The sequence below is a fragment of the Coffea eugenioides genome, chromosome 10, assembly GCF_003713205.1.
Source record: "Coffea eugenioides isolate CCC68of chromosome 10, Ceug_1.0, whole genome shotgun sequence".
Taxonomy (NCBI): domain Eukaryota; kingdom Viridiplantae; phylum Streptophyta; class Magnoliopsida; order Gentianales; family Rubiaceae; genus Coffea; species Coffea eugenioides.
Window position 1 is genome coordinate 9,073,224 of NC_040044.1, and position 72,089 is coordinate 9,145,312.

General features: G+C 33.6%; 3 protein-coding genes across 3 annotated transcripts; 2 read left to right on the forward strand and 1 right to left on the reverse strand.

Moving 5' to 3' along the window:
* Positions 1 to 26,594: 26,594 nt before the first annotated feature.
* Positions 26,595 to 28,298, reverse strand: LOC113750361 (ankyrin repeat-containing protein NPR4-like). The gene is made up of 2 exons (XM_027294349.1): positions 27,693 to 28,298; positions 26,595 to 27,256 (listed from the first exon to the last, which is right to left on the reverse strand). Exons 1-2 carry the CDS (start codon positions 28,296 to 28,298, stop codon positions 26,654 to 26,656), a joined length of 1,209 nt encoding a protein of 402 aa, XP_027150150.1. The 3' UTR covers positions 26,595 to 26,653.
* An 11,912-nt stretch (positions 28,299 to 40,210) lies between these two features.
* Positions 40,211 to 43,924, forward strand: LOC113749458 (signal recognition particle 14 kDa protein). The gene is made up of 5 exons (XM_027293208.1): positions 40,211 to 40,358; positions 41,275 to 41,314; positions 41,796 to 41,889; positions 42,051 to 42,160; positions 43,484 to 43,924. The coding sequence occupies exons 2-5, from the start codon at positions 41,276 to 41,278 to the stop codon at positions 43,625 to 43,627; spliced, it is 387 nt and encodes a 128-aa protein (XP_027149009.1). The 5' UTR covers positions 40,211 to 40,358; position 41,275; the 3' UTR covers positions 43,628 to 43,924.
* Positions 43,925 to 46,044: 2,120 nt separating this feature from the next.
* On the forward strand, positions 46,045 to 47,200 carry LOC113750362. The gene is made up of 2 exons (XM_027294350.1): positions 46,045 to 46,760; positions 46,933 to 47,200. Exons 1-2 carry the CDS (start codon positions 46,045 to 46,047, stop codon positions 47,198 to 47,200), a joined length of 984 nt encoding a protein of 327 aa, XP_027150151.1.
* The last annotated feature ends 24,889 nt before the right edge of the window (positions 47,201 to 72,089 follow it).

Here is a 72,089-nt window from a genome sequence, read left to right on the forward strand (position 1 = left end):
CTTTGGTGCATCAAAAGGGTGTGGAATACTGATGAAATGAGCATATTTGGTGAATCCGTCCACAATTACCATTATGGTATCCTTCCCTTCTGATTTTGGTAATCCTTCAATGAAGTCCATGGTTACATGGCTCCAGGAATGCTGAGGGATAGGAAGGGGCTGTAGCAGCCTTGGGTAAGCTACATGCTCATCTTTGCACTTCCTACAGGTGTCACATTCCAGAACAAATTGCTTGATCTCCTTTTACATCCCTGGCCAGTAAAACAGCTACTTGGCTCTCATGTAGTTGGCCTGAATACCTGAATGTCCTCCCATTTGGGAGTCATGTAGAGCAGTGATAAGTTTCCTCCTTATGTTACCCTGTCCTCCCACCACCAGCCTCTTCTTGTATCTGAGCACACCATCCTGATATGAGTAATCTGGTACTTGAGTTGGGGCCAGTAGTACTTGGGAGATGGTCTCTTGAGCCCACACATCCTCCTTATAGCTCTCCACCACTTCTTTGATCCATGTGGGTAGTGCACAAGAGATAGCTGTGCATTCTCCTGACTCTTCCCTGCCCTGCTTAGATAGAGCATCAGCAGCAATGTTGTCTTTCCCTTTCTTGTAATGGATTTCGTAGCTCAGTCCCAAGAGCTTGGTGAGCCATTTCTGTTAGAGGGAGGTGGTGATCCTTTGCTCCAATAGGTATTTTAAGCTCTGATGATCAGTATGTATGATGAAATGATGTCCTTCCAGGTAGTGTCTCCACTTGGTTACAGCAGTCACTAATGCCAGGAGCTCCTTCTCATATATAGATAGCCCCATGTTCTTCTGTCCCAAGACCTAACTGAGATAGGAAATAGGCCTCTTGTTTTGCATTAGTACAGCTCACATGCCATCATAGCAAGCATCTGTCTCAATGATGAATGGCTGGGTGAAGTCAGGCACTGCTAATACAGAAGTGCTGATCATGGCCTTCTTCAACTCCTGGAAAGCTGTTTCTGAGTCCTCTCCCCAGTGGAAACTGTCCTTCTTCAGCAGGTTGGTTAGAGGTTTAGCTATGGCCTCATACCTTTTGACAAACCTTCTGTAATAGCCTATCAATCCCAAGAACCCCCTTAGCTGTTTGACATTCTTGGGTTTCGGCCACCTCTCCATGCACTCTACCTTCTTAGGGTCAGCTTGCACTCCTTCTGCTGATATGACATGTCCAAAATACTCCACTTGCAGCTGAGCAAATGAACACTTGCTCATCTTAGCATATAGCTAGTGCTGCCTTAGGATATTCAGTACTTCAGTTACATGCTTGATATGCAATTCCAAGGTTGGGTTGTAAACCAGGATGTCATCAAAGAATACCAGGACATGCTTCCCCATCTGCTCCTGAAAGACCTGGTTCATCAGGCTTTGGAAGGTGGTAGGGGCATTGGTCAAACCAAAAGGCATGACCTTGAACTCATAGAGTTCTTGGTGAGTCTGAAAGCTATTTTTGGGATGTCTTCCACCTTGACTCTGATTTGGAAGTATCCTGCTCTCAGGTCAATTTTGGTGTAGTACTTGGCTCCATGTAGTTCATCTATCAGTTCTTCAATCAGGGGCATAAGGAATTTGTTCTTTACTGTCAACTCATTTAGCTGTCTGTAATCCACACAGAATCTCCATGTCCCATCCTTCTTCTTGACTAGCAGTACTGGGGAGGCAAATGGACTGCTACTGGGTTGTATGATTCCTATTTCCAGCATTTTTTTTCCTAATCTCTCAATCTCTGTCTTCTGTACGTATGGACATCTGTATGGCCTTACCTGGAAAGGCTTGGCTCCTTTTTCTAACACAATTTGGTGATCATGGCTCCTGGTTGGGGGCATCCCCTTAGGCTCTTCGAAAACATCTCTGTACTGCTCCACCACCTAACTGATCTCAGCAGACATCAGTTCTGAACCTTCCTCTTCTTCTACTACCACCAATTGAGCTATCACTCCATATGCCTGTTTCTTCAACCACTTCTCCATCCTACTCCCTTTAAGTATCCAGTGCTGTTATCTTTCCCAAACAACACCACTTCCTGCTTCCCCTTACAGATTTTCATGTTGTGTTTCTGGAAATTGAATTCTATAGGGCTATGTTTGGCTAGCCAGTCCATCCCCAGGATCATGTCACAGCCTCCCAATCTTAAGGTATTGAAGGAATGCTGGAATTTATGGCCCTGCATATCCCATTGCAGGGGTTTATCTAGTCCCCTTGACTCTACTTTCTCCCCATTAGCTACATTGACTACCAATGTGGGACCCTGTGTACCAAGCTTCAGTTCCTTTGCTAGTTGTTTATCTAGGAAATAGTGTGTACTGCCATTGTCTATCAAAGCAGTAATCTACCTACCCCTCACCAATCCCTCTAGTTTAATGGTTTTGTGCCCTTTTCCCCCAGCCAAGGCATGGACAGACACCTCTATATGTTCATCAGTCAGTTCCCTATTAATACAGTCACAGTAAACCTCATCTTCCTGTTCCTTGTTCCTCCCTGAGGACTCAGTTTCCTCAGCCAATAGGTAATGCACGTGAGACTGTTTGCAGACATGTCCCAGGGTGTAAGGTTCAACACATTTATAGCATAGCCCCTTTTCTCTCCTCAGGTTGAATTCTGTGGGGGTGATTTTCTTAAATTGGTTCTGGTTGGTTGTATTCTAGACAGGGAATCTGTTAGTGTGTTTGAAGGTGTCTTGGTTCCATTTGTGGTGGGGTGGAGTTTTAAGGTAGTTCTTCTAGTTACTAAAATTAGTAGGGGCAGACTTTTGCATCTTCTGGATAGTTTTGAGGTTCTTTTCTTGGAGTTTGGCTATCTCTATGGCATCAGCCAACTTTTCAGGTTTAGACATTTTCACCATATTCACTATCTCTTCTTTCAATCCACTCATAAAACATGCCTTGTAATAAGAATCAGATAAGTGAGGCAAGGATGGCATTACCAGAGCTTTGAGCATCTCAAATCTTTCCAGGTAGTCAAACACTAATCCAGATTGCACCAACTTGTTGAATTCTTCAATAGCTTCCTCAGGATTCCCCTCACCAAATCTGGTACACAGAGCAGTGGATAGTTCTGACCATGGAATTGCCTCTCTTCCATGAAAAACTCCATGGAACCAGATGTCTGCTCTGTCTCTGAAATAAAGTTCAGCAACCTCAGCCTTCAGATCATCCTCTATTCCGTGGATTTTAAAGTATTTGTTAGCCTTCCTAATCCACTCCCTTGGATTATCACCATCAAAGATTGGCAGATCCATTTTAGGTAGCTTATTAGTGAATCTGGTCTCTCTTCTACCAACTGTCTCCTTTTGAGTCTCCAGCCTAGATCTATCAGGTCGAGCTCCCTCTCTTGAGCTGCTGCTTCCTTCCATCTCCTTCCCGCGGTCACTGACTTTAGCCATTAAATGCGCCATCATGTTCATCATTCCCTCATACTTCTGATCCAGTCCTTTCAGCAGCTTTTCAGTAGCATCCTATCTAAACTTCATTGTCCTAATAGCCTGTTCCATTCCCTCATTCTTGTTGGTAAAGGTCCTGACCACACTCCCTAATTCTACCACATCTCTTCTCAGTGTTTCATCCTGATTCTTCGTCATCCCTATGGCTCGTATCTGAGCTCTGATACCACTGTTGTGGTACAGAAATGGAATTATTACAGGAAATGGAATAATTGAGCTTTGGGAATGAATTCAGTAAAATTTGCAGAATCAAGGAATTGCAAGCAAACACCTTCTTTGCATTAATCAACTTCTTAATTCAAAAACATAGAAATAGAATTGGCGGGAAAGATACAGATAGGGGAGACAGAATGCAGGAAACTTGAAAGGGAAGAAAAAATACAAAGAGGATATTCTCTTTGATTACAGCAGCAAGATTTCAGCTAAAAAGTTGAATGAATATTACATGATCTAATTCTTTTATAGAGCTAACAATCTAACTAACTAATTCAATAGCTAATGGGTGAGTGACATATGTCCGAGAGAATCTTTTCAATTGGCCTGGTTCGCAGCTTCAGTAGAAACGCATGAACCCAGAAAAGGCGTGGTTTCATGACCGCGCCTTCCTCTGCCAATGCTGCCCTTATCACATTTTCTTCACACATTCTTCGCGCCTTCACCCTCCTTGTGCTTTTTCCAATTGACTTCCTTCCAGACTCACGCCTTCTCTTCTCTGCCTTCTACGCCTCCTTCCTTCTTACTTCTGACTTCATGACAGAAAGAAAAGAGAAACTGTGTAACTTGATCTTTCTTCTATTCGCGTCATACTGCCCCTAGTGTATTTTTTTTTCAGATGCTTCAAATTCATCCAGTGACCCCCTTCCTCCCTTGCTGGTTGGAGTCCTTCCAATTTGGCGGCTGGCAAATTCACATATTATAATTGAGGAGGGCTCCTAATACTAATGACCAAAACAATGATGGTAATAATCATTTATAATGGTGACTAGGGAGTATTCGTTAATATATTTAAATTACACATAACTTGCCATGTAAATGTACACACTTATATTCATTGCGTCTGTACATTAGATTTTTTTTCGTTAATTAATTATTGGTAAAAAAAAAAACTCTTGACGAGTGCTTACGCACTGTTTGCCAAACTCTTGTTATTAATTTCGCTGTTGTATTATTATTTTCTTCTAGAAAAACCGAACATAACTTTCTAAGATTTTATATTCATTTTAAAGTTTTTTTTTATTTCAAAACTTATATCTCAATAACTCAAACAAAAGAGAATGGAATGGGTCCAACAACAATGTTTTGTCCATATCACCAACTAGGGTTAAATTATTTTGACGTCGATGATTGCACCTGGAGTTGGTTAATGAGACGATCTAATATATGAACTTTATTTCGTGCCAATTTAGTTCAATTAACAGAAAACTGAAATGGCAGGAGAAAAAGTTTAGCCTAGCTATTGAAGTGACAAAAGGAAAAGGAAAAGTAAAAAGTGAGAGAAATAGAGAACAAAACTTTGGCTTCTCACTTCTAGTGTGACATCCGTAAAGTTTAAGGTGTCGTCTTCTTCGTGGGTCATTTATTGCATGCGGGAAAGGCTCGTACTGCTGTAATAGGATTTGAAAAGAGAATTAATCATGATTTTGAACATGTCCTTCCAATTACCTCCCTTAATTGAGATAATAGAGGAGATCTAATGCTTTAAATAGAATCCTTTTTGTTCTCTTATCCATCTTGGGATCTATCCATCTTGGGATCAGGTCATACTTAAAATTAAAAAAAAAAGTATTTTTTTCAACTCATTTACATAATCTATTTTTGGCTCGGTTTGATAGTCGAGCCACTCCCCCTTCTTTTTGATTTATGATACCAGTCCGAGAAAACCAATAAAGAAACATTGTGAAAACTAGGAGGGTGCTACAAGAATTAGTTCTTACAAGGGAAGTATATTAAAGCACAAGCTCAAATCACATTAATATTACGACATTGCTCGAGTTTGGTCCACCCCATTTTAAAAAGAAAATAAATTAAATCCCAACACATTTGATGTTTCCAAAATGGTATTTTATAATTATGTAACCAGAGTAGAACTCAATATAAATTATCATGACCGCGAGAAACCCCAAATTTATGCATTGACATGAAGCTCTTAGATAAATACACAAAAATTTTGCGCATTATGTCATTACTTTTATAGACTCAGACAATATTAATTCATGAATACTTCTGTGCAAAAAAAAACGGGTTTAAGTAGAGTTGGGTATCTTTCTCCAAACTCGATACATAATTTTGTGGAGCTTGAACTCAACTGAAGCTTGCCCTTTTCTTAATTAATTGGACGGGTTGAACTCGGATTAACTAAAGCTTTGCAATAACCTAATTAACAAATTAATTCATTTACAAGTAATCTGAATGAATAAATTTAATAAGCTTTGATTTTAATATATTCCAAAAAGAGCACAAAACACTACTAATTCTTACTACCTTTGATCTTCATAAGCATCTCTGGGTTGCGGAACATCCAAATGTCATACTCCATCTCGATAAATTATGGTTTTATTTTTTCTTTGATCGCCCTTTCTTCTTTACATTCATGATAATCGAGTTCATGTCTAGACAAACTTATGCTCAAAAATAAAAGTGATTATTATTTGTGTTACATGCTAGAAAGTACTACTTCCATCACAACGTGATCAAGAATGATCTCTTGAGTGTTGTAGGGTTAAGTTTTAATGCATCAATACTTTTAAATGATCTCTTGAGTGTTGAATCATAGTAGTTTTAATTTTTTCCAGTCACTCCATGATCATGGCAGGGCATCTTTTCTTCTTTCTTGAATTTGGATGATAATGGATGCAAAAGATTGATGAACATCTCCACTTCTCAGTCAGCTTTATTGTGGCAATTGGTACGAAAGAGAGAATCACATGGGACTTAATATTAGATAATGGATTAGTTTCTTATATTCTAGGAACTTAAAAATGGTGGAATAATATATTAAGATATCAAGAATTATTATTTCATGTTTTATTTGAAAATTATGCATCATAAGTCAAAAAGTTCTTGAGTAAAAGAATTTGTTTTGGTGCACAACCCGTTGAATTTGTAGTAAATGTAAGTGATGATTGTCTATAATTTAGTTGAGATTGTCTACAATATTGATCTTATTTGACAAGCGTGGAATAAATTTAGAGACTTTGAACAAAAGTAAATTCGCTCTTTTTTTGTAGTATGACTGGTTTCAGCAGTGCAGCTTCCTTTCCTGGTGCTCTCCCTTTCTTTTGTCTGGGCACCTGGGAATTGGAATTGGTGGATTGTGAAGCAAGACAAGGGAGTTGCATTTATAAGATAACTAGTTTTTGGCTGCCACGCATTAGCGCGGCAGTGCCCAGTTTTAAGTTTAACATACATAATTTTAGGTTTCTATATGTAATGCAATATACATAATTTTCTAATATGGAAATTCATGTACAAATGGTGCAAATATTCATCTACAATGGTGATACATTTGTCATTGAATCCAGAATGTCTAAATTCCATTATATGTTTAGCTAAGACTTAACACAATTTACTTGAATAAATATAATTACACAAGAGCATAATTAATTGAATTAGGTCTCTTATATCTTAACATAAAGAAACAAAAATTGTCAAGTTTAAATATGCCATGCTTTGCATTCCTAAGTTATTAATAGGTCAACATGTAGGGTGATCGAAGACGGGACTAATAGAAACAACTGAAAAGCTACCATGATGATAGGCAGGAATTGTAGAGGTTGATTTTCATTCACAAAACGAACATCGTTTAGGACACCATGCCAGTCTATGGGGGAATAACATTGGTTGATTCCACTTTGCTCATTGGCTGGGAGAAATTTCTAACATTATGATGAATTTTAAAAAAATTCTACAAAGGGGGCATTTTGAATGCTAGATTCCGTCCAAGGGGTCTTCGCATTCAGCAAATGTGAGCTTACAAAGCTCGCATTTGCTGTATGTGAAGTCCATTGAATTTTGCGACCAACAAAACCCAAAAAAAAAAAGAAAAAGAAATATAGACCTCGCAAGAAGAAAAAAGAAAAAGAAGTCCGTTGAAATGCGAGGTCTATATTTCTGACCCTTAAATGATTTTTGCGGGTGCAGGTTGTAATACGCGACCACACAATACGTGAACTCATGGTCGCATATTGTGGTCGCGTTTTCTTCTTGGTGGACCGATTTTTCCATGAATCTAGATTTTGCCATGATTTTTCTTTTTGCTTCAGTTGTAATGTCATTTTCCCTTGCTTTATGATTTCACTGCAAATTATAAAATGATTTACAATTTGCAATGAAAATTTCTACAAATTTTACTACTGAAGGCTCTAAATTCATCACAACTGGAAAAAAAAAAAAAAGATCCCATAATATTGCCATCAATACTTGATAATAATTTGTGGCAATAAATCTTAACCGAACTAGTAGGCTTTCGGCTTTACTGTATCTCGCATCCGATAAATGCGAATTCCAAGAAAATTATATTCAAAATTTGTTTTTTTTATTAGGAGCACACAATCATTTTTGTTTTTGCATTGACATTTATCATAGAGGAATAAATCCTTTTTATTTTAAAACTCACACGAGTTAGAAGTTAGCAAATTTGAGCTCTCAGTACAAAATTTTATCTACTAGTAATTCTTTGTATATAAATAACAAAAAGTTATATTTCTTATAGATTAAAAGATTTGATAATTTCTTGGTTAGAAAGGCTATATGATGCTCAAAAGCTGTTGGGTTGATGATTTTTAGTAAGATTATGAAGCAAAAATGAAGATTTGTGAATTGGATGAGTTTGGAAGAGAGAAAACGCAAGGAAGAAGAAGAAGAAGAATGAAGAAACTGACAGCGTATTCGTTTTTTATGGCCGAGGGATCAATACGCCACCCTATGGTCGTGCTTTAGCTTTGCGGCTGCGGGTTGTAATACGTGACCACTGAATACGCGACCTCATGATCGCGTATTGTGGTCGACCTCAAGGGCATTGTGTTCAGATTACGTACATTTGACAAATGCGAGGTAATACAGCTCGTATTTCGACAAATGCGAGCTATTTTTCCTTTTTTTCCTGAGAGACTGACCTCGCATTTGTGAAATGCGAAGTATCTGAACTCGCATTTCACAAATGCGAAGATCATAATCCTGGAACTAACTTCAAAAATTACCCCTCTTGTAGAAATTTTTTTTTTTTTCATTACAATTTAAGAATTTACTCCATTGGCTGGCGTACGTTAAACTTGGAATTGTTCCGGTATCGTGATTTGCATTTGAAGCAGCTTGCTGCTCGCACCCTTTTCAGCTTTTCTATTCTGCTCCGCAAAGTCCTCTTCTAGGCTTGCATATTTTCACTACTATATAAATCAGATTTGAATAGAATGTCCATCATACATCTATATATTAACAAACAATCAATTACCCAACGTAAAGATTAGCCAAAACACTTGGAGATTTGGATATGCAAAGTAAAGAAATAGAAAATGTTAGGGTGGTTATCTGAATCTAACCACTGGTGAAAACCATCACCTTTAAAACCCAAGATCTGTATGGCGATTATTAAGAAATACATTAACTGTAAAATAGCGGAAGCGTACCTGAATCCATATTGATAAACTTGATACTTGAATCCCTAGAGATTTGGGGTGGCCTTTCAGGTCAACAGGTATTCACCGATCCTTTGAGAGAGGTTTTTAGTTTCTCTCTGGTATCTTTCCTGACGATGGGATATCATGGAAGGGGTATTTTGTGGTATTAGGAAATACGACAACTAAAACGATACCTGTGACCTGGGGACCATAACTCTATTTATAGGTAACATTCCTGTTACCTTTTGGAGCCCTATTTCAGCCCATCATTGAAATAGGAGCCCATAAGTTTCTACACATTAAAGGGCCCACATCCTATTAGATACATTAAACCCAAACTATATTTGATCACTTTAATTGGATTAAACTTTAATTGACAGTTTGCAATACATAATTATTCACATATAAGTCCAATGTTGGATTAAGGATCCAACAATCTCCCACTTGGACTATATGTGTAACCTTATAATTATGTTTTGTAATTAACCGTATGAGCTCAACTTTACTGTCATTATCACCATGTATCTGTAACCAATTCGGTCCATCAATTATACCAATATAGGATCAAAGCGGCCTCTGTTACAATTTCGTAACTCGACCCATCAATGGTCACGTATATCAATGCAATTGAATGACTTGAATTATGATGTGAATGTGTAGCATGAAAATTTCATGTAATGTGATCAAAACATGCATATTTTCAACTAATCCACCTTAAATTTTATGAGATCAAACCATACCAAAATTAGAGTGCAAATAAATCCAAACTTTATTTATGCATAAAATATCCTTAAATCCTTAATAACTGAAAAATATCATAAGAGCATTTAAAATAACAAACTCCCACTAAAACTATACATCATTTAATACGACACCCATATGAGCAGTATGCTCATGAAACATTTTGGGTGGCAATCCCTTAGTAAGCGGATCCGCAACCATGGAGTTTGTCCCGATGTGCTCTATTGATAACTGTCCATTCTGCACTCTTTCTTTAACAGTCAGGAACTTGATATCTATATGTTTAGATTTGGTCGAACTCCTATTGTTATTGGAATATAAGACTGCTGACTTATTGTCACAGAATAATTTGAGTGGTCTTTCAATGCCATCCACTACACGTAATCCTGTGACGAAATTTCGCAGCCAAATTCCCTGGTTGGATGGCTCATAACAAGCTATAAACTCTGCAGCCATAATGGAAGATGCTATGAGGGACTGTTTAGCACTCTTCCAGGATATGGCACCTCCAGCCAACAAGTAGACATAGCCTGACGTTGACTTCATAGTATCTTTGCATCCAACATAATCGGAATCAGTATACCCAATGATCTCTAACTCATCTGACTTCCGATACGTGAGCATGTAATTCTTTGTTTTATGTAGATATCGTAAGACCCGTTTGGTTGCTTTCCAATGATCTAATTCAGAATTACTCAAATATCTACCCAACATCCCAGTAATGTACGCAATATCCGGACGCGTACATACTTGAGCATACATTAGACTCCCTACTGCTGATGCATAAGGAATCTTTTGCATCTCTTTTTCCTCAAAAGCATTCTTGGGACACTACTCAAGACTAAATTTGTCTCCTTTAGCCACAGGAGTGTCACTTGGTTTACAATTTTGCATGCCATATCTTTTGAGAACCTTTTCGATATAGCCCTTTTGTGATAGTCCTAAAATACCCCGAGAGCGATCACGGTGTATCTGTATGCCTAACACAAAAGATGCATCACCAAGATCTTTCATCTCAAAATTCTTAGTTAAAAATTTCTTGGTTTCATGCAATAGACCAATATCGTTGCTGGCAAGCAAAATATCATCAACATACAATACCAGAAAAATATATTTGCTCCCACAGAACTTATGATATATGCAATCATCTACTAAATTCATCTCAAAACCAAATGAAATGATCACTTGATGAAATTTGAAATACCATTGTCGAGACGCTTGTTTGAGTCCATAGATGGATTTCTTAAGTTTGCAAACCATATTCTTTGGATCTCCTGATACAAAGTTTTCTGGTTGTACCATATAAATCGTCTCATCAATGTTACCATTGAGAAACGCTGTCTTTACATCCATCTGATGTAACTCAAAATCAAAATGTGTCACTAAAGTCATGATAATTCTAAAAGAGTCCTTTGAAGAGACTGGAGAGAAGGTTTCTTTATAATCGATACATTCCTTTTGTGTAAATCCCTTAGCGACAAGACGAGCTTTGTATCTTTCCACATTGCCTTTCGAATCCCTCTTGATTTTAAATATCCATTTACAACCAATGGATTTCGCTCCTTCTGGCAATGAGACAAGATCCCAAACGTCATTGTCCTTCACGGATTTAATCTCCTCATTCATGGCATCGACCCACTTTTGAGAATTTGAACTTTCCATGGCTTGACGGAAGTTGATTGGATCATCTTCCATCAATCCAGAGTCATCCTCATGTTCTTGGAGAAAAACAATGTAATCATCTGGCACTGCATTTCTCCTTTCTCTAGTGGATTTTCTTAATGGCACTGGTTCTTGAAAAGAAAGAGTTTGTTCTTCTATAACAGTTTGCTCTTCGACATTGTCTTGATTTGTCATGTCATGATCAAGTTCAGGAATAGGGTCCTGAGCAAGAGCAATGACACCTGTGGGAATATTAATATATTCCTCTTTAAAGATAATGTCTCTTACTGTATTTTCTCCCCCAAACTCGACATCCTCAAGGAACCGGGCATTTCTTGTCTCAAAAATTGACTTAGTTGTGGGATCATAAAACTTGTAACCTCTGGATCTTTCAGAGTATCCAATAAAATAACAACTAATCGTTCTTGAGTCCAGTTTCTTTTCATTTGGCCTGTAAGGTCTTGCCTCAGCAGGACACCCCCAAACATGCAGATGCTTTAAACTGGGCATTTTCCCTGTCCAAAGCTCATAAGGGGTTTTGAAAGTTGCTTTAGTTGGAACCCTATTAAGGATATATGCTGCAGTCTTAAGTGTTTCACCCCAGAGTGACTCTGGTAAAGTAGAATGACATATCATACTTCTTACCATGTCTTTAAGCGTTCTATTTCGTCTTTCAGCTACACCATTCATAGTGGGCGAACCCGACATAGTGTACTGTGGGACGATACCGCATTCCTCTAGGTATTTAGCAAATGGTCCTGGACGTTGTTCACCTGAACCGTTATATCTACCATAGTATTCACCACCACGGTCAGATCTAACGCTTTTGATTCTTTTGTTGAGTTGATTCTCAACTTCAGCCTTAAAATTTTTGAACACGACCAGTGACTGTGACTTTTCAGAAATGAGATATATGTAGTCATATCTTGAAAAATCGTCTATGAACGTTATAAAATATTGTTGACCATTCCAAGCAGATGTAGGAAATGGTCCACAAATATCTGTATGTATAAGTTCTAAGACGTCTAAGGACCTATTGGCTTCAAATCTCCTTTTATTGGTTTGTTTCCCCTTTATACAGTTAATACAATCATTAAAATCTGTAAAATTTAAGGGGTCGAGAATTTCATTTGACACAAGCCTTTCCATTCTCCGTTTGGAGATATGTCCCAATCTCTTGTGCCATAATGCAGTTGAATTCTCATTGGCTAATTTTCTTTTAACTCCTCTAGTACTCAAATGCAGAGATTCATTAAATGAGGCAATCGTATCAATTAAATATAGATTATCGTAATGCATTAAAGAACCAGAACCAACCAATTTTGAATCATGAAACAATTCAAATTTTCCATTTCCAAATGAACAAAAATAACCAAATTTGTCCAAATCAGAAATAGAAATTAAATTCCGTCTAAAAGGCGGTATAACAAATGTCTCATAGAGATCCAAATAAAATCCGGTCTTTAACAATAATCTAAAAACTTCAATTGCCTCAACTTGAACTGTTTTGCCATCGCCCACGTAGATATATCTTTCATTATCATTAGGCTTTCGGCAATTCAGACAACCCTGCATAGACACACTGATGTGAGTTGTTGCACCAGAATCTAACCACCATGTGTGTCTAGATACCGAAGTTAAATTAACCTCAGAACAAACTAAATTAAGAAGCATACCTTTCTTAGCACGCCAAGCGTGATAGTTGGTGCAATGCTTCTTTTGATGCCCTTCAGCCCCACAGAAGAAACAATTATTCTTTCCCTGATCATTTGATTTCTTTTGTTGTTTCTTTTGTGGCGCTGTACCTGCAGCTCCTTTTTCCTTCTTTCTTTTAAGTCCCTTACTTTTGTTATTAGTGGTTGACACCAGATGGGCACTTTCTGTCTGCTCTTGCTTCAATCTTTCCTCTTCCTCTACACAGTGTGAGATGAGTTCATTTAGAGACCAAGTCTCCTTTTGACAGTTGTAACTCACCTTAAACTGACTAAACTGTGTAGGTAGAGATATTAAAATCAAATGCACTAGTAGCTCTTCAGAGAGTTTCAAGTTAAGTGCATTTAATTTCGAAACAAGATGAGACATCTCCATGATGTACTATCTGATATTGCCTTTACCACTATATTTCATTGAAACTAGGCGTGTCAAGAGCGTACTAACTTCAGCCTTTTCGTTCTTGACAAATTTTTTTTCAATGTCCTGAAGGAACTCTTTAGCGGTTACAGTCATTTCTGACATTGTTCCCCTGAATGCTTCTGGAACGGCCTTTTTAATGATCATGAGACACAAGCGATTTGATCTCTCCCACCTCTCATTATTTCTTTTTTCATCAGAGGTACTCTGATCTGTAAGAGGTGGGGGAGAATCATCCCTTAACGCAAGGTCGAGATCCATTACTCCAAGTACTATCAAGAGATTTTCTTTCCAGGACTTGAAATTTGTGCCATTCAGCATAGGAATATTATTGATGTTGGAAGTAATATTTGTAAAATCATTTGCAACTGAACAGAAAACATAACATAATTAAAACAAGCTCACATAAATCAAAACAATAATAAATTCAAATAATGGTAGTCCCATCTCAAGATACCGATATTCCATTAATATTTCGTCTTTGGACAAAATATTAACTTCTGAGTAATATCTTGGTGCAGTAATAAATACTGATAATAATAACATGTCGAAAATAAATTTTCCTTTGGGCCAATTTATAAATCACATGTAAAATCCAAACAATTATCACGTATTTATTACCACAAGTGCACATGTAATTTCATTGAATATTGACTTTCCTTTGGGCCAATCAATATTTACTAGTGCCCAACTAATTATATTTTAAAATAAATTAATTTCCATAATAGAGGTCACTTTGGTGGCATATTATTTCAATTAATTTATTCCAAAATATATATAATCATACCAATATTCAAATTTAAAATTATCCAAATTAAATAAAAATTTTTGATCAAAGTCAACTTTAGTTAACTCTGATCAAACCAATAAATTGGATCAAGACTTATTGGACCAAAGGTCCATATCTATAATTTGATCCAATTTATTATTCAAGCCCTTTTTTTTTTTTAAGTCCATAAATACTTTATAAAATTATATATATCGTGGGCCAAACATATAGACTTTGTAGGGTTTAAATATCTTATTAACTTTATTAGGGTTCATTTAAATTAAAGAAACCCTAATTTCCTTAACACAAATATAAGCATACTGTTTCTCAAAAGTCAAACAAGTCATAAAAGGCTATATAAACAAGTTGCTTAATATGAAATCCACGGTAAACCACATAGTCCATAAGTCCTTATGTAATCATAAATGGTCCTCTTACCGTAAAAATTCAGTATTCATAGGATATCAACAAATAATGAATAAAACAAGGAAACTTGAATTACGGTTGTTACACTGTTTAAGAACCATGGACTATCTTGGCTTTACATTATTCGGTAAGTACGACAGTGACAGAAATCTAGATTCATATGGCTAACAATTGACCATTATAATAGCATAAGAATGTAATGGATCGGCCAACCAAAGCTTGACTAGGATAGGACCCACTAAATTCCATATAACCAGATCTATGAATCAATCGGCAGGAATAATATCATAACAATCAATCTTGACATAAAGACAAAAATATATCATGACTTATTCATCATGCGGCGCCTCCCGATTCATAGTAGCAAATCAAGACAGTCTCGATTACCAAGAATTTTCTTATTCAATGGCCTATGTGCATATATATATATCCAAAAAACCGAATTCATGAGACAGAATTATACATATATATATATATGTTTAATACAAATTACTAAATCCAAATTATTTCCTAATAATCAACCATAGGGCTCTGATACCACTTGTTAGGGTGGTTATCTGAATCTAACCACTGGTGAAAACCATCACCTTTAAAACCCAAGATCTGTATGGCGATTATTAAGAAATACATTAACTGTAAAATAGCGGAAGCGTACCAGAATCCATATTGATAAACTTGATACTTGAATCCCTAGAGATTTGGGGTGGCCTTCCAGGTCAACAGGTATTCACCGATCCTTTGAGAGAGGCCTTTAGTTTCTCTCTGGTATCTTTCCTGACGATGGGATATCAGGGAAGGAGTATTTTGTGGTATTAGGAAATACGACAACTAAAACGATACCTGTGACTTGGGGACCATAACCCTATTTATAGGTAACATTCCTGTTACCTTTTGGAGCCCTATTTCAGCCCATCATTGAAATAGGAGCCCATAAGTTTCTACACATTAAAGGGCCCACATCCTATTAGATACATTAAACCCAAACTATATTTGATCACTTTAATTGGGTTAAACCTTAATTGACAGTTTGCAATACATAATTATTCACATATAAGTCCAATGTTGGATTAAGGATCCAACAGAAAATACATATAAAGCTCACCTTCTGGTTCAGAGAAATAAGTCCAACTGCTTCTCTTGCACCTAAATGCAATCATAGTTCAGTCAACTTATATCCAAAAATAATGACCCAGCTACCAAAGAAAAATAGGGAAAAAAAATGAAACTTCAACCAATTCTGTTGTTATCTCAGTTAAATTATCAACTTTTCAATGTCACCATTTATATTTTTGCGCCACCTATTACATCCACAATTCCCAGTTATACAGAGCAAGCTTCATGTGGTGTAAAGGATGTTTGAATGTAATTCTTAACACAATGTTTTCTCCCAATATGTGCTCAAATTTCTATCGGAATAGCTCGATAACATGTATTACATTAACTTCAAGCTTTAACCCAAGTGGAACTTAGTAAATGATATTTTAAGTAAAATGTCAGAAAAGTGGCCGTACATTAAAAATTTTAGCTAGAAACAAAATGCTCACTGATAAGTCAAAAGTAGTGAATGACTCAGTCTTTTTGCAAACAAAAAAAGAATAAGATTTCTCTTCAAAATCACCTACATGAATTCAAACTGAACTTTTGTATGTGCTAAATGATCTAAAGCAGATAAAAGATCCACTATTAACTATATTTCTACACAATGCACAAGCTGCTAATTTCACTCGAAATTGTGCTGTTGCACCTAACCTGGGAGCTTAAATTTTGTTCTCTTTATTCATGTTCTACTGTTATGAAAGTGCAAGTCTTACAAAACAGGGTAGATTTATCAAATTGTAAGATATTATCTATACTGACCAATTATTTTTAGATGAAATCAATCTCTAAACGGATATTTCAAGCTTGTCTATCTGATCCATATTAAGGCATTCAAGAACTATTGACTTACAAGATTGCAATTTCCGGTCTACATTCTTTCCAGATGGGCAGATCATATTCAAAGAACCCAGATGCTAAAAGTAGTAAATAAACAAAATATTTAACAAATCAACATGGGTAGTCTGCTACCAACAAGTAAAAAAGCAATATTTTGAGGGAGACATACCGCTGACTCAGACAGCAAATGAAGCATGCACTAATGGAATTATATTTAACCAATCAAAAACATCAAGCAACTTCTCTATTCGAGCTTTACTATAAACATAGATTTGTGAAGTGTGAATGTAATCAATCATACAAGTAAGTTCAAACATGCAAATAAACAAAACTCACCACTGGAGGTGAAGCAAAAATCAAGAGTCTAAAATTCTCACCGCAGACGTCGAATGTCCGCGTAAATCTCCAGAAGCTGTAGTTCACACAAAAATTCTTTCGCCTAGCTAATCTGATAAGCAAGCTGTCTCGATAAATCCACGTAAAGATTGACAACATTCAGATTATGAGATTTTTAATTTACTTAAAATTATGTCAATAAATCAAGCAAAAACTGACATAGGAATGCAAAAAGAAAATGATGGTTTCTGATTTGAATGCTTTGTGGAGAACTAGGAGGTAGGATTGAAGTTAATCGGAAGAGTGTCGGAAGTAGTAGGCCAAGTAAGGATGAGGGTAGCAGGTACTGAGAGAGTGAAGTTTTGGAAAGGTAGTGGCGGAGTTGAAGTGGAAACGGAAGTAGAAGTGGAAGAAGAAAATGAGATGGAGACTCAGTACACAATCAATAGCTGTAATCCACCAACATGCAAACACTTTAAAATTATGTCAATAAATCAAGCAAAAACTGACATAGGAATGCAAAAAGAAAATGATGGTTTCTGATTTGAATGCTTTGTGGAGAACTAGGAGGTAGGATTGAAGTTAATCGGAAGAGTGTCGGAAGTAGTAGGCCAAGTAAGGATGAGGGTAGCAGGTACTGAGAGAGTGAAGTTTTGGAAAGGTAGTGGCGGAGTTGAAGTGGAAACGGAAGTAGAAGTGGAAGAAGAAACGGAGATGGAGACTCAGTACACAATCAATAGCTGTAATCCACCAGCATGCAAACACTTAAAAAGCAACAACTTAGCACCCACTAACTGGCTCCCCGTTGTGGAGGTTTGGGGTGTCATCCCCTTAGATGTATCCCACATCGGGGTTGGGAGGGTTTGGGTTGGTAGTTATAAGTCTCCTGAGGGACCTCAAAGGATACTGGCTTTTGGGGTTCCCTCGGGGTTTAGATTTGTAAAAATTGACGTAAGCTCTTTGAGCTTCGGAAGAAAGAAAACATCGCCTCTGGGGGGTTGGGCTCTGGCGGGCTTAGCAGCAGGCTCCCGGTTGTGGAGGTTTGGGGTGTCATCCCCTTAGATGTATCCCACATCGGGGTTGGGAAGGTTTGGGTTGGTAGTTATAAGCTTGAGGGACCTCAAAGGATACCGGCTTTTGGGGTTCTCTCGGGGTTTAGGTTTGTAAAAATTGACGTAAGCTCTTTGGGTTTCGGAAGAAAAAAAAAAAGCACCCACTAACTATGACCAGATTCAATAAAGCACCCAAATTCATCCAAATTACAACATAATTAGTTGTTGGCGGCATAAAACACACAAACACACAAAAGATTAAAGAAAGCCTACAACAATTGCCACTGAAATTGTAAAAAATTACAACATACCTAGACCTATCCCTAACCAAATGCCCCTCAAATTGATCAATATTACTGCAATAATCGGACCATAATCCATCCCAATTGCTACGGTACCCGAGTTTCGTACTTTTATATCTTGTAGATAAGAAAAATTAATATATTGTGTAGTTTGGAATATTTTTCCTTCTGACGGAAAAAGTTTTATTAGTGTTCTTGTTTAAGCTTACATAAATTAATGTGGCCAAATTGCACGTGTTTGAACTATTTACAAATTAAATATAGATTATTAGAACCTAACATGCTTGTTGTGTTTAAAGCCATTATTTGCAGTTATCGAAATATTTTCTTGAATGCTTATAATGGTTCTACAACATCTTTGATTATAGTCACCCGTTTCAACTTACATCATATTTTGTATAGGGTTATTATCACTTTACCCCCTTAAACTATATTACTACTATCAGTTTACCCCCTAACGTTATCTTTTGGTCACTTTATCCCCATAAATAATTCAACTCAACATGTTAAGAATTTTTGGACAAAAATACCCTTTTATTTTATAACATTACTACATTGTTATCATCACTTTATTCGTTTAGATTATAGTGATACAATTACTTTAGTTCATAACATTATTTTCTAGGCATTTTACCTCATCGTTAATCTGACTAGTATGATCAAAATTTTTTTAAATATATTTACCTTTTTTTATATATAATTAAAAATAAAAAAGTTGGAATTGTTATTCTTCATTTTTTTCACTTTAAGAGATCGAAAAGAGTAGAAATAAAAGGGTTTTCTCAAATTTCTTTTTTTTTCACATTTATTAATACTAGGAAAAGAAAAAGAGATAGGAAAGAAGGAGACAAAAAATTAGATTTTGTAAAAAAAGAAAATAAAGAAAAGTCTAACATTATCGTATTACTTTAAGGTTGTCGAGATTAGGATGAGAATTTGGTGGTAAACAAAAAAGTGAAATAATTTTAAAATAATAAAGTATTTAATTCTTTTTATTTGTAATTTTTAAAAAAAGAATTGAACTCTCTCCCTCCACCTCTGACAGGTGCCGAACCTGTGCAATAATAATTACCTACTCAAGAAAAATACAGATTTTGTATATAGCGGCGAGCAGGGTCGAATCCACAGGGACTGGGGATAATTCATTTCTTCTAGAGTCCAGAGTATGGGAGGTTCTTGGATTAAATGCTAACTAAATAAATCAAGTGCAGAAAATAATTGATTAAAAGAAATAATTAAGAGAAACTCTAGCCAAGGGTACACTTCAGAAATGGTTCAGGCACTGATCATTGATGCAGAAATAATTCCAACATTTAGCAATAGATTAGTTATAGTTGTCATGCACGCGATAAACAACCAACCCTTCCTTAATTTCTCGATAGCTAAGGTACGACCGTTAGCTATTTCTCTAACCCAAAAAATAACCCTAGGTACGACCGTAGGATTTAATTTCTAGATTGCATTAATAATTAGAAAGACCCAATCCTAACCAACAAACACGCTACGAGGGTTTGTTTAAATTAGATCATATGCTCCCCTGACATAAACCCAATTACGCCAGTTGCTACTGAGGTAGAGATAACGAACAATTACGGATTCAATTACCCCTATTTAGCAAAAATAGCCTATATGAATAATTAATTATTGCGCACTAATCAATCATACACAAGGCCATAGCAATTAAAATCAAGGAACATATAAATACCAATAAATGAAGAAAATAATTAAAACAGATTCGATCTCACAGTAATTGTCGAACCAAATCGTCAGTTGTCCCCTTGACTAGAAAAGCTTAACCACACCTCATGAGAAAATCTCCCCGTTGGGGAATATTGTCGAATACCTGGCGTGTGTCAGAGGCCAGTCCAAAGAAAGAAAACTAGAACTAAACTAAAAAACTAAAACTAAAGCCCTAGATATCTTTTGCTTCTGTACGTTGTCCCCTTTTAAAGCAACAAAAGAAAGATGACTAAAAGCTATCTAGGTGGTCCCCACACATGTGGACAAAGCCTCCCAAGTACTTCTTGTTCCAAGTCTCTCTACGTTGCTTTCTTTTGAAGCCCAAATGACCAAATGCCTTTCACTAGCTTGTGGTCCCCCACCAATTCAAGGGCCTAAGGATTGAAGCCCTTAGAAGTCTCCATATTTTTCACAAAGTCCCTCCTTTTTGGTAGTTTTCTGCTTCATTCCTGAAATTGATTCCAAATACCAAATATGAGTAAATATCAGCAATTAACACAATATTTGTCAGGGATAGAAGGGAAAATTAATAATAAAAATACTAACAAATTATACCCTATCAACCTCCCCCTCCCCCTCTCCATCTTTCTATTTTTTTTCAATATTAATAAGATTGTCAAGAAAAAAGAAATTAATACTTTGACTTTTTTTTTGATACTAAAAAGGAGAAGAGTCACTCTAAATTTTTTATTATTTTTATTATGCAAAGAAGAGGGTATTTTCTTCTAAAGTTTTTTAACTTGCTAAGTTGGTTTATTGATAAGATAAATTGTCTAAAAAGTAACTCTAGGGGATAAATTGATAATGAGACTATATTTTATGGGGGTAAAGTGATTATAATTTTAAGGGTTAAACATGTCTTTTTACTTTAATTAACAAACTTCGTTAAGTTTGACCGTTAGTTTTAGGGGTAAAGTAACTAAAAGATAACGTTAAGGGAGAAATTAATAATAGCACTAAACGTTAAGGGGGTAAAGTGTCAACAATTTCAACTTGATTTTCATGCTTATATTCCTGTTTCTTTACCTAAATTTTCTTAAGTCATACTTTTTGAGCGTTTAAAATGCTTAATAAAAAGAAAAGTAATTGCACATAAAATAAGAAAAAGTATCTTTTTCTTGCATCTATTCAAATAATAGAATTACTCACAGTCACAATTAGAGGTAGCAAATCAATCCACTTAACTAAATTTATCCATATCCGCCCATGAATAGATGGGTATGGGTATGTTAAATTTTTGTATATGGGTATAAATGGATTACCCAATAATACCCATTTAATGTTTATTAAATGGGTAACCCATCAAACCCAATTAACCCATTTAGAATTCTCTTCCCCCCAAGTCTCTTCTTTTCCCCCACCTTTTTTTTTTCAAATTTTTAATTTTGTCATGATGTTAACTACTTTTGTTTCATTATTATTATTATTATTATTATTTATTGGTTTTATCTTATTATTTTATTTTCTTTTAGTTTGTTATCTTGCTCATTTTTTAGCATTACCAATTTATGATAAATTTTAGCATATTTTCTTATCTTTATAAAATGAAATTTTAAATTGATATATGAAAAAATGTTAGGGGTTCAAAATTTTTGGATTAAGTTTTTATATTAATTTTTATAGTACTTAGTTCAAATTTTTATATTCTTATTATTCAATTATTAAATAATAGGTAATTTTGTGACATAGAGTATAAATGAAAAAAAAATTGGTAATTAAGTTTATTGAACATTATAAGTAAATATTTAAAACTAATGATGGGTACAAAGAGTGATATAAATTGATAACTTAGTTTGCAAAAATGAATTTAAATGAGTTTACAAAAGGTTAAAATAAATGAGTTATAAATGAGTAATTGGGTTACCCAATTCATTTTTTAACTTACCCATACATACCCATCTAATTAAATGGGTATAAATGAGTTGATTCACTTATATCCATTTTACCCATTTTATCCGACCCAAACTCACCTAAGTCACCCATTTTGACACCTCTAGTCACAATCAAGAAAGATAATCACAACAAACAAATATCTTTCCATTGACACGGAAGTACAAACGCCCTTAAGTTGGAGGGCAAAAATGTATATTTAGAAAGATTACGGCACTATTCCTACGAATAACCCGCCAGCTTAACCCGTTAACCCGCCCAATCAATCGGGGACCCATTTTGCCGATAACCGACCTACGGTGTAGGACAAGGGGCTCGAACAGTCACTCCAACTCTCAAAATTTTCTGCTCCGACCCAACGGTCACTCAACACTCGGTGCTGAGACACCCGCCGACCTCCGACTGCCAATCACACTCCTTTCGCCGCCACGGCTACTGAGATTTTCAGGTTTGCATCTCTGTTTCTTATCTCTCACAAGCGAAATTTATACTGTTAATGTTCCTATTACTTTTATCTCAGTTTCTTCCTTCTGTTTTGCACGATTTAAGGCCACGTCCTAGATTGATTCGATCTCAGTAACCTTTTTTTCTGTTTCTATTTGTTAAAATTTGCAACTGAATTATGTTATCTTGGATACGATTAGTATAAATTGTTAATTAAAATTTGTGGGCCGTATTCTATTTTATTTACTTCTGCCGGTTTTTTTTTGTTTGTAAGAAATTAGGGGTTTTAATTGTGTTCTGATTTCCGTATATGAATTAAAATTTGGTAGAATTTTTAGCAACGGTCTTTTATGTAGTCTAGTTTTTAGTAATTCTTTGTTGTTAATCTGAAAGCTATTGTGATTTTGGTATGGTTCAAAGCCCAAATTTTGAGCTCCTTGATTTTAATTTTCATGCTGTACATCCTCGATATTTCTTGGAAACTTGAATGGTTCTGAAATTTTATTGGACAATGTTCTTTTAACTTCTGTCATTGTACTCTTAGAATTTTTTTTTTCTGCTTCTTTTTCTTTTTTTTCCCCTTTTTTCCCAGCAAAGATACCAACCATTACATTATAAGCTATTACTGGTTGATAGAACCTGCAATTAGGTTTCTTGGGATATATCCGCATTAAAGCTTATGAAAGTCTCTGTTTCGAGGAAGTTTTCACCTTGTAGATACAATGGACGAGATCATAATGATTCCAGCATGCAGAAAACATGCAAATTGACTGAGACACAATGATTATCATTACTTTCAAATGTTAAGATATTTTTCCTTGGAATTTTTTAATTTAGGCCTTTGAAGTTGGTTTTCATTTGGCCCATTCTATCTGCACTCACATTGATATATGTGGCTGCTTTTGCATTTGTCCAGGATGTCATCAGGAGTTAGTCAACCAAATAACATTTCCAAGGTATGTCTGGCATGTAATATGCTGATAATTATGATATTACTTAAGGTCCATACTCTGGTCTTATTTCTTTGACAAAGAAACTATTAATGCCACAAATCATGAATATGCAATTCAGAAGGAGCAATTGATGCATAATTGAAAGTCAGTTGACAAATATAAGGCTCATTATGTTGGAATGCTATATAAGTTTAGTACAAGATCTGTTTTCTGTTTTCCCTTAAGTTTTCATGGTGTATCAGTGCTTGATACAGTTAATTGTAGCACTTCCACTTTCTCCATGTGTGGTTGTGAAGTATGTCAAGAGTTGTGTATGTGATGTTTTTGTTTCATTGTTTTAATGTTTGTGTACCATATACTGTGCATTCATGGTTCATTTGCGGCTATTAGAAGCTTTAAACTGTGACTCTTTTCTTAGTCTGAATCCTTGTTCTGTATCTAATCACTTTTAACTGATGCATTGTTGATTGGTTCCTTTCAGGTCCGTCTACAACGAGACCCATTTCTTAATGAACTCACCAACATGTTTGAGTGCAGCAGAGAAAAGGGTTCTGTCTGGGTGACACTTAAATATTGTATGTCTTTTTTACTTTTTTATCCCTTTGTTTTGCCTGATACACCTCCTTTCTTTGCCAATATCTTGGTTTAGTCTTCCCTGCTCTTCTCACGTTTGGTATCGTTTATAATTGTTTTGTTGCATGCTGTTCTAATCTTTTGATGTGCATTGAATTTACAGCCTCTGACAAGTCTAAGCTCCAGAGGAATAAGATGAAGACTGCTGGGGAGAAAATTGAGTACAAGTGTCTTATTTGAGCTACAGATGGCAAATCGACTATATCTACTATGGTAAGCACAGTTACTTTTACCTGTTTTAATTTCGGATTTTGATTTATTTGTTGATTTTTCTTGCTTTTTCTTTTTTTGTGGTTTGATTGGTGGACCTCGAGTCTCCTCCCCATAATTGCCTCAAGGAATAAGAAGGGAAAATTGAATAAGAAGACACATTTTTTTATTGAAAGCTGCTGACTTCTATAATTGAAAAGTCGGTTTTACTACAAAGTTGAAACTAGGAAGTTTGTTGCATCCAAAAATATAAAAAGTGGAAATATACAACTAGTTAAGCTAATAGCCATTTTCTGAGTTCCTCGCTCTATGGTCTCTCAAGAAAGTAATGCAACTAACTAGCAATGACGGAGTTAAGGGGGCTGATGGGGCCATGGCCCCCCCTAAGTTTTGAAAATTTTAATTTATAGTGTGTAAATATGTGTCAAATAAAGTGGGCCCCCTAATTTTTTACAATTTTAGTTTTTATTATGAGAGTTTATATATATATATATATATATATATCTATAATTAAAGTTAATATTTGATTTTTTTAGATGTCATATATTTAAATGGATGGAAATTATTTTGAACATAGCATATTAAGAAAATTTTGGCCCCCCTAGAAAAAAAATCCTGGCTCCATCACTGCTAACTAGCACTTTGGGAAGATGATGCTTTAAGGAGAATGAGTTAATAATCTCTTCTGGTCTTGGAATCACAATAGCAAAGGTGGATTTGTCAAGTCCAAAATGGGGTATCTTTGTTGGTAATAAAATTCACTTGAGGGTCAATTAAATAATTGCATGAGAATGCATGTTTGATGAAACATTCTGTTTGGGATTTCTTTTAGTTTAGGTTCATGCTGGAGCTTAGGTCAATGGAAAGCGAGGCAAAATTATAATAGAAACATTTTTGGCTGCCATATGATGTTATGTTCATGCTTACTCTATTAGCCATCATGGTAATTCTTCGTAAGGTTTAAAAGACAAACTGAGGACAGGAAGCAGGCAAAGATGATGTTTGAAGCAGTTGGAGATCAGGTTAAGTAGGCCAAAAGTGATAAATAAAAGGACGCAATGGGATTGGCTTTATTTGAGAAATATCTGCTTATAAAGTAGTAGAGGTTTGGAGGACTTCTAAGTTGTTCCAGCCTTGGTAGCTTTATCAGAGAACTGTAGTGGGGCTGGCATATTTCTTTTCTACTTGAAGCAGCAGATGATTATCGTTGGGTTTCCTTTTTTCCCTTCTTAAAGGAATAGTTAAGCAGTATATGATTAGAGAACATAGTTGAAGAGAAAAGAAAGGGCTGACAAATCATCGTGATGCATCCTTCAGCGTTTGAGTGGATCATGTTAAGTGATGAAGCCTGATAACTCTGCATCTATGGAAGTCAGAATATCCTGGCAACTCCCATAAACAAGAATAGGCATTAGAACAAGTGCCAATAAGCATGACTACTGATGAAAAGACACTGGAGAAGTTTTTCTCAAGTCCTTTTGCTCGAATCCTAGCAGTTATCCCTGCTAATGTGCAGTTGAGTTGATTACTTGCACTGATAAACGTTTTTTTTTTAATATGACTTCCTGGGTAATTGTTCCTTTGTTACTAGTTCAGATATTTTGTCATTTTGGTCAAATTGTTACAACTTTTCTTCCAGAGTGATCTTTACATTTATGCATGGGGCATCTTAGGTTGGGCAAAAAGATTACCAGCGTTTCCAAGCTTCATTACCATCTTAGAGTACGTTGACGTTGAATTCTTATGGACTAGCCGTGTGATGAATTTGACATATCCTTCAATAATTCCTTTGCATTAGTTAGCAAATATTTATGCTCATCCAAAAATAATTTTCGAGGCATTTTCCACCTGCGTTCTTTGCCATCTTAACTCGTTTATAGACTAATGCTTCCACGGCCTGCATGCAGTTAATCAGAGTTTGCATCTAGGTTGATGCACTTCATTAATTTGCTAGTGCTAGGCAATCAATCAAATTGAGGGAAGGATATTTTCAATCGTTATCTGCAATCACAAACACGACTTATATAACTTGTTGAACAAGTGAGGGAAGGATACTATCAGGTCAGCGGATTGTGTTGGACTCCTTGCCTTCGTCCGCACCTGAGGCAGCGAAAGAAGCTTTTGGGAAAGCATTTTTCTGCACTGTATTTTTCTTAAAATTTACGAATTACGAATAATTGATGAATTCAACTGGGTTCGCTTAATGACGTTGAACAAGAAATTCGCAAGGTGAAATTGAAAATTTGAGAGTACGAGAAAAAAGAGGATAGTCTCACGCAAATAACTATTGTGGAAGGAGGTCAATGTGTGTCATTTTCTGGCAGACGGTAGAAACCAAGGCTTGATCCTGAGGAATCAATGCTCGCGATCCCTTTGTCCCCGAGAAATGGCTGGTCCAGCGGCCGATTGGAGAAGCAAAGGAAGGTGCGACATGCCCAAGATGATGGCAGGGAAACAGGCCACGATAAAGGTGGCAATGTGAGCCCACTTAAAGCTTGATTGAAGCGAAAGTCCAATTGCTGTGCCAAAAGATATCATCATCGTGACTATAGCGATAAACAAGATAAATAGACCTCTGACAAAAGTCTGGGGAAGTGACTCCAGAAAATCTTCTTCTGTATATCGCGACGTTTGAACCGAAAGGAACATAAGTAGAGAAGCTGCAGAGTTTGCCAAGGATATTGTGTTTGATACTAAAAATACCATGAACAATTTATTCCTTGCAAGAATTGCAACGCCTGTGGCATTATCATTGCCACCGGGTACGGTGATCACAGCAGCAAATGAAACTGTTGCTACCAGAGCACCTACCACCATACACGAGTTTGATGTATCCTTCATCCATTCCTTCGCATCCTTTAGCAAATCTTTGTGCTCATTGAAGAATAATTCTCGAGGTGTTTTGTCGTCTAAGTTCTTTTCCGTCTTTAACTCTTCATAAACTAATTCTTCCACAGCCTGCATGCAGTTAATCAAAGGACTTGTCTAGGTTGGTGCACTTCATTTGCTAATACTAGGGAATTAATTTTGTAGAAAAACTACCATCATAAACCAGAATGCAAAAATTATGACTATGATGTTAATTAACATAAAGTTTTGGGTCAGCTATCATGCTTTTTGATGCCACATTTTATTTTGAGGAAACACTACTTGTCCTATTATTTCAAAATTCAGTGGATTCATCGAGACAAGTATCATTATAAAACATGGACCAAAAATAGGTCTATAACTAAAAGCGTGGCCCCCAAAAAAAAAGTCCAAAAATGTTTAGAAATGTGATGGGTGGCTAAAAGTTAAAGGGGTATGTCTAAGTACACATGCATCTTATATGGAAAGTAAAGAGCATTTTGCAGACGGTTTTGAGATAGAATTACAAAAACAATGCATTACTTACCCTAAACCATTGGAATTCTTGCTGCATCTGAAATGCAGGACCTGGGATAGATTGGAGTTGAAGTGTAGGAGCCAATTTTGCTGCCAAATGAAGAGAATTGTTATTCCCTTCAAGTTTTAAATCCGCATACGCCTTAGTATTCTTTCCAATGTAAGCGATCAAGTAATTAAATATCTCCACTCGGCGATGCTCAATAGCTACATGCAACAACAAACGTCCGGTGCCGGTGGCTGTGGCTGTGTCGGCATCTTGACCCTCATGCCACTTCCGATGTCTAGAGGTTGTGCCTGGATATTCAGGCGGATTCGAACTTGCGGTGGGTGTGTCTGCATGTTGAGTGGCATCATTCCACGGCACACTTTTGCGGGGTTTGTCTGCGTACCAAATTAGATCAGGAAAAGCTTTTAGACACTTTTCTACAAGTTCAAATACTCCATTCTCCACCGCTAAGTGCAATATTGCAGTGCTATTCTCAGGGATGAAGAAATCCTGAACGAAGTCCATTTCTTTCTCTTTCTCTTTCTCTTGCTCTTTCTTTTGTAACTCATTACATACAAACTTTACAAGTCTAACTGCACGCACGTGGCTTTGCTTTATGTCAGACATCTCTCGTATTCCTGCGACGAATAGAAAAGACAAGACAAGTAACGTAAGCACGCGCAAGTTTTACTTTTGTATTGAAGACTATTTGGAAAAATATTTTAAGAATAATGGTCTAGTACTTAATTTTTTGTGATCTAGGAGTGCTCGGCTACATTGAAATAAGTATTCATTAACTGTAAAATAAAATCAATATCGAGAATATTCAAAAAAAAAAAAAAAAACTGACAGGTGAAAAAAGTATTCAATGCATGAAGTTAAAGATTTAAAAAAGGTGTTAAAATCTAATAAACCTCCTGTCTCTCGCCACTGGTACTACCACCGCATCGCCGCCATGACTTTTCTATTTCCTCTTCTTTTTTTTTTTTCCACTTCTTCGTTTTTATTCTCTAATTTCTTTTTCTTTTTCTTTGCATTTCTATGTATTTCATTTATTTTTTTGCTGTTTCCACTTCCCTCTATTGTACAATAAAGCTTCAAGTGGAATTATGGCAGCGACAACAGTGGTGTGGCGGCTTCTGCCACCGACACCCATCGCTGGCTATCACCATCCGGTGGTAGAATTTCTCCAGAAAACCATGTGAGATGATGATTGTTATGTAGTCTGCTATTCCATCGTGCCTACGTCCTATGTTATGCTTCAATTATGTAATATTGAAGTTTATTGGACAAAAGGCTTTGTCGCTATATGGTGTCCGCGCATCCTCCAATCCAAGAAACCAACTAACTAACTACTAAGAAACCAAAATTTAAAATAAAAAATTGGGAACATTTTTGCCTATGACTTATTTCAGCACCTACAGCAAGATTCAATCACTTTTCTTATACAAAATAATTTGGTATATTTTAATAAAATTTAGCTATGTCATATGATTTTCTACCTATAACATAATATTCAATATAATTCTAGATAAGAGTCTTTGTTAGACTTTTAATGTAGATTTAGATGATTGGCTTTGTACGGAAACTTTAAAATTTAATGTTTAAATGTGGATTTAAAAGTAATAGTTAATTCTCTCTTTTCAAAACTAGAGTTTGATTATTTGCACAATACCATGGAAAAGGGCTTTTACGTAAAAATGTAACAGTGATGACTAAAGAAACTACACCAATGAGCAAAAAAGTATTATTTCTGATGCCAAATTATGAGGTTCGTTTTATCCGTTGGACAAATATTAGGGGAGGTAAACATAATTTGGATAAACCTTAAGAAAGGTAAATGTAATTAACTCAATTTATAAAAGAGTATTCTGGGGCCTTCAGAAATGCATTTGTACTACTGATCCAAGCATTAGTTTTAACGGTAATTAACGTGAAGGGGGCATTTGGTAAATGTCTTGTCCTCTAAGGGGTTTGACTGTTATACGGTCAAGTTACAGGATAGATTTGATAATTTGGTTAAACCTCACAGGATGCAGACGCAAATTAGATTAATAAACGGAGATAAAGTAGACACAAAATTTCCAAACCTGTAATGAACTTGCCCATATATTTAGTGAATGAAGCTGCTGAGCATCGATTTGTTGAATCCTCGTCGTCAACTGGTACCACTAAAGATTAACGGAGAATTAGAATAAAATCACAAAAATTGGAACTAATAAACTGAAGAACTACCTATCGCATATCAATGTACTTGACACTAATGAATTTCAGCCACAAGAAAGATAGAAATCCTATACTACAGTAATGAGCTGGAAATGAAAGAATTAACTTTTACGTCGCAAATTTTACTTATGAAAGCATATACTTAAGAGAGTGTGTGTGTGTGTGTAAATATATACATGTATATGTATATTGTATATATAGAGACATTGTCTAAGCAAAATGAAATATCAGACGTGGAATATAACTTAAGCGAACCAGAAATTCTAAGGATGATGATTCGAAAAGGAGTACTTACAATCATACATCCAGGATATCGATGGAGAAAGTTTGTTTCCACTCCGGAATGCTCTAGGCTTCATTGCAAGTACATGAAGTATGGACGTTCCTTCGGGATTTTTTTTAAGAGCTAATTCCGGATATCTCATAAGGATACGCAAAGCAGTATCTGTAAAAGAAATCTATGATCATTTTAGATTCTTTGGTTTAAAAGAATTTTATAGAGGCAATTGAGCTTGTTCAAAAAGTTTTTGTTATCTTTGAGGCAAGGATGGAAATGGAGGCAGGAAGCGCCACCACCCCGTGTCCTGGAAACTAATCTACGTTTTCTCCTCTAATTAAAAATTGAAGGATTTAAAAAAAAAAAAAAAGGTTATTATGAATTAGAAATTTTGCACAATAACTTCATAAGATTGCCACACATATATGTATAGAGCTTATCTGTACGGCGGCCAGGCTCACCATATGACCCCGAAGCAGTGATTGCCACAATGAGATCGGGAGCTGAAGCATCCGTGAAGGCATTGCAAAGATCACTTCTCACATGGTAACGAGGCAAATTTTCTTCCCGACTAACTAGGTACAGATATTCCACCATTTTCTTGCTGTTTGACGGTTTTCGCCATTTAGCAGCATAGAAGATGGGAGTTTGATTGTTCACATCCCCAAGGTAAGGCAAATCTGAGTTCTTCTCCACCATTGCTTTGGCAGCCCCCACATTTGCAGCTAAGGCCACGTGATGAAGAGCAGTTCGGCCAAGTTGGTCTCCGACTTCAAGCTGCTCCTCAGCTAACATCCCCACAAGCTTCCGCACAAACTCCGACCGGCCACAGCTAGCCGCCACATGAAGGGCTGTCATGCCAAGGTTGGAGATTTTTGCGGTCTTTGCATTTTCATTGTAATCAAATTGGCGACAAGCTTTTTTCCAATTTCCTTCCATTGCTGCTCTGTAGAGTTTTGGGAGTTTGGTTGTATCAGCTTTAGCAATTTGCTGATCCCCTTCCCTTGCTGCTTCGCCGACTGCCACCAATATTGTGGGTGCCAATTTTATGCATTGACATGAAATTTTTTAGTTTTATGCATCGACATGAAACTCCAAGAAAGATGCACAAATTTGAGTACTATTTCATTACTCTTTATAATAATATCTTATGCAAGATTAATTTACGAACGCTAATACCTAAAATGATCTGTATTCCGGCCTTAAAAAGTATGGCTGAGCCTATCTTTCTCCAGAAGTTTTGTGGAGTTTGAACTCAATTAAATAGGATTGGCAATAAGCCACAATTAAAGAAAGGTGGGGCCTAGGTTTCTATTCCATTTCTCACTTCACAGTCTGAAAAAAATATAAGAGCACAAGGTTATGATCGGATGTGGTATAGACCAACGAAAATTTACAGAAAATTAGCAATCAAAACTTAGACAGGTAACCTGAATGAATAAATTTATGAAGCTTTCATTTATAAAACTCTAACAAAGCACCAAAAATAAAAAATAAAAAAAATTCTTACCTTGTAGCATCCTCTTACGAAATCTTTCGTCGCGGAGCATATCGAACGCGGGGTCGTCCGCCATCGCACTACGCAAAGCGGTGTCCACCACGATTTCCGCCATCTTTGGTCAGCCTTTCTTTAATTTGCTTGTGATAATCGAGGCTCAAGTTTTAGACTAATTTATATCTAAAAAAAGTGGGCATTCCTTGTGTTACTCCCAACTACTGTGACATTGTTAGTAATGATCTCTTGAGTCTTCCAAAGGCAAAAAGTACTCTCCAATGGGCAATTAATGTTGAAGCACACAAGTGCTTTTAATTTTGTCTGGTCACACTGGGCATCTTCTTTACATCTTTCTCTTTTTCTTTTTGTCTTTTTAGTGTTCTTGATGTTTATGGATGAAAGGATTGGTAAACATCCATCCAAGATGATGAATTATTCCAACATAATCAGAACTGTTCTTATTAGCTTAATTACCGTTCGCCTACTTGTTAGTGAGCTTTCTTGTGAAAATGGTACCGATTGAGGAAATCACATATGATTAGGTAATGAATTGATGTCCGGCATACGTGGAACCCAAAAAAAGATGTAGATCTATGAAGAATGTTACTCATTTGAATATTGTGCGAAATAAGTTGAAATTTCTCAGAGTGACAAAAAGATTATTTGGGTGTACAAAGATTAAATTTATGTGATCATTGTCTCTAAACTGCAGTATTGACGTCTTTACTAAGTGTGCATTGAACTTTAGAGACAACGGACGGAATAAATGGTACATTTGCTCCCTTTTTTTTTGGGGGGGGGGGGGAATTGACCAGAATGAATGGTACATTCGTTTCTCCTTCTTTTCATTGGGGCCTATGGGCAGCTAAAGAAGCTTTGGTGAATTATCAAGCAAGACGCCATAAGCCGCACGAGTTAAGAAAATTAATCTAATACAGCGAAGACGCCTCCCATCTGGTGGTGGCTTGAGCAAAAGATGTAAAGAAATGGAAGAAACTATAAAAAAAGCCAATAAAAAATGGTTGGAGTCCTTCCAATTTGGCGGCTGGCAAATTCACATATTATAATTGAGGAGGGTTCCTAATACTAATGACAAAAGCAATGGTAATAATAATTTCTAATGCTGACTAGCGAGCATTTGTCAATATATTTAAATTACATATAACTTGTCATGTAAACGCACATACTTATATTCATTATATCCGTACATTAGATATTTTCTCTTAATTAATTATTGGCAAAAAAAAATAAACACTCTTAACGAGTGCTCAGGCACTGTTTGCCAAACGATTATTATTAGTATCACTGTTGCACTGTTATTTTCTTCTACAAAAACCCAACATAGCTTTCCAATTTTTTTTTTTAATTTCAAAGCTTATATCTCAATAACTCAAACAAAAGTGAATGGAATGACAATAATGTTCTGTCTATATCATCAACTAGGTTTGATACCATTCCTGATCTAATATCTAAACTTTATTTCGTGCCATTTTAGTTCAATTAACAAAAAACTGAAAGTGCAAAAGAAAAAGTTTAGCCTGGCTACTGAAGTGACAAAGGAAAAAAGGAAAAGTAAAAAATGAGAGAGAGAGAGAGAGAGAACTTTAGCTTCTCACTTCTAGTGTGACATTCGTAAAGTTTAAGGTGTAATTTGTGGTCAAATTGGAGTACCATGATTTAAGGATTCACGAATCAAATATATTCTGAAAACTCAGACAATATTAATTTGTGGTCAAATTATGTCATTACTTTTATATACTCAGATAATATTAATTCATGAATACTTCTAAGAAAAACAATTCATAGATCGGGTGCAAGTAGAGTTGGGTATCTTTCTCCAAAACTCGGATTAATCCAACCTAATTGACTCTAGTAGCTGCTGTAAAGAAGATTTTTTTTCACCATAGGACAATCAAAGTATGTAATTGCTCTGATTAACTAAAGCTTTGCACTGACCTAATTAACAAATTAATTCATTTACGCATAATCTGAATGAACAAATTTAGTAAGCTTTGATTTTAATATCTTCCAAAAAAGCACAAAACACTACTAATTCTTACAACCTTTGTCCTTAATAAGCATCACTGGGTTGCGGAACATCCTAATGTCATACTTCATCTTGATAAATTATGGTTTTATTTTTTCTTTGATCACCCTTTCTTCTTTATATTCATGATAATCGAGTTGACGTCTAGACAGATTTATAGCTAAAAAATAAAATTGAATATTTCATGGCAGGGTATCTTTTTTTCTTTCTTGAATTTGGATGATAATGATCGATGAACATCTTCAGTTTCTTCACTTCTAAGTCAGCTTTATTGTGACAATTGGTACGAAAGAGAGAATCACATGGGACTTAAAATTATTAGATAATGGATTAGTTTCTTATATTCTAGGAACTTAAAAATGGGTGGAATAATGTATCAAGATGTCAAGAATTGTTATTGCATGTTTTATTTGAAAATTATGCATCATAAGTCAAAAAGTTCTCGAGTAAAAGAATTTGTTTTGGCGTACAAACCATTGAATTTGTAGTAAATGTAAGTGATGATTGTCTATAATTTAGTTGAGACTGTCCACAATATTGATCTTATTTGATAAGCGTGGAATAAAATTTAGAGACTTTAAACAAAAGTAAATTTGCTCTTTTTGTCGTATTGACTGGTTTCAGCAATGCAGCTTCCTTTCTTGGTGCTCTCCCTTTCTTTTGTCTGGGCACGTAGGAATTGGAATTGGCGGATTGTGAAGAAAGACAAGAAAGCTGCATTTATAAGATAATAAGAAAAATTAATCTATTGTGTAGTTTGGAATATTTTTCTTTCTGACGGAAAAGTTTTATTAGTGCTCTTGTTTAAGCTTACATAAATTAATGTGGCCAAATTGCATGTGTTTGAGCTATTTACAAATTATATATCGATTATTAGAACCCTACATACTTGTTATGTTTAAGGCCATTATTTGTAGTTGTCGAAATATTTTCTTGAATGCTTGGATGGACACGGGTCGGATATCCACCCCGAACAAAAAATGGTTGACTCGATTCTAATATATCATATTACTATTTTTTTTTATCCTAATCCGCTCCGCTTGTCTTCGAGTATCCGAAGAAAAGGTACAGATCATAGGGTGCTCGCCCCTAATACCAATGAAAAAAATGACAGCTTACCAAGAAACATAGCATTGAATCCAAAGACGTCCTAGGTTTAAGAAATTCTTTGGGCACCAAATGCATGGCCCTCCACAATCCTAACAAATGCTAGATTACACATCCTGCTTCAATACTAGTCATTACTTTTAACGAGTTCAAAAAGAGTGAAAAACCAAGGTATAACAGAACTAAACATGCAAATTTCACCAATTTCAACAAACTTCTACATTCCTGAAGCAATAATTCAGTCCTATGCTAAAGGGCCAACGTTAATAATCCCTCCTAAACAAATAAACAAACATGCTTGAAGCATTTATTCTTACACATTAAAGTTAAAAAAAAAAAAAAAAAGTAGTAATATTGGAGGTATGGAGGGGGTGCCTCAGATAGAAATTAGAATAAAAAGGTGGCATAAGCTCTCAAGCCTGGCGTAGGCAAAAGCTCTCGAGCCTTTTTATGTGTCATCTTAGACATCTAGAAATTTTATAAATAACAAGAAATTCGTGCAAAAAATCTAATAAAGCAATGAAATCGGAATAGCAGAATACAATCAAAGTTTTCAACTTTTCAATGAACAAGCATCAGAAACGAAAGAACTCAAGCTACTAGAGTAGAATTAAACCAAGATCGAACCACTAATAAGACAAAAAAGAGCTTGCAAGTGAATTGGCGACGCTAATTCCGCGAAGTAAAATTAGCAAAAACATCATCAAAATTTTCAACCTTTCAAAGGAAAAAATAAAAAACCAACGAACAAAATGATCAAGCTATTGGAGTGGAATTCAATCTAGACCCAGAACATGTTTTCTCAAAAAAAAAAACAGCAGATGAAGGACAGGCGTTTTGCAGCTTTTGCTTGAGGCTTGAGGAATCGAAGGTCTCTGTTGAATCTTCTGCAGGTAAAGGTCTCTGTTCAAAACAAATTTCTTGAGGTTTGAGTTTTGAGAATCTTTTGCAGCTTTCTTAAGTTGAGGCAAAACAAAAATTGAAGAGAAGGAGACTAGGAGATAGGGTGAGTGTGGGCTATTGGCTGAAGAGTACAGAGAGAGTTTTGGAAAGTGAAATGAAATCGATGGATTCACTTAGGTTTTAGGCTTCATTTGGATAGGGAGAAAAGGACAAAAAAGAAAGTATTCAAAGAGAAAGGACGGTCATTTCTTTCATTTGGGAGTATAACAAGACAGAAGAGAAGTGAAATGAATGGATAAAAGTCTCTCTCCAATTGTTGAAAATTTTTCCTACCAAAAGTGGGAAGAAAACGATGGAAACTTGTTGGGCACCAAAAGATATTTTTAATATGATAAGTTTGTCCTTTAAAAGCTGATACAAAAATTCATTATTTCCAATATATCTTAAAATTGATTTCTAAAAGCACTACAAAGCTTTCTCGGTCTTGTGTCCTGTACTTTCAATACTTCCAACAAGTTGAGAAAACTTGGATTTCTTCCGTTCTTCACCCATAATTCACCAAACAAAAGGTATTTATTTAACTCAATCTCTCTATCTTTCTTTGCTCAGTTTTCTCTAGAAAATTGTGAAAAAAGTATTTTTTTTTTTGTAGATTCTTATTGTTTATATTCTAAATTTTTTGTTCATTTTCTATCATAAAATTCTTGTCGGTGAACTCTTGATTTTTATATTATTGATTTGTGATTATATCTTGTATGGTTATGGTACATGACAGCTTTAGTGGTGATAAATGAATATGAAATTTGAATGCATACAATCTATTTGTTTATTTGCCTATGTAAGATTCAAATTGTAAAATGATCCATCTAGAGTTCATAAACAATATGTTAGCCTCTTTTTATTGTAATAATGCATCTTTCTTTGAAATGATTAAAAAGATGATGATACTAGAAGTATTATTTTGAATGGTGGCTGATCGTCAAAAACAAAATTAGGTCTAATAAGATGGTGGTGATATGACAATAGAATATATCATAGTTTGTTACGTTAGTTGATATCAGTAAATCTCCTAGGCTATAGCAGTTCTATTTATAGTCATAGAGGTGTCCCTGGCTGAGACCAAAATGAAGACATGCAAAAATCAAATGCTTGATCAACTTAATTTAGAGCATGAAGAATTTTTCAATAAAGTTTGAGTAGACAAAATGATATTTATATCTCAGTATCTTCATTTAAAAACATCTTTATTTATTAGGATGTTGCATTATTTTTATTATTTACTGTAAATTATGGCAACACTTTAAAAACATTACTATTAGAAAATATTTCTTTTTATATTGATATTTAGAATTTTAACATTGTATTTGATAATGACTCCATAACCTTTGTAAATAAATAAAATCTGTTTTTTAATTATCTATTCATTCGTAAATTTAGTGTTCTAATACAAACATTTTTAGATGGATAAGGAACAAAATGAAGTTGATGGAGAATATGACATTCAACAAAGGAAGCGACAATTGGTTGCTACTGAGTTTATCACTAATGTTTCAGCTTAGCAAGTGGTAAACCTGAGTTTCAACTTACCAAACTAAAGCTAAATAATAGACAGTTGAGCAGCTGATAAAGCTAAATAAGATCTCATCAGGATGGCAGAGTAAATTCCCAAAAAGAGGGAGTTTTTAAATTAATTTCCCAAATGGTGGTGATTTTTGAGTCACTTCCCAAAGGGTAAAAAACGTATCCAAGGTATGCGTTCTTCAAAATAAAAATGCAATTTTCAAATACGTTATTTTAATTTTTATAAATTTATTTAAATAGGGAAAAATGGTTAAATAACGCATTAATTAAATGTGCTATTTTGAAAAAGTCTCATATCATGAATTTGTTTTTTGGCCTAAAAACCTATTTCCGAAATACGTTTATTAATAAAAAAAAAACTCATTTAGAAAATGAGTTTTTTAGCATATCTAGGAGTCTATCTACTCCCCGGTGCTAAGAACTTCATTAGGGCATATAAACTCATTTCCTCTCAATCCCTCTTAATCTCTTTCTACCCTAACTTCTTCAGGTGCCAAACAAAACACACTACCCATTCAATTTTTTCGTACATCTTATCCCACATTCACAGCCAACGTAAGAGCAAGGGTGGTGATTGGGAGACTGCTGAGCTAATTAGGCATATTGTTAGGTAATACTTAAAATTTCGAATTTAGGGTTTATGAAATGGATGCATTTAATTAAGTAACTAAATAAACTAATTAAATTACCTGCAAGTATTACTTTCACATAATTAATTTATGTTTAATACAAAACCTACCAGTTTCCCTTTCATAAAAATATGAGTGTAATACTTTTTGAATTTTACTTACAACCATTTGTATATTTAATATAAATTAAATGATTCAGAGTAAAATGCTCATAAATAGCTATTACTTTGTTCGTGTAATAGAGGAAACCCATAAAGAGCTGATATGTTATGGCAATTTTTTTTTTTTAACTTTCACGTATTTAATTTATGTTAAATATAAAACCTACTAGTTTTCCTTTCGTAAAAATATTAGTATATCATTTTTTAAAGTTTACTTACAAACATTTATGTATTTAACATAAATTATATGATTCAGAGTAAAATGCCTATAAATAGCTAGTACTTTATTCATATAATAGAAGAAACCCGTAAAGAGCTAGTAAAAAGTGGATAATTTCTTTTTTTACTTTCACGTATTTAATTTAGGTTAAATACAAAACCTACTAGTTCCCATTTCGTAATAATATTAGTGTAACACTTTTTGAATTTTACTTATAAACATTTATGTATTTAATATAAATTAAATGATTCAAAGTAAAATACTCATAAATAGCTAGTACTTTATTCATATAATGGAAGAAACTCGTAAAGAATTGGCATGTTATGGAAAAAAAAATTTTACTTTCAAATACTTCATTTATGTTAAATACAAAACATGCTAGTTTTCCTTTCGTAAAAATATTTGTGTAACGGCTTTTGAATTTTATTTGCAAATATTTATGTATTTAACATAAATTAAATGATTCAGAATAAAATGCCCATAAAAACCTGGTACTTGGCTCATGTAATAGAGAAAAGCCATAAAGAGTTGGTACTTTATGGGATATTTCTTTTTTTAAAAATATTTAATTTATGTTAAATAGATAACCTACTAGGCATTTCTGGTCAATATCAAAATCATATATCAAGAATACCTAAAAGATACTACAACGACTTGATGCGATTTACATGCATGCAAGAGAATCGAAGTCCAGCAAGAAATTTGTTTTATTATTCACCTTGTGGGAATGCATATGCAATTGTTTTAGAAATTTGTTTTGTCCAAATATTCTATTTATGGGAACAAGAAAGCTAATTTTTGGACTTTGATTTACAAATTGAAAGGGCAAATATGTAAAGTTGTATTCTCATAAAATCCTTTCTTTCCATATCTCTCCAACTCTCAAATAAGAGAAAGATATTTCTTTTCTTTTCTTTCCTTTCATTAAACTCCCAAACGAAATATGCATCTTTTCCCCTCTTTTCCTTTCTTTCCTAAGCTATCTTTTCTTTTCTTTTCTTTTCTCTTCCTTCATAAACTCCCAAACTAAGCCTTAGGGTTAATAACTTAAGAAAATTATAAAATTGCTCCTATATTTTTTAATATTTGTATAAGATACCCTCGAATTGGGTACATGCAGGTTTTTATTTTTATGATTTGTATCCGTATCCGAATATTACGGATACCCGACCGTCATTTGCTCCGATGGAAATCGGATCGGATCCTAAATTTTGATATGAATCGGATCGGATCTCATGAATTTTCGGGTTGATGGGTTTTTTTGCCCTTCCCTAATGCTTATAATGGTTCTACAACATCTTTAAATTATAGTCACGCATTTCAACTTACATCATATTTTTTATAGTTTTTCATGTCAACAATTTCAACTTGATTTTCACGCTTATATTCTTATTTCTTTAACTAAATTTTCTTAAGCCATACTTTTTGAGCGTTTAAAATACTTAATACAAAGAAAAGTAATTGCACATAAAACAAGAAAAAGGATAGTCTCCATTTGGATTGGCCATTTTTTCAAAAACAAGTTTTTCAAATACAATATTACAGTAATACACAATAAGTTAAAAACATCTCATTCATACAATATATAAAATACTTCAAAAAAATTTCAAAATAAAATTTTTTTATATACACTGCTATAGTAAAATTTTTCAAAAATACCTTAAAAAAACAGCTAATCCATTACACCTATTCAACTAATAGGATCGCTCACCGTCGAGAAAAATAATCACAATAAAGAATGCTAGCTTTCCATTAATACGGAAGTACAAACGCCCTTAAGTTGGAGGGCAAAAATGTATATTTATAAAGTTTACGGCAGTATTCCTATGAATAACCCGCCAGCTTAACCCGTTAGCCCGCCCAACCAATCGGTGACCCATTTTGTCCATAACGGACCCACGGTGCGGAGTATGCTTAAAACCTTCTAAAAAATTTCTGCTCCGACCCAACAGTCCCTCGACGCCACGGCTGCCTGAGACTCCTGCCGACCTCCGACTGCCATTCCCACTCCTTCCGCCGTCGCGGCTACTGAGATTTTCAGGTTTGCGTCTCTGTTTTTTCCTCTGACAAGCGAAATTAATACTGTTAGTGATCCTGTTACTTTTATCTCAGTAGCTTCATTCTGTTTTGCACAATTTGCGGCCACGCCCTAGATTGCTTCTTTCTCAGTTACCTTTTTTCTGTTTCTATTTGTTAAAATTTTCTAATTCAGTTATGTTATCTTAGATGCGATAAGTATGAATTGTTAATTAAAATATTTGTGGGGTGTATTCTTTTTTATTTACTTTTGCCGGTTTTTGTTTGTTTGGAAGAAATTAGGGGATTTAATTGTGTTCTGATTTCCGTATATGAATTAAAATCTGTTAGATTTTTTAGCAACGGTCTTTTATGTATTCTTAGTTTTCAGAAATTCTTTGTTGTTAATCTGAAAGCTATTGTGATTTTGGTATGGTTCAAAGCCCAAATTTTGAGCTACTTGATTTTAATTTTCATACTGTACATCCTCGACATTTCTTGGAAACTTGAATGGTTCTGAAATTTTATTGGATAATGTTCTTTTAACTTCTGTTATTGTACTCTTAGTTTTTTTTTTCTGCTTCTTTTTCTCTTTTTCCCCCCTTTTTTTCGAGCAAAGATACCAACCATTACATTATAAGCTATTACTGGTTGATAGAACCTGCAATTAGGTTTCTTGGCATGTATCCGCATTAGAGCTTACAAAAGTCTCTGTTCCGAGGATGTTTTCAACTCGTAGATACAATGGACAAGATCATAATGATTCTAGCATGCAGAAAACATGCAAATTGACTGAGACACAATGATTATCATTACTCTCATATGTTAAGATGTTTTTCCTTGGAATTTTTTAATTTAGGCATTTTGAAGTTAGTGTTCATTTGGCCCATTTTATCTGCTCTCACATGGATATATGTGGCTACTTTTTTGCATTTGTCCAGGATGTCATCAGGAGCTAGTCAACCAAATAACATTTCCAAGGTATGTTTGGCATGTAATATGCTGACAACTATGATATTACTTAAGTTCCATATTCTGATCTTATTTCTTTGACAAAGAAACTATTAATGCCACAAATCATGAATATGCAATTCGAAAGAGCAATTGATGCATAATTCAAAGCCAGTTGACAAGTATAAGGCTCAATATGTTGGAATGCTATATAAGTTTAGTACAAGATCTGTTTTTTGTTTTCCCTTAAGTTTTCATGGTGTATCTGTGCTTGATACAGTTAATTGTAACATTTCCACTTTCTCCATGTGTGGTTGTGAAGAATGTCAAAGAGTTGTGTATGTGATGTTTTTCTTTCATTGTTTTAATTGTTTGTGTACCAAATACTGTGCATTCATGGTTCATTTGTAGCTATTAGAAGCTTTTAAGTGTGACTCTTTTCTTATAGTCTGAATCCTTGTTCTGTATCTAATCACTTTTAACTGATGCATTGTTGATTGGTTCCTTTCAGGTCCGTCTACAACCAGACCCATTTCTTAATGAACTCACCAACATGTTTGAGCGAAGCACGGAAAAGGGTTCTGTCTGGGTGACACTTAAATACTGTATGTCCTTTTTGTTTTCTTAACCTTTTGTTTTGCCTGATACTACTCCTTTCTCTGCCAATATCTTGGTTTAGTCTTTCCTGGTCTTCTCACGTTTGGTTTCATGTATAATTGTTTTGTAGCATGCTGTTCTAATCTTTTGATGCACATTGAATTTACAGCCTCTGACAAGTCTAAGCTCCAAAGGAATAAGATGAAGACAGCTGGGGAGAAAATTGAGTACAAGTGTCTTATTCGAGCTACAGATGGAAAAAAGACTATATCTACTTTGGTAAGCACAGTTACTTTTACCTGTTTTAATTTCAAATTTTGATTTATTTGTTGTTTTTTCTTGCTCTTACTTTTTGTGGGGTTTGATTGGTGGGCCTCGAGTCTTCTTCCCATAATTGTCTTAAGGAATAAGAAGGGAAAATTGAATAAGAAGACACATTTTTTATTGAAAGTTGCTGACTGCTATAATTGAAAAGTGGGTTGGTTATAGCCCTACTACGAAGTTGATACTAGAGAGTTTGCTGCACCCAAAAATATAAAAAGTGGAAATATACAACTAGTTAAGCTGCTAGCCATTGTCTGAGTTCCTTGCTCTATGGTCTAGCTATTTGGGAAAGATGATGCTTTAAGGAGAATGAGTTAATAATCTTTTCTGTCTTGGAATCACAATAGCAAAGGTGGATTTGTCAAGTCTGAAATGGGGTAGCTTTGATAATTGCATCAGAAAGCATGTTTGATGTAACATTCTGTTTGGGATTGCTTTTGGTTTAGATACATGCTGGAGCTTAAGTCAATGGAAAGCGAGGCAAAATTATAAAAGAAGCATTTTTGGCTGCCATACAATGTTATGTTCATGCTTCCTCTTTGTTGGCCATCATAGTCATTCTTGGTAAGGCTTAGAAGACAAACTAAGGACAGGAAGCAGGCAAAGGTGATGTTCGAAGCAGTTGGACATCAGATTAAGTAGGCCAAAAGTCATAGATAAAAGGACGCAATGGGATTGGCTTTATTTGAGAAATATCTGCTTATAAAGTAGTAGAGGTTTGGAGGACTTCTGAGTTGTTCCAGCTTTGGTAGCTTTAACTGTAGTAGGGCTGGCATATTTCTTTTCTACTTGAAGCAGCAGATGATTATGGTGGGTTTCCATTTTTCCCTTCTCAAGGGAATAGTTTAGCAGTGTATGGTTAGAGAACATAGTTGAAGAGAAAAGAAAGGGCTGACAAATCATTGTGATGCATCCTTCAGCGTTTGAGTGGATCATGTTAAGTGGAGAAGCCTGATAACTCTGCATCTATGGAAATCAGAATATCCTGGCAACTCCCATAAACAAGAATGGGCATTAGAACAAGTACTAATAAGCATGACTACTGATGGAAACACACTGGAGAAGTTTTTCTCATGTCCTTTTACTCCAATCCTAGTAGTTATGCTTGCTAAATGTGCAGTTGAGTTAATTACTTGCACTGATAAATGAATTTTTTTTTATATGACTTGCTGGGTAATTGTTCCTTTGTTACTTGTTCAGACATTTTGTCATTTTGGTCAAAGTGTTACAACTTTGTCTTCCAGACTGATCATTACATTTATGCATGGGGCATCTTAGGTTGGGCAAAAAGATCACCAGCGTTTCCAAGCTTCATATGCGACCATTCTGAAAGCCCGCATGACTGCATTGAAGAAGAGAGAAAGAAAGGACAAGAGAAAGGCAGCAGATTCTGATAAGAAGCAGGGGGTTTTGAAGAAGTGATCGGCTGCTGCTTTGCTGCTTTTCCTTTCATTGGTTGAAGCTTCTGCACAATTTTTGTTTCCATATACCGGCTGTAGAAGTTATCTTCTTTTGGACAATTGAGTTGTTAAATATGTTTATACACCTCGACAGTTAGAAATTAATCACAATTCTTCTGCGGCATGGGATTGGGGAAAGAGTTTTGCTTTATTTTGTCGCCTTTTACCGTTTTTACCTGAAATTTTACTTAATTCTAGATAATAAATTATGATGAATGTTCGTTGAAATGCAAAGAAAGTTCAATATAGTTCTGTTTTATCTTGGGGACTGCTAGAGGTAGTATTTTGTTTATCCAATTTATAATAGTCCTCTCTAGACATTGAATGATATTTTCGCATGACAGTCCTCTGGGGTTATGATGAAAGATTTTGTAATGTGACAGCGTAAGTGCAGATGATTTACAATTTAGCATCTTACGTTCTTAACATGGTTTTGGGTCTTATGGTTGAAATGGTTTTCAAATTTTCTATGACTTTTCCAAACGACAGTCACAAAATTACTGTTAATCCTGTTTAATCATCTGAAGAACAGAATTCCTTGGTTTATTACCTAATCAAACATAATCTGCTATATTCATTTATCTTAACATGTTTTGTGAAAGTGATACATGGCACAGAATTTTAAGCGGGTGTTGTTTAGTTCCCAAAGTAATTAACGGATTGTCTGTGTTGTGTTGGATTTTTGTTGTTGACATAAAGATAAAAGTTGCCCAGCAGTGTTGGGCAATGTTGCCATACTGAGAAAAAAGGTACCTAAAAGCAGGTTGAAGTCATCTTTGAATTCTCATGTACTAGGTAGGGAGATTTAACATGGCATTCAACTGTACTAGATTTTAAGTAAATAATGTAGGATTAATCTTTTTTATACTATCAATATATACACTAATAGGTTTATATCTATGTCATATTATTGCAATTTGAATTTGAACACGAAATCTTACATACATGGCATGCATTTAGATCCATTAGTATATGTACTGTCAGTGTATTAAAGATACTCAATATTATAACGCCGAAAATGCTTATCTATATGACACATATGACTTTCTCTAAATATCTTAACTCCTAATCTCTAAATAAAGGAGCTAAACCCACACACCTACAAACTAAATCCACAGCTTACATATTTATCAAATGCTAATGTCCTTAACTTTATACATTAAACCCAAACTTTATATGGCATTTAAATTATCAAAACATCAATACATTTCTAAAGAACAAATATATATATATATATATATCATAATCTTTATGTTAGTTTTGTAAAAAAATTTATTTTCTTGCTTGTTTTATTTCAAAATTTATGTTTCTTTGAAGTTGCTTAAGATTTTTCTTTCCTTTTATTAGCCTACGACCTTTGTTTTGTGGTACTGTTTTTAATACTAATTTATGCATAGTCCAATGACATATATTAGTATGAAGAAGTCATTATGGTTGTATGTTCAGCCTTGAAAATTGACAAGATTTTAATTTTATGGATTTGGAATGTATTTACATTCATAATTGAAAATTTTGGGTTGCCAAATTGAAAATTAATATTCTTAAGCACTTGTAAAATGTTTGAAAATATTCTATAATGTAAACATTTTTCCCCTTCTTTTTTTTTTTTTCCTTTGTCAATATATGTTTCTTGAAACTACAAGAAGCATCAAATAAACTTAACAAATAAGGATATTGTTGTCTAATGAGTGCATGAGATGTGGATTTAGTACGAGGAGTGTGGAGCCCTTCCCTTGAATCTACCATTGGAATGTTATTGTTGATTGAAGAGGATAATTGAACAGAATGATCATGTCTTGCTCTTAGATTTTTTTTCAACAGTCCGTCATTGTTCGAAGCACTTCAACGTCGGTAAGTTCATCCAATACTTTATTAATTCGCTTCCATTGATTCATATTAAACTCAGCTATATTATTCCTCTTTGATTGACGACGATTCTTTGTACTCTAGTAATTCTCTTTTGGGGTAAGTTAGAGAAATATGTTGTTTCTCGTAACAAATTTTAGAATGGTATTGTAACTCAATGCGGCAAGAAAAGTAATTAGAAATAGAAAGTGAATATTTTGCTTCGGAAAAGAGAAGTTAAAGGTTTCCTAGGTATTACAGTTGCAAGTGTCAAAAAATTACTATATTGTGCACAAAGAATTAACCTTACCATAATGGGCGCTCAATTTACTCAAAAAAAAAAAAAAAAAAAAAACTTTGGTACTCAAGACCAAAAAAAAAAAAAAAGGAAATAATGGGCGCACAAGGCTAATTAACTAATGCTACATATTTAGCAACCCACCAAGTTGGGTGATTTCCTTTCTTCTTCTTTGAAAATTTGTCTTGTGCATCAAACTAATTAATTAGACACCAAGCTTACATAGAAAACCAGCCATGGCGGCAAAAGAAGCAGATTGGGCATGGTTTCCTGAGCTTCTCCTGGATTCAATTATCAACAAGTTGATTTATCCTGTCGACTATGTACGTTTTGGCTCTGTGTGTAAGCATTGGCTTTGGGTAGCTATGGCGCAAAACACATACAAGGCATGTTGTAGCAAAGTCCCAATGTTGATGATTCCGGCAAGAGATGGCAGCACCAAAAGTCGTAGCCTTTACAGCGTTACTCAAGGCAAAAATACTGGCGTGGAATTGCCAGTACCATACAACAGAAGATGTTGCGGTTCATCCCACGGGTGGTTGGCTTTTGCCATGGATGATTTGGCCATCATTCTCTACCATCCTTTCTCTGGTAAGCAAATTAATCTCCCTCCCCTTGTCAAAAATTTTAAGCCCGAGGACGAGTACGAGCCTGAGTATTATGTTAGGAAGGTTGCTTTGTCGGCGGACCCTCTAAGAAATCCTGATGGTTATGAGGCTGTGGCAATATATGGTGGCATGAATGACTTAGCATTCCTGAAAGCTGGTCACAAAGCTTGGACCCCTGTGCCAGTTGGCAAAGTTGTAAAATCCCACTTTCGTGCAAGCGACGTAATTTATTTCGAAGGAAGAATGTGCGTTGTGAACCGCTACAACTGGGTGATGCCTGGTCGAATCGTTTCTGTGGACACTACCTCTAGAAGAATAGGGACGGCTGCAATGCACGATGGAGGGTAAAGAGCCAGCAGGAAGAGGAGGCAAATATGGCTCAAGCCGGAGCCTATTTGGTTGAATCTTCCTGAGGAGAATTGTTGATGGTTAATAGACTTCTCTCAACTGAGGCACCTTCAACTTCAAATGAGGCACCTTCAACTGCAAAGCTTAAAGTTTACAAGATACAATAAGGGATGGACGAAGGGAGGAGGTGAAGAACTCAGGAGACGATGCCATATTCTTAGGCGACAATCAATCCATGTCAGTTTTGGCATCTGAGGTGGTGGGATGTCAACCAAACTCCATATATTACAGCGATGGCTATTGCGAATTTGCCTACCCGGATGGGCCTCATGACATGGCCATATTTGACTTGCGAGATGGAAGTTTTAGAAGCCATTATGTTCCAAATCCGTTGCACAAAAAGATGCCGCCACCACTGTGGATTCTCTCTAGCTGAAATGCAGCTGAAATTGGCTAATCAATCAAGCTGGGCTGTGTGTTAGAGGTAGAAAAGAAGACGAAGGGCTGTGTGTTTTCAGTTTAAGCCAATCATTGGACTTCTAACGCCCTTTTCTTTCTTTCTAGATTTTTTTGGAATGTTAATGAAAAATCGTTCAAAACATTCCTCAAATTTTTGCAAAATCACTTTTTCGTCCCTCATTTTTTAAAATATAATTTTGTGTCCCTTACAAATTCACATTGATTAAATTTAGTTCCTATCTAAGTTTCTGATCATTTTTTAAGAGCCAAATTATCAAATCAAATTTAACACCCCACTCAATGGTCATAATTCTTTTGGACCCAAAAACTGATTTTTAATTCAAAAACTGATTCATATCTTTTGTTTGGTTGGACCCAACAACATGCATTGGTTTGTTATATTTAGTTCGGTTACATGGATCAAAACTTTGTCCGTATCATTCAAGCCTTTAAATACATTTGACTATTGAAGAAGAAGCACCAATCCTATGCCAAAAAAAAAAAAAAGTGACAATACTCTAATCCATATCAATACATTGGCGACTACAATATTCAATCCATATTCAATCCTTCAATAATGAATGATAACTTTATAGGAATTCAAGCCATAATTGGTCTAAAGTTTTACTTGGTTTCTTAGAAAAATCTTCATCTCTTTATACCTTAGATTATTAAAAAGAAATAAAATCAGAAAACTCTTCTACTCTTTTGATGAATACTATTCATCAACTTCAATTAGTTCCTCCTGCTTTCACAGGGCCTCGGATCCGGCCCAGATCAAGTCGACAAGTGATCCAGCACTGGGTCATCAATCTTCTTTTGTTTGCAGTCTGGATTCCAATTCTATGCAGTAATGGATCTGAGGCTGGTTCTTCAATGCTCATAATTCTTTTGGTGCCTTATCACCTCTTTTGGTGGTTATTTGGTACAATTAAATGTGTCCTCATCTGAAATGATTACTGAATATCAGAGGGAAGGGTGGAACACTATTTTGCTATATATTAATAAGTCTCTTCACAAATTAAATTAACTCTTGTCATTGATCATTTTTAGTGAGAAAATAAAAAAAAATTACTATTTCATCTTCTCTAAATCTTGTTGTATCCTGTGACAAATATTTTGTGTAATAGAGGCAAATATTACCTTAACGATAATGCTGAATGTACGTTAAGATCATCATATTCGATCTCGCTTTTCTTTGGTAGCTTTGTTTTCTACGAGTTTTAGTACCTTGGTATTTTGTGTACCATTGACATCAAGGGATAATATCAAAAACCTCCCCTGAGTTTTCTTTTAATATCACCTGGCACCCCTAATGTTTTAAAAATATCACTTACCTCCCTTACTTTTGTTATTTGTGTAACAAAATTTTTAGAAGCCCTAAACTACCCTTTTACTTGCTAAATAAAAATATTCCTAAACCACATTGCTCACTTCAAGAAAATCATCACCTAAAAAATAATCTTTTGTAGTACTACCACATCATAATGCTATACCACATAAAAATATAAATTTTAAAAATAAAAAAGATATTTAAAAACAAATACACTTGCACTAATTTAACTCTATATGCTCAAAATCAATTTTGTATAAACTTTATATTTTTTTTCTAACATCTTCTCAACCCTTGTCCAAATCATTAAGTGGTACCAATCATTATAAAAATCAATAAATCAATCATAACCCACTCTATCAGAATCACAAAAAGTAAAAAAAAAAATCAATTTATTATAATTTACAAAATAAAACATTGCATAGTCATCCAAAAAATGAGTAAGAGAGAATGATGGAGAAAAGTGAAAGGGAAGAAAATGACTTTTGTTTCTTTTTTTTTATTTTTGAACTCTATTTATTTGATATGTAAATTATGTGTCAAATATGGGTTAATATAGTCTTTTCACAATTATTAGGGAAGGCAATTGATATTTCTAAAACTTCAGAGGTGCCAAATAATATTAGGAGAAATCTCAAGAGAGGTTTCTAATATTATCCCTAACATCAATATAAGACGGGATTGGAAAAAAAATTGTAGGGAGGAGAGAGATGGGGCTGCCAGATAAGGTATGACGGCAATGGAATGGGAAGGGGAACGAATAGGGGAGGGTAAGGGAAAGATGTTATTGTGGGGTGGGCAGTTTAAAAATATGTTGAATCATTAAGGTTACAAGATCATGGAAGACATAATTTTTATAGAACTAAAGAAATGATAGATAATTCCAATATGCATAACAATTAGATGAAATTTTTTGGCTATTACACAGTTTATAGAAGCTGATAAGTTGGCCTAAATGAGTGACAGTATTTTTTTTCTTCACTTTTATTTAAAGCCACACTTTGTTTGAAATTGACATTAAATTGATATCTTGTCAACTTTTAGCTTGTTTCTTTCATATAATTTGTTTATAGAGTAGTATTTACTGTTAAAAGTTAATGTGTATTAAAGGTGGTTTTAGGTATTTTGGGTTTTCTTGTGTGTGTGTTTTTTTTGAGTCTTTTTACAATAATATTTGGTGTTTTTAATGTGGCAACTATAGATGTGTGTTTTTGTAAAATAAGATAACAATACAACAATTGAAAATCAATTAACATATTATGTTGACTCCACTTTTTTTTACCTTGATTTTATTTAAAATAACACATTTTGATACAAATCAATAGTAAAATATCAATTTCTCGAACTAATAGAATGGGTCTAAATACTCAACTGGGATCCTCAGTGTAGGGGTGTAATCGAGTCGAACTCAAGTAGTGCACTATTCGAACTAACTTGAGTTAAAAAATTTGGACTCGAACTCAAGTTTGAACTCGTCGAGTTTTTGAAATTTAAGCTCGAGTTTGAGTTCAATTTTATTTTGCATTACTCAGAATTGAACTCGAGCTTATGCTTATTGGACCCAATCAAGCCTAATTGAGCTTAATCAAGCTTAAGAAATATAATTTTATATTTTATATAATTTTAAACAAGGAACAAAATAAATATTTCATAGTGATAAATTAAAAAATTAAAATATATATATGTGAAGTTTGATTAAGTTCGATGAGTTTTTGAGTTTCACATATTAAGTCCGACCTCAACTCGTACCAGAGAAAGGAGACCTTCAAGTAGATATAATCTTAACGAGTATGTGTTGCTGACAAAGCAGCATTAGAGGTGCCAGGCCCCGGTAGCTGGCTTTCTTCTTTATATGGCATCTTTGTCATGGAGACAATCTAAGTTTCAGGAGATGAGTTTGAGCTACTCGAACTCGGTCAATACGAGTTCGAGTTTGAATTTTGACTGAGCAAGCTCGCGAGCTATTTGATTAAATTCTACTCATTTGCATTCCTACCTTAGTGCCAATACCGAGCACCAATTCTAGTGCCTGTTCCACTTATCATATAAGAATAAATAACACTTAAGTTAGACCTAACCAATTTGAGTTATTAAAAAAAATTAAAGAGTACATGGAAACTTAAATAAATAGAACACTTGGCATAAATATAAAAATGGCATTAAGTTGCTAATGAAAAGTGGTAGCGAGGATCCTATGCGCTAATTACTAGTTTATGCTTACTTTTGTGCATATCTGATAGATTATTTGGAGTGTTTATCAGCGTTCTTTTCTAATAATTTTTTTATGTTATATCTCAGCATTAGACTAAATCTCTCTCTTTATTTTATTTTTTTCCCTCTTGTACTGCTATAATTTCTTGTGAAAAAAATAACCAAAATCTAATAACCTTTTTGTGCGGTGTGGATTAAGACTAGTTACAATTTTCTCTTGAGACAATGAAATAAATTACTTGAAATATATCTTCTAATAAATTCAATTAATCATTTAGATCCAAAAATATAAGACTATTTAAAAAGAATTTTAATTTTCTTAATATAAAAACCAAAGAATTATTGAATGTATGCATTTTGATTTATAAAGAGGACACTCAAGGAAACAAAAATAAAATAAAATGCAATCGAATTGGATACTAAAAAAAGAATAAAAATTCTAGGGCCCGATATGTTGGATAGAAAGTTGTTAGTATTGAGTTATAAGGTGAGCAAAGCACAAGAAGTCTAGTTCCATATAATCAAACTTGATCTTTTGGCAGTATTGGTAGAAGTTTATGTATTTTGTGAAGGTTCGTGAGTCATGGTTGAACTGGATCTTAGCCATTGAACTAAGGAATGTTTCTTTCTTTCTTTTGTTGTTTCTCTTTTCCTACATATTGAGAACAATGTGTATTCTAAATATAGGGGGTGGGGGAACTTATGATGATTGTGGTACGCATGTTTATGTTGTTTTGAATGACTTAAACTTGATGTTGGAATTTGAATTGCACTTGAAATTTGTCAATATTAAGCTTTGTTGGTTGGGAGTTTCATTCATTTATAATAAGGAGAAACTCTACTGAAATTTTTTCACAATTTTGTCCAAAATTGTAAAAATTATCCCAAAAAATTTCAATTTAATCCAAAAGGCAATGTATTCCACACCATAAGTAACTCAAATCCTTTTTACTTTTCAGATAAACAAATATGACTTAAGAATCTCATTTCTAATTTAACTTGAAAATAACTACTATGTGATTATACTTTTTACATTTTTAGTAAAGTGTATTTTGTAAAGTGGAGCAAATTATGCCTAAATATTGCAAATTTGATGAAGTTTCTTTTCTTTATTTGATTTTACATAATTGAGTGATAAATATGGTCAATAATTGCAATATTCTTCCTATGATTACTCTTTTGAGGGAATGATTATTATCCTTATCTAAAAAAAATTACAAAAAAAAAGATATTTGCAACAGAACAAGCATGAGTCAGACTTATGCTGCGGGACTAATAAATTCTGAATAGTTTCAAATTTTTTAAATACATTTTATTTTTTCTGGGATTCCACTTTAACATCTAGGCCCATTGCCTATAATAATTTGCTAAAAGAAATATGATGTTGATTCAGTTCAAGTTTCGTACTCCAATATGATCTTTCTTGGTAAAAATTTTTGCATCACTTCAAATTTAGATCAATTTAAGCATAAAACTTTTGACATTGAAACTTGAGGACCACCTATCTGGGATTCCCACCGTCCACTACAGTATTCGCATAAGATGTTGTTTTGCTAAAAAATATTAATGGTGTTTTATATAGAGTACTTTCGAAATGATCCTTTTCACATTGTATACAATTCTTTGTTGGTGAAAAATATTTGTAATAGTTGGTCTGGAATCTTTCACGTACCTCATAGCAGCTATCAAAAAGCCAAGGTTTTGAACCATTCACACTTAGATTGTTTTGAGAAGAGGTGACTATCTTAAACAAACTAAAAATTTTTCTTGTGATCTTGTATTAACTCACGTTAATTTATGCTTTACACTTCCCAACTCGTTGTTCAAATTCCGTCCACTTGACCATTACTGTATTGATTTTTTTAACCAGTAGATGAACCTTATGGTAATTTTGCAATACTGCTATACATGAGTCAGCTTGTTCTTTTTGTACATGAATTATACATGAGTTAGACTGTTATACATGAATTTTTTTTAACTAACTCGTCTTTTATTGTACGACAGTTTATTGTTTATATTTCTTTTATTAAAAAATTTTTGAAATTTCAAAAAGTCTAGCATTATATTTCATCTTATATGGAAAGTTACTTTTATTATTTTTATTATTTTTTTGTCGGTGAAAGTCTGCAATGTTGGGATCCAAAAAATAGCATTAAACACCAAAAGCCATAGATATCATTAAAATAACTGCAACTCATAATATTAGAAGATAGAATTAAAACAAACTAATAACCATGAGCCAACAACTTTAGTACCCTAAAATTTTTGGCTTATAAACTTACTATCTAAATCTAAATCTAGAATAACGGAAGAAAAACAAACTAAGACCTAATAGAAGAAAAAAATAACAAGGAAAAGTGTGCTTAATTAACAACTTTAGTACCCTAAAGGTTTTGGCTCATACACTTATTATAAGCAACTTAGTTGATTCTATTTTACCGGAACTTTAGGTGGGGGAGTTTGTTTGCAAGCTTCCACATATCATTTTTGTTCCCAAATCTCCTCCCGCAGTTCAAACATTTGCTCTTTGACTCCTTATGCTCTCGGTTTTAGTGATTAAGCAAATCGGTGAAACCCAGAAAGATATCCTTACAGAGATTGCAGTTGCCATTTGTATCAATAAAATCCTCTTGTTTTTGTTTTTGATCCTCTTCCTCTTCTTGATTTCGGAGCTCTTCATCAGGAAGATTGTTGGGATACCACCCAATATCTACTTGCTCCATATGATTGTAGGGTTGCCAGTCAACACCCAATTCAACTACTAGATCTCTCAGAGGCCAGAAGCGTCGACATGATCAAGACCCTTCTCAGCTAGATTTACCGTAAGTCAAAAGACAATGCAGGACCCTTATTCTATTCTTGATGATCTTCCCCAACATAAAATGATAGTTGTTCTGCTTGATCCTCATCATGAGTTTCTTTCTATACTTGTGGCTCTTGTTCTTCTTGATCCTTTCCTATAAATTCATAGTAAATTATAGGAATATTTTGCCAATAATTTGCATCCATTGTTGTATATGTTGTATTGGCTTTTCAATTGCTATAGTGTTGCCATCCATCAACTCAACAATTTATAGGCAAAAGAAAAGATTGAGATTGCCATCACTTATCGTGATTGGTCAGTTTGCATTAAGTTGCATGTGGTGTTGCAAGACTAATAAATTCTAACCAGTTTCAAATTTTTGAAATGCATTCTATTTTTTTATGGGATTCAACTTTAATTTCCAGCCCTATTGCCTATAATATTTTGCTGAAAGAGATATGATGTTGATTCAGTTCAAGTGTTGTACTCCAATATGATCTTTATTGGTGAAAATTTTTGCATCACTTCAAATTAAGATCAATTAAGCATAAAATTTTTGACTGTGAAACTTGAGGACTACATACCTGGAATTCCTACCTTGTATTACAGAATTCACGTAAGATGTTATGTTGCTAAAAAAATATTAATGATTTTTATACAGAGTATTCTCGAAATGGTACTTTGCATATTGTATACAATTTTTTGTTGGTAAAAAATATTTGTAGCAGTTGGCCTAGAATTTTTCACGTTCTTCATAGCAGCTAGCAAAATTCAAGGTTTTGGACCATTCACACTTAGATTGTTTTCAGAAGAGGTGACTATCTTAAACCAACTAGAATTTTTTTCTTGTGACCTTGTATTAACTCATGTTAATTTGTGCTTTACACTCCCCACTCGTTGTTTAAATTCCGTCCACTTGATTATTACTGTATTGATTTCTTTAACCAGTAGATGAGTCTTATGGCAACTTTGCAATACTGTTACACATGAGTTAGCCTATTCTTTTTATATGTGAGTTATACACGAGTCAAACTGTTATACATGACATCTTTTTGTCTAGCTCGTCATTTATTGTATAATAGTTTATTGTTTATATTTCTTCTATTAATAAATGTTTGCAATTTTCAAAAGTTTAGCATTATATTTCATCTTATATGAAAACTTACTTTTTATTATTATCATTATTATTTTTGTAGGAGAGAGTTTGCAATATTTGAATCCAAAAAGCAGCATTAAACACTAAAATCACATATGCCATTAAATTAACTACCACTCAAAATATTAGGAGACAGAGTAGAAACAAACTAATACTCTGAGCTAACAATTTTAGTGCCCTAAAATTTTTGGTTTATAGACTTATTATCCAAATCTAAAATGACGAAAGGAAAACAAACTAAGACACAATAGAAGAAAAAACAACAAAGGAGAAATGTGCTTAGCCAACAACTTTAGTACTTTAAAGGTTTTGGCTCGTACAGTTATTATAAGCAACTTAATTGGTTCTATTTCAAAGGAGTTTTAGGTGGTGGCATTCGTCTGCATGCTTCCACATATCACTTTTGCTCCCGAATCTCCTCCCGCAATTTGGACATTTGCTCTTTGATCCTTATATTTTCGATTTTGGTGATTGAGCACACTGGTGAAACCCTGAAGGGTATCATAGTTGCCATTTGTATCAGTAAAATCCTCTTGTTCTTGTTTTTTATCCTCTTCCTTTTCTTGATTTTGGAGCTCTTCGTCGGGAAGATTGTTGGGATACCACCCAACATCTACTTGCTCCATCTGATTGTAGAATTGTCAGTCAACATCCAATTCAATTGTCGGATCTCTCAGAGACTAGCAAGCTCCGGCATGATCAAGACCCTCCTCAGCTGGATTTACTGCAAGTTAGAAGACAATGCAGGACCCTCATTCTGTTCTTGATGATCTTTCCCAACATAAAATGATAGTTGTTCTGCTTGATCCTCATTATGAGTTTCTTCCTATACTTGTGAGTTGTGGCTCTTGTTCTTCTTGATTCTTTCCTACAAATTCATAGTAAATTGTAGGAATATTTTGCCAATAATTTGCATCCATTGTTGCATATGTTGTATTGACTTTTCAATTGCTATAGTGTTGCCATCCATCAACTCAACAATTTATTAGCAAAAAAAAAAAGGATTGAGGTTGCCATCAATCATCTTGACTGGTCAATTAAAATTAAGTTGCATGTGGTGCTGCAGGATTGATAAATTCTAATTGATTTCAAATTTTTTAAATGTATTGTACTTTTTTTATGGGATTCCATTTTAACTCCCTGCCCCATTGCCTATAATATTTTGTTGAAAGAGATGTGATGTTGATTCAGTTCAACTGTCGTACTCCAATATGATATTTTTTGATAAAATTTTTTGCCTCACTTCAAGTTTAGATCAATTTAAGCATAAAACTTCTGATGGAAAAGCTTGATGACCACGTACCTAGGATTCCCACTGTCTATTACAGTATTTGCATAAGATGTTGAGTTGCTAAAAAATATTAATGGTTTTTATATAAAGTTTTCTTGAAATGGTTCTTTTCATATTGTATACAATTTTTTGTTGGTAAAAAATAGTTGTAACAGTTGGCCTAGAATCTTTCACGATCTTTATAGCAGCTAGCAAAAGCCAAGGTTTTGGACCATTCACACTTAGATTGTTTTCAGAAGAGGTGACTATCTTAAACAAACTAGAATTTTTTTCGTGTATTAACTCATGTTAATTTGTGCTTTACACTTCTCACTCGTTGTTTAAATTCCGTCTACTTGACCATTATTATATTGATTTCTTTAACCAGTAGATGAGCCTTATGACAACTTTGCAATATTGTTACACATGAGTCAGCTTATTTTTTTTTATACGTGAGTTATACATGAGTCAGACTGTTATACATGACATCTTTTTATCTAACTCGTCATTTATTGTATGACAATTTATTGTTTCTATTTCTTCTATTAATAAATGTCTGGAATTTTCAAAATTCAGCATTATATTTCATCTTATATGGTAACTTACTTTTTATTATTATCACTTTTATTTTTGTGGGAGTGAGTTTGTAATGTTTGGATTCAAAAAGCAGCATTAAACACCAAAAGTACAGATACCATTAAAATAACTGCTACTCATAATATTATGAGACAGAATTGAAACAAACTAATAAGTCTGAACCAACAACTTTAGTACCATAAAAATTTTTGGCTTATAGACTTATTATCCAAATCTAGAATGACAAAAGGAAAACAAATTAAGACACAATAGAAGAAAAAACAACAAAGGAGAAATGTGGTTAGCCAACAACTTTAGTACCTTAAAGGTTTTGGCTCATACAGTTATTATAAACAACTTAGTGGGCTCCATTTCAAAGGAGCTTTAGGTGGTGGCATTTGTCTACGTGTTTCCACATATCACTTTTGCTCTCGAATCTCCTCCCGCAGTTTGGACATTGCTCTTTCACTCCATATATTTTTTATTTTGATGATTGAGCACACTGGTGAAACCCTGAAGGGTATCGCAGTTGCCATTTGTATCAATAAAATGTTCTTGTTCTTGTTTTTGGTCATCTTCCTCTTCTTGATTTTGGAGCTCTTCATTAGGAAGATTGTTGGGAAACCACCCAACATCTACTTGCTCTATCCGATTGTAGGGTTGCCAATCAAAACCTACTGCAACTGTTGTATCTTCCGGAGGCCAGAAACCACCAGCATGATCATGACCCTCCTTAGCTGGATTTATCGCAAGCTGGAAGACATTACAGGACCCTCATTCTCTTCTTGATGATCTTCCCCAACATAAAATGATAATTGTTCTGCTTGATCGTTATCATGAGTTTTTTCTTATACCTATGGCTCTTTTTCTTCATATTCATGGTAAATTGTAGGAATATTTTGCCTATAATTTTCATCCTTTGTTCCATATACTGTATTGGCTTTTCAATTGCTAAAGTGCTACCATCCATCATCTCAACAATTTATTAGCCAAAAAAAAAAGATTGAGGTTGCCATCAATCATCTTGACCGGTCAATTAACATTAAGTTGCATGTGGTGCTGCAGAACTGACAAAATTCTAATTGGTTTCAAATTTTTGAAATGCATTCTATTTTTTTTATGGGATTTCACTTTAACTTCCAACGCCATTGCCTATAATATTTTGCTGAAAGAGATATGATGTTGATTCAGTTCAAGTATCGTACTCCAATATGAAATTTCTTGATAAAATTTTTTACATCATTTCAAATTTAGATCAATTAATCATAAAACTTCTGACGGTAAAACTCGAGGACCACATACTTGGGATTCCCATCGTTTATTATAGTATTTGCGTAAGATGTTGTATTGCTAAAAAATATTAATGATATTTTATATAAAGTACCCTCAAAGTGATTCTTTTCATACTGTATACAATTTTTTTGTTGGTGAACATTATTTACAACAGTTAGCCTGAAAATTTTTCTTGTTCCTCATCGTAGCTAGCAAAAGCCAAAGTTTTGGACCATTCACACTTAGATTGTTTTGAATATAGGCGACTGTCTTAAATGGATTAAAATTTTTTCTTGTGATCTTCTATTAACTCGGTTAATTTGTACTTTGCACTTCTCAGCTCGCTGTTCAAATTCCATCCACTTGATCATTACTATGTTGATTTCTTTAACCAGTAGATGAGACTTATGGCAACATTGCAATATTGTTATATATGAGTCAACTTGTTCTTTTTATATATGAGTTATACACGAGTCAGACTATTATATATGAATTTTTATTATCTAACTTGTCTTTTATTGTATGATAGTTTATTGTATATATTTCTTCTATTAATAAATGTTTGAAATCTTCAAAAGTTCAGCATTATATTTTATCTTGTATGGAAACTTACTTTTATTATTATCATTATTATTTTTGTGGGAGGGAGTCTGCAATGTTTGGATCCAAAAAGCAGCATTAAACACCAATTGTTATAGTGTCACCATTCATCAATTCAACAATTTATCGCCCAAAAAAAATGAATAAGGTTGCCATTAATCATCTTGATTGGTCAGTAAGCAATAAATTGCATGTGATGCTGCAGGACTAATAAATTCTTATTGGTTTTAAATTTTTGGAATGCATCTTTTTTCTTTGTTTTTGGATTCCACTTTAACTTCCAACCCCATTGCCAATAATATTTAGGTGAAAGAGATATGATGTTGATTCAATTCAAGTATCATACTCCAATATGGTCTTTCTTGGTGAATATTTTTGCATCACTTCATGTTTCGATTAATTTGAGCGTAAAACTTCTGACAGCAAAACTTGAGAACCACCTACCTAGGATTCTCACCTATCTAGGTTATTTTTCTGGGATCACATTGTTCTAAAAATGAATAAATTGATCAAATAGATCAGATGGAGTTGATGATTTATTCAAAAATTGACTGAATTGTCCTAAAAGTGAATAAACGGGTTAAATAGATTGAATGGAATTGACGGTTTACTCGAAAATTGACTGGATTATCCGCCTATTTGTAGTCTCAAATTTCACAAATTTCGTTACAATGCATTAGTCTATGAGCCTTCTAAAATCAAGAATTGGTCTCAATATATTTATTATCTTAACAATGGGAATCATTTGTGAATTTTTTCAACTTAGTGTCCTTTACGTCAGGAAATTTTACCAATTCTAAAAAAATGGCCAAAAGATGATTATTAGATGCTCATAGTCTAATACGCTAAAGTTGCTTTGTCATCTTCGATGCCGTCATCGTGGAAGGGATCAGATCCTACCTTACCTTGTGCACTCTCCCTTTGGATGATACTAAAATATAAACGTACAAGTCTCATTGAATTATATATTCAAGACGAAAGGTAGTTTATCCCTAACATGGGGTCCCCTATGCGACATTCCCTTTATGGTTAATCTATGATAACAGTTTATTAAAGTGTGTAAATATATACAATGCGATAATTGGAATATGACCTAAAAGTGCCCCATTTAAATGTCAGGGTAAGTTTAAAATGATGTGCAATATATATACATATTATTAATGCAATAACTAAAATTTAAACGTACTTTTTATAAAAGGCGATTTATCCTAAACGAGTACCATGCCAGAACTCTTATTTTCTAAGGTTTGTGAATGCAAGAGAAGAGAAAATAAAGAGATGTTAGTTTAATTAATAAACAACACATAGCACGTTGGAGTAATAAACTGATACAAAAATATAAAAGAAGAGAAAAGGGGTAGAATCCATTCCCTCGTGTCTAGTGTGCCTAATAGGGTAAAGTTGACTCTATCCTACGCGATTTTTAACATGGATGCATGAGATTGGACTCACTAATACATCTAAACTCGATAGGATTCCGAGCTTCCATACCTTCAGACTAAGAGACGAAGGGTCATCAATCCTAAGCCCTTTAGTCGGTGGTTCGAGTGATCTCTCGGACATTGCTATGCACACGTCATGCCATAGTCACATGTCCAAGTGAATCGAACCTAATTCTAATAGGGAGGAGTGGCGTGACAACTACTAAAAAGAAAATAAGATGAAGGGTTATAAATAAATAGCGTATACACGTATGAAGTGCTCCTTTAAGGGGAGGAATTAACATTAATAACGTGTGAAGACTCAAAGGTGATATTTCCCACCCCAAATGCAAAAAAAGCTATAACATGAATGAAAATAAATCATTCATCACACGCATGGCGAGCGAGAGGCGATTGCGCGTGTGAGATGCAATAATCCTAAAAAAGAAAAGAGAAAGAAAAGGAAAAGAAAAATGCAACTTAAAACATCCCAATGTGATATGTAAAAAAAGTTAGAAAAAGAAAAGAATCGACTAAACTAAATGTTTGGACTCTCTAAAAGTCCCCAGTGGAGTCGTCAGCTATCGCGCCCCATTTTTTGAAAAAATAAAAATAATTTAGATGTTTGAAAAATATATTTTTATTAAAAGATAATAGAATTGAAAAAATGACTTTTTTATTTTTTTATTTTTAGAGGATAAATAAAGAAAAAAGGGCCTAAAATGGGATTTTAAAAAGTGCGACGGTTTTGACCCAAAATAATAATCTAAAAGGGTTTTTAAGAAAAAATAGGAGTTGCCACTTGGTATCGAGTTTAGGTGTACCAAATCACGTAAAATGTATTTTTAATAAAAAAAAAATGGATAAAACTCTTTTTAGACGACTCCAGATTTTTAAAAACAAGATAAAAGAGTTCGGAGTCACGGTTGAAAAAAAGGGAAGGCAAAGATTTGATAGAATCAAATCTAAGGCATCCTTTCAAACCTAACTAAGGTTAGTTGCGAGATTTAGTCGAAATTTTTTTTAATCTAACCTATAAAACTTATCACATTTTGATGTTTCTACATGGATACAAATATAGACCTAAATGATATCAAGAGGGTCGAAATATCTCTTCAAAGTTTAATTGGTACAAATCACATTAATTGTGATGTCCAAAATGATTCTTAGAAAAGGTCACAAATATGCAAAAGATGAGACTTGAAGAAAAGAAGAATTATAATATATAAATATACATGACCTAAAAGAGAGAAATGCAACATAACGGATATGGTGGACTAAGATTCGTGACTCAATTTTGCTTTCTATAGAGGAGGTACGAACATGCTAAGGTTAAGAAACCATACTCGTCCATTTCCCATATTTAAAAGGTGACTCTCCAACCTAATCAAGCGAAATGGACTAGCGTACTTTTAATTTTCTAAATGAAATGCAAGTCTAAATGTCATGTTTCGCATACATAGGAATAAGGGAGGTTATATATAGAGGCAATATCATGCAAGATGAGAAAATATCCTAAAAATGAAAAAATATGTATGAAATGCGATGAATGTCACGCAAAGAATGTGAATCTAGCGCGAAAACGGTCTAAAGAGGTCTAGCATTGGACTAACCCATTTTTACAAGTCCTCACCAGTATTGGACTAGTGAAAAATCGGGAAAAGGGCCACAACTAGCATTGGATTAGTGTGATAACGTCATGCATTTATTATAACTAAATAAATCATATAAAATATAATTAAGGCAAGTAAACACATAAAACACATGGAGCACATAGCACTTAAGCATAATATCTAGATGCAACGATCCTAAGGAAAGTGAGTAAACACATAAGCACACAAGCATTCAAGCACACAAGCAAATAAACGCAACTAAAAGCCTAACTATTACATTCAAGTCCCTAACTATAATCTAAGGGGGAAATTAATATAATAATAACCTAACTATTATATTTATCTAACTAATTATATTCTTGGCAAAAATTAAAACCTATCTATTATATAGCCTAGCTAAATACATGTCTTGAGGATCTATCTATTCCAACTTGGTATTTAAATGTCTCTCAAATAACCATCAAAATTATATAAAATACATGACACTTAAAATACATAAAAATGAGTAATTAAAAGAAAAAGCACTCAAAACATGCAATTACACATAAAAAAAACACATAAGTGCACATAAGAGGATTAAAAATAATGAAAGAAAGTACCTCCCTTGAAGTAGTGGTTAAATGAGGTTGGATTCATCCTATTTATACTCCAAAATCAACAAAATGGTCAAGACACCAATTTAATTAACAAATGAATGATAAAGAAGTGGAAATAAACATGAAATCTACCAATTAAATCATTTAAATGAAGTATAATTAACAATTAAAGAAGATAAACAACTTATACTTAAGAAATCAAAACAGCTAGGGACCTAATTGCAAAAATTTAAAAAAAATTTGGGGTGAACTTATAATTATTACAAAAATAAAAGGGGTCAAAATAGAAGAAAATTAAAGTTTAGAGATCAAAATACAATTAAATTAGAGACCTAATTGAAATAAATTAAAATTTTTTGGGGCCGCAATAAAATAACTAAAAAATCCAGGGACTAGAATGTAATTTACATTACCAGATTGCTCGATAAAAAGGCCATTGGGCCATTTCCATTTCTTTAGTGGGCTGAAGACCCTTGACCCAACTGGAAATCCAAGGAAAGGGATGCAGGCCGGCCTATTATTTTTTACCAATTCAGTCCAATCAAAAGAGTGGGTTTCAACCACTCAAATCCATGCAAAAAAACCCAGAAAAATAACCAAAACCCATTTGCTAAACCCAACCAAACTAATCCTTGAACTTGGATGCATTGCATTTAACTTCCTTGAACTTATATGTTTATCTCACCTTGGCTTGTCAATTTTATTCATTAGCACCTAACTTCCATTTGTTTGAAGGGATAATTTCAAAAATCTCCCCTAAGTTTTCTTTTAATATCACTTAGCTTTTCTCAAAATTTTAAAATCTCACTTACCTCCCTTATCAGCTTGACAAGATTAGATGTCCTTTTCACTAACAATATTACCCTTACAATCTTATTAATCATTTAACTAAAATCCCAAACAAAAAGAGAACTTTTAACCCAAAAAATATAAACAAAAAAAAAGCAAATGACCATCCAATATTAGTTCCTATGTAGTGATGTGGTAGCAAATGAGGTGGTTAAGTTAAATTTAATAACGTCAACCACTTAAAATGATTTTGGTAAGTAATTTACACTTTAAAAATTTTTTTGAGACAGAATTAAGGAAGTCAAGAAATATTTTTAGGGAGTACGTTTTAATACATGATGTAATTCAATTTGTATTCAAAATCAAAATAATCTTTTTCATATATGTAATTTGAAAGCCTATCTATAGGAAAAAAGCTTTTATAAGTTAGCTAGTATTAAAAATATAAATAAAAAAATCTCATGACCAAATATCAAAACATTACTATACTTTTTCTTTTCTATGAAAACAATATTGGCAATTTCTGGAAAATTTGCCTTATTTTATTTTTTTAATTATTGATCTTGGTTTCATAAATAAGACAAAATAAGGGTAGGCTTGGAATTAGAATTTTATCTTTCTTGCTTTTCCACGAAAGAGTCTAAAATGTTTTTAAAAATGTCAATGCAAGAGAGGTAAGTGACATTTTAAAAATTTTAGAGGTGCCAAGTGATATTATAGGAAACCTTAGGAGAGCTTTTTGAAATTATTTCTTTGTTTGAATTGCAAACCTCAATTGGACAATATGGCCCTGATGTTATGTTTTCTTGTTTTTTCATTTTTCTTCTCTTTTCTTTGAAATATAAGTAATATAGTATTATTTTAAAATACCTATTCAATCAATTAACTTATTTGTATTACAATAGGTCATTGATAATTATATGGGAGAAATGCAGTTTTAATCTCTAATATTCAGCATATGTATTAATTTGGTTTCCAATATTTTGACTAAAACAAATATGGTCCCCATACTTTTCGATTTTTATAATATTTAATGGTCAAAATCAAATTGGATTTAGTCAACAGTTTCCCATGATCTTGAATGCTTCTTTTCTTATTTTCATTTAGGGTCTGTTTGGTTGGAAGTAAAATATTTTCCTTGGGAAAATATTTTCCGTGGAAGTAATTTTCCATGAAAATTATTTCCCTTTCATCATTTTCAGGTGTTTGGTTAGCTTATTGAAAATATTTTCTTACTTCATTTTTCTGGTGTTTGTTTAACTTTTGAAATATTTTCACTTTTATCTCTATCTTTACTTTCTACACATTATAACTACATACTTCTTCCCATGCAAAATAAGAAAATTTATCTCATTGTTTAACTTTAAAAAATCTTGGAGAAATGTATATATGAATAAAAAATATCTCCTTAAGCAATAAACAAATTGCTGGCCATTTAGTGTCAAATATCAATCACATGCAATGCTTATTATGACATATATCTTGCACTCTCACTGCTAAAAATTTCTCTAGAAAAGAATGTCCCTATTATACATAATTAATTACTAACATAGGATGAACAGGATGAGATTTTTTTTTATTTTGAATATACTAGGGGGAGAGTTGGGTTGGGTGGTACGGGGGAGGGAGTGTAAGGAAGAGGTCTTGGGTTCGAGTCCTCCTGTTTACACTAAAAAAAAAAAAAGAACATACTACAAGATGTTTTCAGTAAGTTTGGAACATACTACAGGCGGGATGCATGCATTTCGGAAAACAACTTCAGTAAGTTTGGAAGGGAAGTTGTTTTCCATAAGATGAGTGAAAATATTTTACATAGGAAAATGTTTTCAGTAACTTTTGTGCAACCAAACACGGGAAATTAGGAAAATATTTTTCTGGAAAACATTTTCACCTGAAACAAACGGACCCTTAGTCTTTTGAATTCTAAAGTATAGCTCAATAACTTGAATAATAAATTTCCTCCTTTTTCTATTTTTTCTCTTAGCAGAACTTTGGAAGCCTGATTAACGGTCTTCTGATAACCTATTTCTCACATAAAGAAAAAACTCTACGTTGCATGGTCTCATGAGACGTTTCCATTGAATCAAAGGGCTATATGGGTATGTGCAAATATGATGCTCCCTGTGTTCCAATTATTTTGTCAAATTTCGGAAAGCCAACTTTTAAAAGACAATGTTTTGATTGTGATGTTTGTGCTTTTCTTTTCAATCTTATCTTCTCAAATTTAAAATTTGAATTGAATGGTAACATGTATACATATGATTAAAGAGAGGGACTTTGTTAGACGGAGAGACTAAAAAATGTTTTGACTTTTTCAACATAATAAATATTTTGAAATATTCTAAAATAAAAAGTATGACACTTTTAATAGGACGAAAGAAGTAAATTATGAATCTCGCCTTCCATTTATTGATGGTGTTTTTTAAATTGTTCTTGAATTTTTACCTTTTTTTTTATCATGACTTATTAGGTCCAAACATAGACTTAAGCAAATTCAAAAACCTCCCTTAAGGTTTCTAATAATTACCCTTTCCATCCCATAATATTATACTTACCTCCCCTATTTCGTGTTTTCTATAACAAAGTCAGCCCATCTGCGAAACAAATTTATATAAAATGTTAAAAACTATTTTCTTTTCCAATTATCCTTGCCTAACTTATGAAACAAATTTAACTCAAAATGAGGACTTGAAAATGCAGAAAAAATAAAAAAAAAAAAAGAGGAAAGAGAGAGATATAAGTTGAAGCTAAAAATTACTTATGCAATTTAATGGAGTATATAGCTTATAATGAACTCATTGAGGTAATTAAAAATCTAAACCATTGATATTTGGAAAATATCTAGTGAAATTACCAAACTCTGTTTGGGCAAATTAAGACGCCCAATTTCATAATAATCTATATATGAGGTGTAATAGTTTGGCTTATTTCATTACTGTTAATAGGGGTAATTTCTTTCCCTTTTTCCTTTTGTAAGTTGAAGTCCTTTCTTAAAGTTATAATTATTATATCAATTTTTATGGACTAGGTATGTCCATGCATCAAGATCTAGACATTTATTCTCTCCATGGTTTCTATAACCTACCTAGTTCTTTATAACATATCACAAGTAATTTATAAGATCAACATGTCACAAGCAATTCACAGTCTAAATTCATGGTATAGTCTCTTCACATAGGCGTGCGATCTAAATGACTTTGAACCAGTTATCTTAGTTCGCAATCATACGGAGGCTTCCGTTCAACTGGGTTATAGATACCTCCCTTAACGTGGGTAGAGTTGCAAACAAGTTAAATAGAGTTGAGTTATGACTTGAATTGAGTCGAACTCTGACCTAGTTAAGTTGAGCTCAACTTACCTTTTACTAAGTCAAATTTCATGAGCTTTTAATTAAAACTTGGGTTTCAACTCGACATCAAATCAAGTTTGAACCTAATCAAGTTGAAACTCGATTTCAGATCTACTCGAGCTTCAAAAACAATATTATATTTTTAAATGGATAAAATTGACATCGTACCTTAATAAATAATAAATTCTGTGGGACATACACTTAATTTGACTAACCAAAATAATATATATATATATATATATATATATATATATAGATATTCTAACTAGCTCAACAAGCTAATGAGTAGAGTATCTTTATGCTTGGTTTGATTTTAACAGCTCAACTTGGTCTGCTCAAACATGGTGTCGGCTCAATTCATTTGCATCCTATTGTATGATTCATACCAAATGGTGAAGAAAGCTACAAGTAAAACCGTACTTGCAGGATCCGAACAAAGCATAAAATGGGAAATTGAACATTTGTCTACTTTTGAAATCAGAGATTCCATTTCAATTACAGGCACCGTGTGAATTGGAGAAGATTGAGATGCTTCAAGTAAATAAATTAACAAAGAATACACGACGCCAAGAACTTTGCCAATTATCATTTCGATCATTTGGAAGTCAATGTACTTGGGACATTTTCGACAATGAAAACAGAGCGACACATTGAAAGAGTCATTTAGAATGTCTTATAACAAGAGCCATCGTCAAGATCAGGACACGAGGAATTTCCGATGATGACTTGTGGAAAATTTATCATTATCATACTTCAACATAGTTTGAATGTAGTTTTTGAAAGACTTAGATTGATCAATCCTTAGTTTTAATGATTAACAAAACAAAATAATAATTTAGACTAATATTTCAAGTGAATTTTCCATTAGTATAGTTGTTCAAACAATTGGCAAAGGAAAGGAAGTAAAACAAGAAGGAACAATGTTTTTCGCTAAGCATCGGATGATGGATAGCTAAACTATCGGACGTTCCACAGATTAAAAGGAAACTTTGGGACTCTTTGTTTTTGTCAGACGCATCTTTCAAACATTGTATCGGACATTTGAAACTCCTAACAAAAACTCACTCAACACACCTTCGGATACAATGTCAGATGCAGAGCAATTGGATTGCGTAGGATCGAATGTTTGACAGCTCGAAAGGCTAATTCTTTAATAGCTAATTTTTTGACCATTGGAAAGACTTTTGGGGTAAAATTTTACCACCTATAAATACTCCCAAGTCTGAAAATATGAAAGACTTTTGCCTACACAAAATACAAGTTTTCAAGTGTGATATTTGGTTAAAAATATATTTTGATTATTGTATAGGTGTGAAAAAGTGTTTGTAAAATTTTTCAAAGAGAAGAAGTAAAACCTTTGTAAAGATAACCCCCACTTGTAAAGTAATTCCCAATTGGTTGGGTGAACTTTAATTATAGCTAGCTGAGGGTTAACTAGAAAATTTGTAAAACTCCTTAATTCAACTAAAGGCTTTTAGGGTGAAGCAGGAGCGAGTTTTCATTTGTACAAGTTAGATAGTATCACGATCAGTTGAAAAAGTTACTTAGTTGATTCAACTTCAAGTTTGGCGAAACTTAAAAGTTTGTTGGTTTGCATGTCTATCTTTTACCCTTTTTTATTACTTAATTATGCAATCTTTATTGAGTTTCATTGAATTAATTGAATCATTTGTTATATCTTTATAAGTTTTATTTGAAATATTTTTATTGAGTGCACATTTGAAATTACTTGTTTGATTTGCGAACAACCTAATTCACCCCTCTCTTGGGTTGTTTGAACCTTACAATTAGTATTAGAACTTGGTTTTTATTGATCAAACTTAACTATTTTAGAGAAAAGACTACCAATATTTTGTTAGGAACATCTATTGACGAACCACCAATTTTTGATGGCAAAGATTATGATGTGTGAAAAAATAGGATAGAAACCTTTATTAAATTTATTGATTTTGAGTTATGTATGTTATACAGATGGTCCTTATAAAGTTTTAATCACAAAAAAGGAAAAAAAAATAAGAGAAAAAACTAAGAAAAAATTAAATGAAAAAATAAAAGAATGTTGGGTCAAAACATACAAATTATGGATATGATTTGGAAATTCTTGAAGGAAGATGAACTTAAAGGAGCTAAAATGATGTGCGTTAAAAAGCATAAATCTATAATTCACAAATAAAAACAAGATGTTTATAAGAAAAATGATATTAGGAATATGTCTCTAAAATTTAAAGGTCAAAATGATAATAAAGGAAACACACATATTTGTTTGAATAACAGGATATTACCATGCGTTGAACCATATTAAAGGAATAAAAATATTTTGTGATACTTCAATATGTAATATTCATAGAAAATTTTAAGGATGAGAAATTCAAGAACTACCAATATGGTTTCTATTCATGGACATAAATGCACACTTGTTAGCTTATTTGTTAGTTTAAAAATGCTTGTATTTCTTGAATTGTATATGATTGTGCATGAACTTATATGAGGCATTTGGATAAAATGGGAGAATGAACATAAAAATGATTTGATGCACATTCTTGAAATTGATTAAAGGCTTATCAGCTCAATTATGTCATGTGGTGAAGATGTCAAAGTATGTCAAGTCAATATGGATGATGTAAGTGAGTTAAAAAAAAAATTTAGGTTGTTCAAACAAACTTGATCAATCATTTTTTTTTATTGTCTTAATATTTTAATTGAGTTAAAAAATTGATGATAATCTTATTATTACATATACAAGATGATAAATATATATTTTCTTACACTACTAATGCACACTTGTATAAAGTTTATGATTTAAGAAGAGTGTAGTTTGAGAGTGATTTTCAAGGATTCATATTTTTTTCAAGTTAAGATAATCTATTTTCAAGTCACATTTAGAAAGTAGTCATCTAAATAGTTTGGAGGTTTGAAAAAAAAGTAAGAAACAGTGTTCTCATTTACCAAATTCAATTTTGCACCAATGATATTTGAATGCTTAATTGATGTGTATTCTAATTTGCATCTTGTGAGTATAGTACGCATGGATTTGGAATCCCTAATTATTTTGAAATACTATTCAAATATGTCCTATATGTGAAAATATCTTTCAAAATGATGAATTTGAATATATAAATGTTTGATTCTAATAACCCCCAAATTTTTGAATGTGTTCATGATTTAAAAAAAAAAAAAAAAAAGGGAAACTTTGACAAGAGTTTTACGTGGTAAAATATCCTTTGTGCAATCTTATCATGAGCCTTGTATATGGACTATGTTAGTTATGTAAGTTTGATACAATTTAACCACTAGGTATAATGTATCTACTTGTTTAAGTGTGAGAACACTCTATCCTAATTTAGTTAAATTTAACATATTATTTTGTATAAGTGAAAGGATTGTGATGTTATTTGTCAACTTTATACTTAAATGTTATATCTATGCTTATTGACATCACGAAAGAAAATGACTTAGATATCCATCTGATGAACTTCATATCTTCATTCATGTTTAGAAAGATTGAATGTTTTTAGTCTCATAATAATTGAGGTAGTTGTATTACATGTGATTGAATGTTGATCAATTCTTATTTTTGATGATGTTTTTATGTACCCCTTGATGCCCATTTATAAGTTTTTTCAAAATAGGAGGTACAATAGTAAGGATGAATAAAAATTACTTTGAAAATAATTCTTTACATGATTCCCTACTTGTTAATATGCCTTTAAAGGGAAGTAAATCTTTGAATGTGACTCATTCCTTTGTACTTACTTAATTTACATAGTTATTTTAAGAGGGATATATTTGATGAGAATGATGATGAAAATTGATGTGACTTGATTTTAAGGGGAGTTTTACTTGCAATTATCCATAAGCAACTTCCCTTCACATTTACATGCTTAATTTTTATAATGCCAAAAGTAGGACTAGATTGAATGATATTTCTTTGAATATTGGCTTGTGTTAAGGGTGAGTTTATTTGAATTTATTTCATAAAAAAAATCATCAATTTCTTTGTCATCATCAAAAAGGAGAGTTGATCAGTCCTTGAATTTGATGATTAACGAAACAAAATGATGATTTGGATTAATATTTCAAGTGAGTTTTGCATTAATATAGTTGCTCAAACAATTGAAAAAGGAAAAAAAGCACAACAAGAAGGAACAAGTTTTCGCTAACCATCGGACGCATAGTTGGACTATCCGATGCTCGACACGCAGAATCAGATGTTCGATACCTCCAATGACTAATTTTTTAATGGCTAGTTTTTTGACCGTTGGAGAGACTTTTAGGACAAAATTTCACCGTTTATAACTACAACCATTCCGAAAATGTGAAAGACATTTGCCTACACAAAATACAAGTTTTTAAAAGTGATATTTTGATAGAAATATATTTTGATTATTGTATAGGTGTGGGGAAAGTTGGATTTGTGAGGTTTCTCAAAGAATAGAAGTAAAACCCTTGTAAAGGTGATCCTCACGTGTAAAGTAGTTCCAAATTGGTTGGATGAATTTTCAATTGTAACTAGTTGAAAGTTAACTAGTAAAGTTGTAAAACTCCCTGATTCAACTAAAAGCTTTTGGGGTGAGGAAGGAGTGAACTTTCACTTGTACATGTTGATTAGTATCACCATCAATTAAAGAAACTATTTAATTCAACTTCAATATTGGCAAACTTGAAAGTTTGTTGGTTTGCATTTCTATCTGTTTCCTTTTTTTTATACTACTTAATTGTTCAGTCTTTATTGAGTTTCATTAATTGAATCATTTGTTATATTTTTGTGAGTTTTATTTGAAAAATTTTTATTGAATGAATATTTACAATTACTTGCTTAATTTGTGAACAATCTTATTCATCTCCCTCTTAGATTGCTTGGACATTATAGTTTTAATCTCAAAAATCTTTAACACAACTTTTTCAAGTCTATACCTATCTATATTCCTTTTAATCTACATTGACCACAGTGACGGACCCAGGATATTAATTTAAGAGGGCGAACAAGGATCAATAGATTTGGAAGAGTTTAAACAAGTTTAATGTTGTTGGGAAGATAACAAACATAAATTGTTAGGTACGGGTTAGTATTTGGTTAAATATTTCTTTTTTTTTTTAAATTCTAGTATAAATGAAATGGTTTCTAAGCCTAAAGCGCATCCATTAAATAAATCTTAAACAAAATTGGTGTTTGAATTTTCTTTTGTTTTTCAAAAAAAAAATTCTTTTGTCTGTCCTTTTTTTTCCTTTTCGTATAGAGATACTTTAATTACAATTTATAAATTATACTACTGAAAGTTATTTTTCAGAAGTATAAATTACACTACATAAAGTTATTTTTTATAGTGATACGTTAATGCTTTATTGTTATTTAAAAATTATACTAATCGTGGCCTAGAGTCACAGTAATCGTATTCGATAGTTATTACCTTAATTGCATATTAAATAAGCGTTGTACTAGTAAAAGGAAACTAGTTTTACTGGTAGAAGGATTGCGAGTAGAGAATACTTCGTACAGAAAACTAGAGGGGATATCGAGATAACTGAATATAAACGTTGAGGGAGCAAATAATTTAATTTAATTTCAATTAAGTGCTATTACTCTAAAGTTTTTTTTTTTTTGTGGTGTGCGTTGGGGGGGGGGGGAAGGGGCAGCATTGATTGACCAGCTATGTCTAATTTTCATTTCTTGGCTTGTATTCTTATGACGCCCTATGATATTGTGAAATTCATTATATTTGAATTGTGCTTGGCATTACTGTGAAACACTCTCCCAGGTTAGACTCTTTGTCTGTGCGCAGCCTTCCTCGCATTGTTTTCTATGCCAACACTTCTTATAAAGAAAAGCAGTAAGAAATTGTCGTAGCAATGAGTCCCTGTGAGTGCTTATTTAAAAAA

Coding starts and splice junctions, on each gene's coding strand:
- LOC113749458 (XM_027293208.1), top strand. CDS start 41,276: ATGTCATCAGGAGCTAGTCAACCAAATAACATTTCCAAG. Junction 41,315..41,795: donor AACCAAATAACATTTCCAAG/GTATGTTTGGCA, acceptor GGTTCCTTTCAG/GTCCGTCTACAACCAGACCC. Junction 41,890..42,050: donor CTGGGTGACACTTAAATACT/GTATGTCCTTTT, acceptor TTGAATTTACAG/CCTCTGACAAGTCTAAGCTC.
- LOC113750361 (XM_027294349.1), bottom strand. CDS start 28,298: ATGTCTGACATAAAGCAAAGCCACGTGCGTGCAGTTAGACTTGTAAAG. Junction 27,257..27,692: donor AAGAATTCCAATGGTTTAGG/GTAAGTAATGCA, acceptor AACTGCATGCAG/GCTGTGGAAGAATTAGTTTA.
- LOC113750362 (XM_027294350.1), top strand. CDS start 46,045: ATGGCGGCAAAAGAAGCAGATTGGGCATGGTTTCCTGAGCTTCTCCTG. Junction 46,761..46,932: donor GCTGCAATGCACGATGGAGG/GTAAAGAGCCAG, acceptor AGATACAATAAG/GGATGGACGAAGGGAGGAGG.